Source organism: Asparagus officinalis, chromosome 9, assembly GCF_001876935.1.
Source record: "Asparagus officinalis chromosome 9, Aspof.V1, whole genome shotgun sequence".
Taxonomy (NCBI): Eukaryota; Viridiplantae; Streptophyta; class Magnoliopsida; order Asparagales; family Asparagaceae; genus Asparagus; species Asparagus officinalis.
The window spans coordinates 7139095-7197498 of record NC_033802.1 but is presented as its reverse complement, the minus strand read 5'-3'; the positions used below and the strand labels follow the sequence as shown (position 1 = coordinate 7197498).

At 38.5% G+C, this 58404-nt stretch overlaps 2 protein-coding genes across 2 annotated transcripts; both read left to right on the top strand.

The window, feature by feature from the left end:
- Positions 6233-43727, top strand: LOC109823136 (probable protein phosphatase 2C 49). Its single transcript, XM_020389422.1, has 5 exons — positions 6233-6310; positions 6807-7154; positions 33794-33899; positions 43019-43222; positions 43308-43727. Exons 1-5 carry the CDS (start codon positions 6233-6235, stop codon positions 43460-43462), a joined length of 891 nt encoding a protein of 296 aa, XP_020245011.1. The 3' UTR covers positions 43463-43727.
- LOC109823135 lies at positions 55546-56451 on the top strand. Its single transcript, XM_020389421.1, has one exon. The coding sequence runs from the start codon at positions 55546-55548 to the stop codon at positions 56449-56451; it is 906 nt and encodes a 301-aa protein (XP_020245010.1).

Genomic DNA, 58404 nt, shown 5'->3' with positions numbered 1-58404 from the left:
TTGGTCAGATCCACGCAAGCATCTGACAGCCGTTGTCACGCATACGAGGAGGGGCTTTCCCACTCCTACAGAGCGTGATGCAGAGCACAGCTCTTCGAATGACCACTAACGGTACGAATGAACAGCAGGACATCTCTGAACAACGTGTGGTCACATCCCATAATTCAAGGAGCAGTCAAGCTGTCTCCCTCACATGGTCAAATCCCATGAATCAAGGGATAGCCCATGTCATCCCTTGCCTACTAAAACCCATCTCCGAACAACGTGTGGTCACATCCCATAATTCAAGGAGCAGTCAAGCTATCTCCCTCACCTCTATTAGTGGTCAAATCCCATGAATCAAGGGAGAGCCCATGCCATCCCTTGCCTGTTAAAACCCATCTTCAGCAGCATGAAGAAGGGGGATTGGCCGTTGCATATTCTGCTGGCTAATCTCCCAAAGGTTGAACCTGGACCTTTGCCAAAGGCTCCCTCATTTGAGAACCGAAGCTCCGGCTCCGGCATCAACTTCGATCGGATCGTCCAAGGGAAGCAGACTCGGCGCGAGCACCGAGCGAGGCGTCCTATCGCCACCTAAAGTCCCCACATAAAACAAAGAGGGCCTTCCCTCTGCTTCTGTTGTAAACATTTGATTTGTTAGTTTGTAATAAGCTTTCTTATAAATACAAACGAAACTCCTTTCTTCGGAAGAATCAAATTTTCACCCTACATTGATCCATATAAATTTCTTCATCTAAGTCTCCATTTAAAAATATAGTTTTAACATCCATTTGATGTATTATTAATTTGTGAATGGATGCTAGAGCTATGAGGACTCTAATGGTAGTAATCCTAGCTACTGGAGAATAGACATCAAAATAATCAATACCAGACTTTTGGGTATATCCTTTAGCTACTAATCTGGCTTTATATTTATCTATTGTTCCATCAGGTCTAAGTTTCTTCTTAAACACCCATTTACAGCCTATGGTTTTACATCCTGAAGGAAGATCAGTTAGTTCCCAAGTATGATTTTGAACTATAGATTGTATCTCATTATTTATAGTTCCTTCCAAAATGGAGCATCTACTGATTTCATTGCATCTTCAAATGTAACTGGAGAATCTTCTACAATTAATGCATAGAAATCTTCATGGACCTTTTCTATTCTAGTTCTTTTACTTCTCCTAGGCTCCTCTGGACTTTCTAGTGGTCTAATTTGTTTAGAACTAGTTTCACCTTGATTAGAACTAGGATCTGAATTATTAGAGCTAGGGCCTGTGTTGTTTATTCTGGTCTTGTAAGGAAAAATATTTTCAAAGTAATGTGCATCCCTAGCTTCAATTATGGTGTTGTTGGCTATCTCATTAATGTCAGAGTTGATTATTAAAAATCTATTTGCATTACTATCAGAAGCATAGCCAATAAAAATTCCATCTACAGTTTTAGGTCCAATTTTCTTTCTCTTATTCTCAGGTATTTTAACTTTTGCTAAGCACCCCCACACTTTCAGGTGATCCAAATTAGGGTTTCTATTTTTCTAAATTGTGTAAGGGGTTTTATCAGATTTCTTGAATGGAATTCTATTTAGTATATGACATGCAGTCATGAGAGCTTCTCCCCACAAATTTTTTGGCACACCAGAATTAATTAACATTGAGTTTACCATGTCCATTAGTGTTCTATTCTTTCTCTCAGCTACTCTATTAGATTGAGGTGTATATGGAGCAGTTATTTCATGAATAATTCCATTCTCTTCACAAAATTGTTTTAATTCATTAGAAGTGTACTCACCACCTCTATCTGATCTTAGTATTTTAATTTTCCTATCCAACTGATTCTCAACTTCTGCTTTGTATATTTTGAATTTGTTTATGACTTCATCTTTAGTCTTAATTAAGTAGAGGTAACAATATTTAGAGCAATCGTCTATAAAAGTTACAAAATATTTGTTACCCCCTCTAGTTGTTCTTCCTGAATCACAAACATCACTATGGATGAGTTCTAATATCTCAGAATCTCTATCAATAGTTTTAAATGGTTTCTTAGGAAGTTTGGCTTCTACACATATTTTACATTTTTCATCATCTTTTTTATTAAGCTTTGGAATTATATTGAGATGCATCAATCTTTTAATTGAATTATAATTCACATGTCCTAATCTTTGATGCCAAGTGATGGAAGGTTCAATATTCAAAGATATTGGAGATGCAAGAGTAGAATTCTTAACATTCAATTTAAAAAGACCATCACATAAGAAACCTTTTCCAATGAAGTTCAAACCCTTAGTTATTACAACTTTATTTGATTCAAAAACAAGCTTATAGCATTGTTGCACTAACAAAGATCCACTAATTAAGTTTCTCCTAATGTCTGGTACATGGTGGACATCCTGCAGGATCAAAGTCTTATCAGAAGTCAGCTTTAGGTTGATCCGACCTATTCCGGATACAGGAACCACATTATTATTTCCCATTGTCACAGTTCCTCTACTTGAGATCTGATAGGTGGAAAACAAAGATTGATTAGAGCAAACGTGAATATTAGCTCCAGTGTCAATCCACCAATCATTTGCTTGAAAGGTCATGTTTACTTCAGGAGTGAAGAGAACAGACCTGAAAGCCGCCTCAGCTGGACTGGAAGTCACCATGTTTACTTGTGACTTATTAGGTGGAGGCCCTCCCTTCCTAGGCTTGGGTGGTTCAGTTTTCTTGAAAAAGCAGTCCTTAGCAAGATGGTTGGTTCTTCCACAAACGAAGCAGGCTCGACATTCAGCTCCTTCCTTCTTTTGAAAGTGGACAGGGTTCTTATTTTGATGAAAGGTTTTCTTCTTAAATGTTTTATTTTGATTTTGGTGGAAGGGACGTTTCTTATGTTGGGGAAATGGTTTGGATTCAACATTGTTTACTTTGGGTTCTTTGGGTTCAGATTTTGTCAAATTTTTCTCCCTGAGTCTATGTTGCTCTTAAATTCTAATGGAATTCAACATTTGTTCTAGTGTAAGATCTCCTTGAGTATGGTTAAGGTTTTTGACAAAATCTGACCATGACTCAGGAAGTTTGTCTATAAGACAGGCTATCTGAAATGTTTCATCTAGGATAGATCCATTCACTTTTAATTGGTGAACTATATGTTCGAATTCATGAATTTGCTCATTCATTGGTTTAGAATCTACCATTTTAAATTTGTTAAAATCAGAAGCTTTAAATCTTTTAATTCTCATATCATCTAAACCATACTTTTTCTCTAGGGTTTCCCACAGAACTTTAGCATTAGTGATAGTATAATATATATCATATAACCTATCAGATAAAGCTCCTAAGATTCTGTGTAGACAATGATACTCTATTTCTTGAGGTGTTCTTGGGATAGGAATGGAATTTGCGGAGGAAGATGAGGAAGATTGCCTAGTAATTGGTCTAGATGAGGATGGATTATCTGGTTCTATGGCTGTTATTAGATGTAGAGTTGTTAACCAAAATCTCATTTGATTTTGCCAACGACGGAAATTGTTCCCATCAAACTTCTCTGGTTTAGCAGATATAATTTCACTTGTAGTCATAATCTGATGATGAATGAATAGTTTTGTTATTATAATGCGACAGAAATATATAAAGCATTCATTCAAATTATAATGCGACAGAAATATATAAAGCATTCATTCAACAGAATTATCATGCAGTGTAACATTTTGTTTTTAAGTATTGCAGACATCATTAACATAAAAAGCAGAATGCTAATCATGATACTATTCTAAACAACAAAATTAGTTTCTTGGATTGTTGGGAATATAAACTGTTTAGAGTATAATTAGCATAAAATGCAGTTTTAACAGAATTAGATAATGATTCAAAATAGATATAAAATTAAACTGAGTTTAGAATATAGCCTGATGGTCGAGGCGTGCAAGCACTATCCCAAGAAACTAATTGCCCCCTCTCGTACAGGGCTACGCGGCAAAAGTCCCCGGAGATACAACGACCCTCGGTCAGGCGACCACCTTCTCGTCGGCACGAGCTTCAAGAAGGCTTTGTGAATTCTTCGTGACTTTCAGGGAACCAACAAAAATATAACAATAGTAATATGAAGAGGAATGACAGAGAAGAAGAGAGAATACGTTGTGTTTTTCACACTGTCTCAAACTCTTCAGATTTAGGTCCTTTTATAGGTTTAAAACATCCGTTACTCATAAATCCGCAATTAATTTATTTTAATTACAGATTTTAATTCTCATAAAAACTATTTTTCGTTTTGATTCTGATTTAAATCTCATGAATATTACCGTTTCAAAATTTAATTCTCTTAACTGTTACAAAACGTTTATCACATGTTAATTGTTCAAAAATAAATATTACATTTTAATTATTAATAAATATTATATTTTAATTCTTCCCATCTCTTTTCCAATGTGGGACTAAAGTTTTTCTCTTTTCCTCTACAAACCCAAGTTTTAAGTTACAACTCCAACATGGGGTACAATCTACAACGACAAATTTAAATTTCCTCGTCTTTGAGTCCCTTTATTGAGGAACTGTTTCCACGAGAAAAAGATACATATAATGAATAAAATCAATTTCCTCGTTAAAGATTTATCTTTGGTGAGGAACAATTTTCTCGCTGAAAGATACTTACAATAACGAAAATAGTTTTTTTAGAACTTTTATTATATATAAATTAAATATTATTCATGTATCATTGGTGAGGAAACTGTAGTTTAGCGATGAAAAATGTATGAGATTAGGTGAGGAAAAATATCGAGTCTAAAGAGTAACAGTGAGAAAAGAATATATTCATCACAAAAAGGGTTTCATGAGAAATTATAATATTCCTCGCAGAAACTTTTCTTGACCACCCTACCGCGAGGAAATGGTGACCAAAGTTTTTTCCTCGCCAACACACTACGGCGATGAAATCTCAACTTTCAACGACAAACTTGTTCCTCGCGGATTAGCTTTTTTGTTGTAATGATATGGGCTTCTACCTCTCGTCGACAAGGCCTCGCCTGAAGTACTAGCACGGGAAGTCTCCTTGTCCTTCCTCCTCAAATCATAATTTATCAATGCATTAGTAACTTTACTATAGTTAATAGAAGATCTTCTGTTCAACAAAATGAGCACAAATATGTCATACTCCTCATCCGGTAAGGAGCCCAATAAGATAATAGTCTTGTACTCATCCGAAATCTTCTCATCAACATTCGCCAAGTCCGATAATAACTTAGTATAGTTTTTTCACATGAGCCGCTAGCGAGGTGCCTCTGGACATCTGGAATCTGAATAACCTACGTAGTAAATGCAACATGTTCTCAACACTCTTCATAATGTACTTATTGTTGAGAATTTCTCACATCTTTATCGCAGACATCACCCCAATCACATCATACTTCAGCTCCTGTTTCAAACAGGACCTGATCACCCCATAAGCGTTCCTATTCATATTTTTTCATATCGCCTCTTCATATTTTGGTGGTCTCTCGTGGACCATATTGGTCTCCTCCAAGTTCTGAGCATTAAATGCATCCTGTACGTCGCTCATCCACAAACCAAAGTTAATTTTACCGTCATATTTCACCACACTAATTTTTGTGTTCTGAAAACCAACTTGAACTGTACTCGCCATCGACTTGTTGCTTTCACCTTTTTCTCTCATTGCAAACTAACTCCAAGTTATAGAGAAAGAATCAAACTTTGATAGAAATTAAGAATTACCTAGCTGAACCCTAGATCGGATTCCAAATAGATCTCCTGTCCACACGAGGAAAGCGAAATCTCTAACAGCAACTCCTAATGCTATCTCCACTGAAGCCTAGAACTCTAAGAACCAAGCTTCACACAAGAATCTTCAACGGCAACTCCTATGCTATCTCTATTCATTCACATCTTTAACTTCACTATACCCTTAATTTGTATTTAAAAAAAAAAACCCGTAACCTCTTTGTAGCTCCGTTACATCTTAAACCCCCCTAACACGTGCTTCACCATGCACCAACACAGCCCTCGACACGACACCAAAACAACACCAAGCACCATTCCCCTCCCTCAGCTTGCCATTACGCATTAATTGCACCGCGAAACCCTCGCCCTCGACACGTGTCACCTCTCCTCAACCAGCAAACAAAGCCAACCTCTTTATACAAACGACGCTCCCCCTCCTCTCTTCGAACTCCAAGCTGCTCTCACACTAACCGAAAACGCTTTCGTGCAAGGCCAGCCAATTAAAGCAATGGGCGCGATGGGCGAATCGCTCTGAGAAAATGCGAGAGGCTCGCCGCCGCCTGATCAAATGCGGAAGAGCCTCGTCGGCCGCCGTCGAACCCGGACGAGAGCTGGAGGTCGGCGATGGCTCGGCGAGCGCTGGGCGAAGAAGCTGAAAGAGTTATCCGCTGTCATTACCCGTCCCTTTGAGGCTCATCAACGGGTTCGGGTTCGCGGCCCAGCGGCGCCCGTACCGCTCTTGGGGTTCGGATCGGTTGCGATTTCGGGGAGGTCGAGGAAGATGGAGGATGCGTTCGGTCCGGCCTCGCTTCTTTGAGCCGATCCGTGGGCAGTGGTGGCATTTCTTTGGGGTTTTCGACGGCCACGGTGGCTCTCACGTAAGGATTAGTTAATAGCCATCCTGATTGATTGATTTAAAAAAAAAAAATAGAGTTTTTTATTCTAAATATCCAGAAAATATTATTTTAGTCTCTGGTTGGAAACATTAAGCTTGACATTTTTTTTAACCGTTTCGACTTTGTAGAAGTTCGTGGTAAATTTTAGAAAACCCCCGTCACTTAAATAATTTTCCCCTCCTAAATTAATTAATTAACCGAAACGTTTATACTTTAGGTATCAACGCTGGCCAAAGAAAAGATGTGCCGCCTAATGACGGAGGAGCTGGTACGGATGGAGTCCCCAGAAAGGATGGACACGAGGGCGACGAAGTCGGCGGTGAAGCGGTGCTATGCCCGCATGGACCGCATGGACGAGCTGGCGCTGTGGACGTGCGAGTGCGGGCGGTACCTTGGCCGGATCAAGTGCTCCTGCGATCGCTCCCGGCCCACCTCCCATCTCTTGGGGTCCACCGCCGTGACCGCCGTCGTAGGGCCCCATCGGTTGATGGTTGCCAACTGTGGGGATTCTAGGGCCGTGCTCAGCCGTGCAGGAGTCGCTATACCGATGTCCTTTGATCATAAGGTAATAATTAGTAAGGGCTTCCCGTTGATATATATATATATTACTCTGTAGAAATCTTTCGTATTTTGAAATAATTAGTTTCATCCCAAAATCTTCATATTTTAAAACCAGCCTTCTAAATCTTTTTTAAGTGTTTAGAGATTATTCTATATGTAGTTAGCTGCTGGTTGAGGTTGAGGAGAAATCTCATTTTTAGGTGCCTTACAAGTTATACCTTGTGCATTCAAAACTTTTTGTTGATTTGGGTGTGATACCGAAGTCGTCGATCATAAGGTAATGATAATTATAACTAAACTGCTGTGGTAATATGCCACGTCTGCGTTTAGGGACTGTTCGGATGTTAAATGTAAAGGATAATTATAACTAAACTATAATTTCAAAGTACCTTAACTTTATCCAAATTGAGCTTTTATATGCAAAGCACCTTAACTTTATCCAAATTGTAAGTTACCACTGCAGGGTCGAAAAATTTATGATTGAATTCCTTGTTTTAAGAATGGGTTCGATCGCTTAGTACGAATCTCTTACAATCACTCACTCTCAATTACAGAGGAAGAGAAGATATATTTGACTTCTTTTTTGTTTAAAAGTGGGTTCTTGATGGCGAAAGGATGCTTCTCTCGATGCTCAAGCCAAGATTGCTTCCCGTTGACGATCAGATCAAGATCACAAAAGCTTCTGACGGTGGCTTAGATCACGAGAATGAAGATGCTGATCTCTCTTCATGTGATAGCTAAAAATCCTCACAAAGTCCCTTCTTCATAGCCGCTCATGGCTATTTATAGAGTTCGTAGCACGTAACTGACATGCTAGAATTATGGGTAGAGGGCGTAATTGCCTCCTCTAATTCAGCCCACGTTGTTAATGGGGCGTAACGTGCTCCTGAAGCTTAACCCACGTGGTTGACTAAGCCTCCAAATCCGTTACATCTGGATCTTCTACGAACGACGAGCATCACTGCTTGGCGAGTTTCGTCAGATTGGACGAGTCTCAATATGTAGCGAGGTTCGTCTCAAAGAGCACCAAGCTCTGATACCAATTGTTAGACCCTAGATGGGGGTGATTAGGGTCTAGTGCTAATCTAATCTGATTTTATACCAATTAAAACTTATTAATAATTTTTTTTGCAAGATAGATATACAATATGTTATAAGCAAGAATAAGCAATATGAACAAAGGAAAATATCCTAGCAATGAGATATACAATGAGATATATGCAAGGATATGAAACTAACTCAAGGGTAAACAATCTAAACTAGATAGTGAGTAATATAATCAAAGATACAAAGGCATAATAAGATGAACAAAAATAAGTGCACCAATGCAAACTCAAACACACAATATGTTCACGGAGTTAGGTCCCCACGACCTACGTCTCCGCTCCTCACCTCGAGGAGATCTCCACTATCACAACCCGGTTTGGAAGTCGGAACTTCTACACACTCGGTTTTCAAGCTCTCCGAAAACTCTCACAATCAATCACTATGCAATCATACTATGTACACTAAGTGTTGGTCTCTAGTCCGTGTCCTCCTCCTCAAGTGCTCGGATACAAGCTCTCCCTAGGCTCGTCAACCGACGCCACTCCTATTGGATTTGACCCCGTCTCTCACCACACACTACTCTCGGTGTACAAGTGTATTACAAGTGATACTCACACTATAAGTTCAAATACAATGTTTTATTCTCTATAATGAATAAGAACACAATGAAGCTCACTCTCACTAATTCACACACCAATACCCACTAATATGTTCTCTATAATGAATAAGAACACAATGAAGCTCACTCTCACTAATTCACACACCAATACCCACTAATATATTGTATGAAATAATCTAATTCACACACCAATACCCACTAATATATTGTATGAAATAATCTAAGCTCAATAAGGGTGTGTGTGATACATGAGAACAATAAAATTCTAACTCAATTTAATATAGTAAGATATGGATATGAAATTGACAATCAATAAGCTATATAAAAGAGTTTAGAAAAACTTCTCTACAAACACAAAGAACTAAAGAAATGATGATGATGATGAATTCCTCAATTAAAATTGAAAGCTCCTTCTTTGTGTAAAACTTCTCTTTTGAAACAAAACTTGAAACAAGGCTTTAAATATCTCTTAAACACTTATAAGCTTAATTAAATAAGTCTCTTGTTTGGTCAGAATGTTAAATGCACTGGGGTATTTATAACATCCCAAAACATCAGCAAGAACCCAAGTATAAAGACCAAAAAGCTAGAAGAAGACAAAAACTGAAAGTAGCTGTTACAGTGTTATGAGTCGACTTAGTACAATTCATGAGTCGACTCATAAGTAGCCGTTATAGGCTGAAAATCAACTTATGGGTTGACTCATAAAATTTATGAGTCAACTCATCATGCATGGGTCGACTCATAAAGTCATAGGTCGACTCAGCAGAAACAAAACTTATTTTCCAGCACAGTTTGTGAGTCGACTTATGACAGACATGAGTCGACTCAACCTGATGGGTCGACTCATGATGTTTGTGAGTCGACTCATCAAAAACAAATTTTAAACTGCGCAGCAGTTTGTGAGTCGACTCAATATTGTTCATGAGTCGACTCATAAACATTTACACAGAATTTTTTTAACTTTGAACCTTGTTAAAAAATATCAAATAAATTCTAAAAAATGTAAAACTTTAGGAATAATTTATAAACATGATATTAAACATATTTGTGAAGAAAATTTGGAAATTACATTTGCCATTTGTAAAAGATCATCGTTTTAGCAAATGTGCACATATATGTGTAAATATGTAAACATATACATTTGATTTTGATAAAGAGGTGTATTGCAAAACTTTTGTAAAACAATACAATGTAAACATAATGTTAAGTGTGTGTATAAATATATATTGAGCTTAGAGAATAACACACGATATATACAATAATACCTAAATGATTGTAAACATAGATGATCTGGATCTTTAATTCTGATATAAACCTGTAATAAGTCACAATCACTAGAAAACAAACTTAGTTATAAATTATTTGTAAAAATTATCAAAACAAAACAAGAGTATAGGCTCAAAACCAGAACCTTAACAATCTCCCCTTTTTTGATGATGACAAACAATTCATTATATAAATCATAAAATATAAACTTAATACTCATAAACAACAAACCAATATCATTTCTCCCCCTTTTGGCAACATCAAAAAGGGGAATAAAGGAGCAAGGTTCCCCCTACATTTATGCATAGGTTAGAAAAAAAATTAAACAAATAGGAGCTACGCTCCCCCTGCCAGAAAAGAAACATGAGTGAGGATATTCATATGGAACACAAACATAATAGAGCATATGATCATCATATAAGATATAAGCTCACCATCAAGTGTGAAAACACACAAGAATTTAAAAGAACCAGATTTACTAGTCTCTTACATACCAAGTTCAAACACATGTTTTCAAACCATGTCCAACATGAAGCAAATCAAGTGCAAGTTAAAATATTACATGCCAACGCCATGTCCAACATGAAGCAAATCAAGTGCAAGTTAAAATATTACATGCCAACGTAAAAATAAAAGTTTGCCAACATAACATAAACCAAAATAAAAATATTACATGCCAACGTAAAAATAAAAGTTTGCCAACATAACATAAACCAAAATATCATATTGTTCAACATAAATCAAAAAGAGCTTCAAGCATTCGATGATCCTGGACCCGAGGAAGGATGAGGTTGTTGCAAAAGGTTTACGATCTCATCAAATCTACTGTGAATGGAGGCCATGTCAACTTCTCTTTCACTCCTCAAAGAGGCTATCTCTTTCCTTAATTCCACCTGGGCCCTTTCAACCTCTCCAAGTCTCATGCTAAGATCCAAGTTCACTGTCTTCAATCCTCTGAAATCTCACTTGGTCACTATAGTATTATTCAGTCATCTGAGTGCAAAGATCTTCTATATGGCTTGGTACAGATGAATCTGAAGAGGAATGATAGTGCTCATCAGGAGGTTCATGTACGGGAGATTCAGGAAGGGGTCTACGAGCATGATGATCATGCATTGCCATTAGTGTCGCAGGAATTCTCATCCGATGAAGAGCAGTAATATCAAAGAGAGGTCGGATATCACAGGGAGTCTCATCAGATAGGTCAACAATGAAGTATTTAAAGATTTTTGTAAGGAGACCACCAAAAGGAATGAAAGTGGATAGACCAGAAGCAATGATATCAAACATAACATATCCCCATTTAACATCAATATTACCCAAAATGACATAGATGCCCCTAGTGAGATCTTGAGAATAGTGACTATAGCCCCCAGATTTTGGAATTAAATTATAAGAAATGATACGTCCAACAATGGTAGCCAAATCAGACACATTTTTAGCATGTAATGGGAGGCTTTCGCCAGGAAGAGTCATAAGGGTTTCAACACCGGGATTATCATACGAAACATCATCAAGAAAGGTGTCACCACGAGGGATGCCAATGATCTCAGATAGATGGTCAGCTGTGAAACGAATATGACGATTTTTGACACAGGAAGTGATAAATTAGGGTCTATTCTCAGGAGCAAATGATACAAGATTTGCGTAAAACACACGCATAAGATGGGGGTAAAGTTTTTCAGAGTGCTGACTAGAGACTAAATCAGCGAGTTTAGTAGCAGAGAAAAGTTATTCCAGAGAAAAATGACTAAAGTCATCGAATTTAACATATCTACCAGGAAACAATTTTAACTGACAAAGAGCATGATATTTTCAATTAAAGCAGTGCTATTTAGATATTGTTTGTAATGTACATTGCTACGCTCTGGAGGTGAAGATGCACGATCACGAGAAATAGGGGCTTTACCTTTGGAAGTTCTAGGGCGTTTGGTTGAAGTACTAGCCATAGATTGAAATAAAACCCTAGAAAAAGAAATGATAAAGGAAAAGGGATTATACTGAACAGAGGAGACCGAGGAGATTAAGTGCAGACGATGATTGAGGAGTCGACTGGCGATGATAAGTCGGCTAGAGATGAAGGTCGACTAGAATGAGAGATCGGCTAGAGGAAAGAAATGAAGGAAAGAGGAGCTAGGGCTTTGGAATGAGATCAATGGTCTAGATATGGTCAAAATGATGAGTGTAGAGTCAGGATTAAGGTAGGCAAACGGGTCGGGTCTTAAAACATCCCAAATCCAAAACAAAAAGAATCAGATACCCTGAAAACAATCACCCGAAGGTCGACTTGTAGTCGACTAAGGGATGTGAGTCGACCCTGAGTCGACTTAAGCTTAAATCCCAAGATTTTACAGAAATTCTGAAATAAGACTTTTGTACTTGAAAAAGTTTTAACAATAAAATGTTTTGACAAGAATTTTGAGTCATAAAAACCTACACATAGATCTTAAATAAGCTTGAAATATTTATTGAAATATTTTAAGTCAAAAACAAGAGCAACAAAAAACAACAACAATTTTTTTTAAGAAATGGAAGTTAAGCACATTTTGGTACCCAAATATTTTTGGTACCAATAGGGTTAGGGACATGACTTAAGAAATGGAAGTTAAGCACATTTTGGTACCCAAATATTTTTGGTACCAATAGGGTTAGGGACATGACCCCTATCATTTAAGATCAAGGCATTTTGGTACCCAAATATTTTTGGTACCAATAGGGTTAGGGACATGACCCCTATCATTTAAGATCAAGGCCTTTGAGTTATGAACCTATTTGGGCGTATATGGTGCACGGATATGGTCAAAACAAAATTCGTATTCATGACCTTTTCGATTGCAATGAGTGCAATGAAAGGGTCTAAATGGTATGTGTTGACCAACATAAGGTGCACGAAAATCATTTGCAAAAATAGGTTTATCTTTGAAATTATTTTGCAAACAAGAAACCTTCTTCAAATCGAAACAAAATTTGGTCAAATGACCCAAACGACCACAAAAATCACATTTGTACACATGAGCATGTTTATGATTTACATTATGTGTGTGTACATGTGCATGAGATGAAGAAGCTTGATGAGATGCACAATAATGAATAGGCTTGTCAAGCTTTTGTGCATTATGATAAAATTTAGCTATATGGCCTTTAAGACCGCAAATAGAATATTTGTGAATTTTGTCATACATGTGTGCATAGTGTATAGGTTTCTTTGAAGAATTAACATGGTACTTTGCACACTGATAATCATATTTTTATTACAATTTTATATCCTCATTATTTATTTTACATGAATAAATATACCATTAATAATTGTTGTTAGCTTAGTTTGCACATAAATGAATAAAAATATAAATAAATATTATTAAATGTAAAAACCCCTTAAAACTCTCTCTTCTCTATTTTGCAGCATTTTAGAAGCCCATGAAGATTAAGCCCAAAAGTCAAAAATCACTTTCAAATATCAAATGGGCCGGTTGTGAGATTTTCATCAAGACCGGACTTTCATCAAATATCAAATGAGCTTTTGTTTCTTTTAGGCTTAATTGACCTTTTAACGGACTTTCATCAAATCCGGACTTGGCTTTTGAATTTAATTGCTGGGCCGGACTTGCTGAGTTCTTCTTTTTTTTATTTTATTTTGAAACTCAAATGAGAAACACAATTGGACCGAATTTAGCTTGAAGGCCCAATAGATGAACTCAATAAATGCTGAATCAGTATTCTCATGGGCCGGACCTTCCTTGGCTGTTGGAGATTAGATTTTGAAAATCAATTTCTGTTTTGAGAGCGAATTAGGCTGCAGAATCTCTCCATGGACCGAACTGGCTGAATTTTTTTCTCAAGATTAGAGACCAGACTTGGCTTTTATACAAGACCGGACTTAGCTTTGAATCACAAGTAAATCATGTGGGCCGGACTTAGCTTTGAATCACAAGAAAATGATATAGGTTGGATTTTCATCAAATGATATAGGCCGGATTTTCATCAAATGATATAGGCCGGATGTTGATGCTGCATGGGTCGGATTTTCATTTTCTTCTTGGAAAATCAAATGAAGATTGGGCCTAGGAAAATCAAATGAAGATTGGGCTAGAGAAGAACAAAAAGCAAATTCAAATGTGGAGATTGCTTTGCTTGGGGCTCAAGACAAATCCAATGGCTCATATTCATTGAAGATTACTATAAATAGGGGTAGAGAGTGAGGGGTTAAGGGTGTGAAAATTTTTGTAACTCCTTTTGGAGAGGATGACTACTCTTAATTGAAAAGGCCTTCCAAAATTGTAACTTTTTGTTGCAATTAATAATAATAATTTTTTCATCACTTTAAATTTTTCTCTTCTTCTCTTTATTGGATGATGAAGATGAAGATGAAGATGGAGAATTATTTGAAGGTTTGCATTTTTTTTCTTTTTCTCTTTTATTGCTTATTAGTTTAGATTTTATCATGCTTACTTTTGATGAAGAAATGCAATAAAAGAGGATTCCATATTATCATGCTTACTTTTTAAATCAATATAAATATTATATAATTTTTCAAATTCATGCGCAAGCTCATCAAAAGTAATATCATCATCGTTGTCGAGCTCACATACCTCACTAGGGCTATCACCTAGTGGTTGTGTGCATGATCCTCCAATAGAACTTGAAGAGGAAGCCTCCGAAGCCTGTCAGATCGCCTCCAAGCCCACTTGATATGCTTCTATAAATTTTCATAAATTGTAAGCACTAACAAAATGAACAAATTTGTTAGAAAAAGATGAGTGAAAAGTACTAAGCAAATATTCTAACAACAGCTTGTTCATATTAAATATTCTTTCATCATTTTTACTCCACTTGGATTTTTCTAAAGTAGGTACGATATAAGCATCTTCAATAACTTCCCATAAATCGAATTGTTTAGATTGAACAAAAAGTTTGAATCTAACATGCCATTGAGTATAGGGAAAAATATCCAAATGAGGAGCAACATTAATGGTATAACCTAAACTAGATGTACCGTGCATATCCATAATGTATATATGCAAGCAAAAAATCAAAAAAAAAAATGATTAGCACAAAAGATAACTTGGATATTTAACTCAAGGTGATTAGCCTTAAATCAAAGAGCACCAAGCTCTGATACCAATTATTAGACCCTAGAGGGGGGTGATTAGGGTCTAGTGCTAATCTAATCTGATTTTATACCAATTAAAACTTATTAATAATTTTTTTTGCAAGATAGATATACAATATGTTATAAGCAAGAATAAGCAATATGAACAAAGGAAAATATCCTAGCAATGAGATATACAATGAGATATATGCAAGGATATGAAACTAACTCAAGGGTAAACAATCTAAACTAGATAGTGAGTAATATAATCAAAGATACAAAGGCATAATAAGATGAACAAAAATAAGTGCACCAATACAAACTCAAACACACAATATGTTCACGGAGTTAGGTCCCCACGACCTACGTCTCCGCTCCTCACCTCGAGGAGATCTCCACTATCACAACCCGGTTTGGAAGCCGGAACTTCTACACACTCGGTTTTCAAGCTCACCGAAAACTCTCACAATCAATCACTATGCAATCATACTATGCACACTAAGTGTTGGTCTCTAGCCCGTGTCTTCCTCCTCAAGTGCTCGGATACAACCTCTCCCTAGGTTCATCAACCGACGCCACTCCTATTGGATTCGACCCCGTCTCTCACCACACACTACTCTCGGTGTACAAGTGTATTACAAGTGATACTCACAATATAAGTTCAAATACAATGTTTTGTTCTATATAATGAATGAGAACACAATAAAACTCACTCTCACTAATTCACACGCCAATACTCACTAATATATTGTATGAAATAATCTAAGCTCAATAAGGGTGTGTGTGATAAATGAGAATAATAAAATTCTAACTCAATTTAATATAAAAAGATATGAATATGAAATTGACAATCAATAAGCTATATAAAAGAGTTTAGAAAAACTTCTCTACAAACACAAAGAACTGAAGAAATGATGATGAGGATGAAGTCCTCAATTGAAATTGAAAGCTTCTTCTTTGTGTAAAACTTCTCTTTTGAAACAAAACATGAAACAAGGCTTTAAACACATCTTAAACACTTATAAGCTTAATTAAATAAGTCTTTTGGTTGGTCAGAATGTTAAATGTACTGGGGTATTTATAACATCCCAAAAAACATTAGCAAGAACCCAAGTATAAAGACCAAAAAGGTAGAAGAAGACAAAAACTGAAAGTAACCGTTATAGTGTTATGAGTCGACTCAGTACTATTCATAAGTAGACTCATAAGTAGCCTCTACAGGCTAAAAATCAACTTATAGGTCGACTCATAAAATTCATGAGTCGACTCATCATGCATGGGTCGACTCATGAAGTCATGGGTCGACTCAGCAAAAACAAAACTTATTTTCCAGCACAGTTTGTGAGTCGACTTATGACAGGAATGAATCAACTCAATCTGATGGGTCGACTCATGGTGTTTGTGAGTCGACTCATCAGAAACAAATTTTAAACTACACAACAGTTTGTGAGTCGACTCAATACTGTTCTTGAGTCGACTCATAAACATGTACACAGAAATTTTTTAACTTTGAACCTTGTTAAAAAATATCAAATAAATTCTAAAAAATATAAAACTTTAGAAATAGTTTATAAACATGATATTAAACATATTTGTGAAGAAATTTTGGAAATTACATTTGCCATTTGTAAAAGATCATCGTTTTAGAAAATGTGCACATATATGTGTAAATATGTAAACATATACATTTGATTTTGATAAAGAGGTGTATTGTAAAACTTTTGTAAAACAATACAATGTAAACATGATGTTAAGTGTGTGTATAAATATATATTGAGCTTAGAGAATAACACACGATATATACAATAATACCTAAATGATTGTAAACATAGCTGATCTGGATCTTTAACTCTGATATAAACCTGTAATAAGTCACAATCACTAGAAAACAAAATTAGTTATAAATTGTTTGTAAAATCATCAAAACAAAACAAGAGTGTAGGTTCAAAACCAGAACCCTAACAGATTTGACTTCTCTTTTGTTTAAAAGTGGGTTCTTGATGGCGAAATGATGCTTCTCTCGATGCTCAAGCCAAGATTGCTTCCCGTTGACGATCATATCAAGATCACAAAAGCTTCTGACGGTGGCTTAGATCACGAGAATGCAGACGTTGATCTCTCTTCACGTGATAGCTAAAAATCTTCCCAAAGTCCCTTCTTCATAGCCGCTCATGGCTATTTATAGTGTTCGTAGCACCTAACTGACATGCTAGAATTGTGGGTAGAGGGCGTAATTGCCTCCTCCAATTCAGCCCATGTTGGTTAATGGGGCGTAACGTGCTCCTGAAGCTTAGCCTATGTGGCTGACTAAGTCTCCAAATCCGTTACAATTGATCTTCTACGGACGACGAGCATCGCTACATGGCGACGTTCGTCAGATTGGACGAGCATCAATATGTAGTGAGGTTCATCTTATAAGGTTAGCTTTGCAGTATTGCGAATTTTGTCTTCACTGACTTTGTCTGATGAGCTTTGTCTTCAATAACTGAGTCCAACTGTGTAACAAGTCTTGTGAATTTTCTTTGACGAGGCTCGTCTGTTGACGAGCCTCGTCTTCACTGACGAGTTTTAAGTCTGATGATAAGCTTTGTCTTTATTGACGAACCTTATCTCCAATGATGAGCTTTGAACCTCGTTTCCAATGACGAGCTTCGCCGAACCTCGTTGCGTGGCAAGCCTCGTTTTTGATATGGATTCTCGCTGGATGGCGAGTCTCATATTTGATTGAGATGAGATTCGTCCCTATGACGACCTTCATCATATCTTAAAGTTTGGCATTTTTTAATGCCTATAAAATCCCCTTCAAAGTTTTCAGACTTGATTTGGGTTGTATGGAGTCTGAAACACTTTGAATCCTCTTATGTTGAATTTTTCTGGTTCGTCTGGACGAACTTAGCTTCACAATTCAATGCTTCCATGAGCTTCACCACGAAGTTTGACAATTGGCTGACCCTTGGTTCTCCATGTGAACATTGTCACACCCACACCTATATAACACCTTATAGCCTTATCAGCAGTAACTGTTACACACCTTTTCTAGGCTCGATAGGTGGCTGCCAGCTGGTGCCTCGAGATCTCCTCCATGGATCTCGTCCGCAGATCTTGTTGGGAAAGGGACTTATCCAACGGTCTTAATCGAAGATCTCGACCCTTGATTCGATTTTTTCCGCCTATGTATATATGGTGTCATCCTATGAAGAGTCTTTTCTTCTTCTGATTGCTTGAGTTATCAAAACCCTTCACCTCCCAAATTTTAAACTTTTCTTATTTGAAAGCTTCCAATCCGAGATCAATGACTCCTAAAACCGCTAAAGGCAAAGGAAAGGACAAGAAGGTTGCTGGTCCTTCAGATGATCCCACGGCTTTGCCCGCTTTCTCAGGTAATAGATCTGAATGCAAGATCTACGTTTCAACACAGATGAACCCTGTCTATTTTAGACTTAGGTTTCTTAAGGGAGATGAACAGTTTCTCTCTTTCTGAGACAAAATTCATATGAAAGATGACATCTTTTGATTTGATGAAGTTTGTCGTCTTGACATATTTTATCTTTTTCTGACGAACCTCGTCTGCCGATTGAATTTTATATGTCCAACTACGTTGGCTATTCTGTTGAGGTTCATTCTTAAGGTCTATCAAATGAGCTTTCGTTTGACTGACAAACTTCGTCTTCACTGACGATGTTCGTTGAATCGATGAAATTTGTCTTCACTGACAAGGTTCATCCAACAGATGAAGTTAGTTCAACTAATACGGCTCGAAGTTCGTTGTTGGACGAGGTTCGTCTATTTAACGAAGTTCGTTATTAGACAATGTTCGTCTATTTAACGAAGTTCGTTGTTGGAAGAGGCTCGTCTATTTAACGAAGTTCATAGTAGGAGTGACCTTTGTATCATTGGGCAACAACTCATCCTCTGGACTAACTTTGTTTATCCTTTGTGCAGTTGTGCATCCCTCTGCTCTAATTCCTCAACGTGGTGATTTCGGATCAGATGGTATTCAAGCGACGGAATATGACTCATATTATTCCTCCCTTGAAAATGTCCCATTGTTTGGGGATCGAGAACAAGAAGAACTTCAACTTCTTTCTGAACCTTCTATTTCCACTTTTAGGCGTTTGATCACGGATGCTCCTTTAGAATCAGTCAATCGTGATCACATCGTGAATCCTGTTTCTCTGTTTGGAGACTCTTCAGAGGATCCAGACTTATTGAAAGTTGGAACCTACCTATGGCTTAGGACTGTGAATGGACGATGTATGTTCTTGCCCCCGATGGAACGTGACTGTTCTCTCACTGTCTTAAAAATTGTTTCTGCCCCAAGGAAGATGGATTGAGACTTAACCCTGATACAAGATAGGGGTGACATGTGGCTATTTCTCTAAAAATAGAGTCAAGATAGATAATAGTAGTCGCTACGTGACCGGATTGCACCCAGGTCTATTTCAGAGAGAATTACCTGTCGATGAAACAGCTGATGAGGCTAACCCTTTTGGCCGTAATTTCTTTAAATTAAAGGGGTAATTCCCCGTTAAGGACTTTAGGACTCCTGATTGGTCCCGATGGAGTCCGACCCAGTGGTGGTCTCGTGTTCCGAATACATCTTGCAGGAAAATTAGGAAGATCTGTTGAGATTTGGACTTTATGCGCCCATTAGGGTGACACGACTCGGGTTAAGGAATAACTCTCACAAATTCTTTGACGTGTTGGATCTATATAATCCTAACACCTGTACCTTCTTCACTCCAGACGATGAATTGAGAATTCCTCTTCATGAAATGGCTGAAGTCTCGGGGTTATCATACGGAAGATACCCTTGTGAGGAATATATCCCGGGGTATAAAGAATTAACTGATTTGGAGAAGGAACACCCTCAAGTGGTTGAAACCTTTTGGGAGATAATGTGCCACTACTACATTTGTATGAACATGGAGAGATGGGCTGATAAGAAAGGTGAGAAGCTTCTTAGCCATAACATTTTGGCACATTACCTTTTAAAAACTTGAATCATAAAAAGGATCCAATAGTACCACTGGGTCCTTGTGGGGCAGGTGAAATGTCTCGATGTATACTTGCCCATCTAGCTTTGTCTTAGGTAACATCTTTAGATGAACATGGCTACCCTACAGGCACAATATTTGATAGTTACTTTTTCCAATGCGGAGAGCCAATTTCTTCCAAAGCCTTACTGGCGAGATATCTCATATTATGGCTCAAGCATATCATTGTTCCTTCTGGTCGCTTTGATGCATTACCAAGAGATGTAGTATTCTCGGATGTTTGTTTAGCGTACGATCGTTCTTATGCCCTCCTTCCTACCATGATCGCATGTATCCATTGGGGATTACGGCGATTATGTTATGCCTTTTGCCAAGGTGCTGAGAACTTAAAGGTGGAATTGCCCTACGCTTATCTCATGACGTGGTTCGTCATGCATTGTCCCACACTTATGGGCACGCCTTCCGCTCGTGTAGAGGGACATATTATTTCTTTTATCTAGAGGTTGAAAAACTCAGATTGGAGTAAGCATTATATGGCATTGGTGAGACGTATTCTCCGGGATCATAAGAATTTCGATTTCAACCGGTGTTTTCCTCATTTTCCCGGGACTAGCTACGAGAAAGCTATAGTAGACGAATCAAATGGTCAGGGTTACACTATGCTGTCACTCAGTTTCTTCATGTGGCTTATGAGCATTCATCCCGGGTATCTCATTTATCGTTTCGGCCCCGTGTGTGTATTAGAACCCTATCTGCCTGGTCGCTTTGCCTGCCAATTTGGTTATGACCAGTTGTACATTAGCAACCCTACCACTCAATTACATTCTGAGGGTTGTAGTCTAATTATCGGAGCAATGGCTTGGTATTGGACCATCACCGGAGGTACATGTGCTCGTTTCTCACTCCCATAACAGAATCCTCGACCCCAGACAACACTTGCTTATTGCAAGTATCATTGCATGACGAATGCGGAGATCCTAAACTTCAATGTCAACTCATCAGAACTATGCTTCACTCGGCGTCGTTATAGATCCGGGAACGCTTCTAATAGGAGTCACATACCGGGACTCAAAGAATTCTTATACGTCGAGGAGATTGTCGGTGTGGAAGAATCCCAACCTTCTAGTTCTCATGACACTCAGGAGGATGTGGATGCGGCTCTGGACGAGAGCACACTTTCGAGATCTCCTCGTATTAACAAATATGGGAGTCATATACCCACTGCTGCTGGTGATGGTGAGGCTTTTGGAATCGGAGCAGCTTTTAGTGAATTCGGGGATCTTGCTCATGCTGACGAGCAATTTGAGCACTTTCAGCATGAAGCTTCTGAGAGTATACCTTCACCTGTTAATCCTGGCTACAAAAGGTTTCTCTCGACAATCCACTGAAGCTGTATTTGGAGAACCCAACCCTACCATGGGACCCATCGGTACGCTAGTCTCAGCTTATCGTAAGCTTTGAATTATCATTTTGTTAATGTTTAACCTCTGACATTCCTTCTACATAATGAATTAAAGGAGCTGAAGCTTCAAGGAAAGTAGTGGAGAAATCCAAAGAGCTAAGGTCGATGTGAAAATTCAAACGTCTCACGAAGAAGCAAAGGCAAGAAGATCCATTGATAATCTCTCCTCCCATCGAACAAATTAGAGTTGGCACAGAGTCAAAGTCTGAAGACGATGTTCCACTATCTCGAGTCCGTGTGAGATTGCGCTCTGAACCAAGTGTAAATGTTGAGGACACTCCTGTTGCCCCTGTTAGTTCTATCGAAGCTGAGGTTGCTCCGAGCATAAGTATTGAGACTGGAGCAGCTGCGGATGTATGTGTTGCTTCAAAGATAATTGTTGAATCTGAAGTTGATTTAGATGTAGTTTCCGGAGCTAAGACTGAAATGACTACAAGTGTTGCACCCACAAGCTCTACCACTTCAATAAAAATTCTAATTCCAGCATCAACCGTATTTGCTGCTACTCCTGCCACTATCGTTGCTGCTTCTGCATCTATTGTTACTGCTCCTGCAACCATTACAACAACCATTATGTTCACCCTATCGTTTATTTCTGCAGAAGTGATGACTACGTCTGTTGCCAATCGGAAGTAGTGCCTTCCAATGCTACACCCTCTTCCTCTTTCGACTTGGCAAAAGACTTTGGGGTGTCAATGATTTGAAATAATTTCTTCACCATTTTTAAGGAATCACCTACTCAAGTATTGGATCATGGTGGGGATTTTGCTGGGATGAAGACGGTGCTAGAACCTCTTCTGTATCTGATGCAGGACCGGACTAGCAGTATAGCCATGCTATGATATTATATGCATTCGACAAAGGTTGAAAGTCTGTTCAAAAAGTGGTAGGATCACCATAGTCAGTCTCTCCTTCCTATAACTGAAGAACGCGCTATACAATTCTTGAGGCAAAGGAATAATTCTCTATTTGAGCTTGAACGCCAAGTGCTTGACAAGAAGCAGATAGTCAAAGAGCTTGAGGAAGTCAGTGAAAAGTTGTCCAGTGAGGACAAGAAGGTCCTTGATGCTAAACGTAACCAAGAGCGCTTGGTTGACTCTTATAAAGTTATGTTTGCTGATATCCAAACTAAGCTGACAGAAGTAAAGAATGAATTGAAGAGCGTAATAGAAATGCGGCAAACTTTGGCAACCAAGCAGGCACAACATCAAATATCGCTTCAGGCTGAGCTTAATGATTTGGAGAAGCTAGAAAATGCCATAAGTAATGTAAAAGTGTTTTCAGGCGATGATCTGTGTAAGCAGGTGGTGGCGAGGTTGAAGCGGCCACCAAGAATTCATAGGCCAACTTGCTGAGGAAATCTGCAAAACTGTTGAACTTTTATAGTGACATTTTATCAATACAGTTATGCTTTTATCAACTTTCTCCTTTGTGCACTTTTGGTTATTCTTTAATAAAGTTCATAAGTCTCACAATGCTTTCGCAATGGCATAAGACTCGTCTTAACGAACCTCAACACTTAGAATTTTTTTGAAGATGCCCTGACGAGCCTTACCTCGTTGAGGCAACATTCATTGGTTTCTGTTTGTGGAAAATTTTGTAATGATGAAAATGATGAAAGAATTGCGTTTGATTTTATTCTCTCTAACTGCTTAGAAAAAGAATGTTTACAAATCTCTCCACTCTCTGTTATAATTGGATTTCCTGATTACAAAAGAGAAGAGAATGATCTGGATTCTCCCCTTTGTTTAATTCTGGGTTCTTCACGGTGGCGATGAGATGCCTTCCTCGATTGCTCGCGTCGAGTTTGCTTCTCGTTGACGATCCGACGTCTTGTTTCACTGGAACATGATCTTCTCCTCACGATTTGTCGTTGTGGAGAACTTGCGTGGTAAGTTTTAGAACTCTTGATGAGTTTGGAACTCTATGAAAGAGTTGATTTAACCGAAATCGGTCTATATGCCAAGGATGAAGAAAGCTCCTGTTGCCGAATGTTGCTGAAGGATGACGTCAATCTCCTCAAAAGCCTGCCCAAGGATCTCTTCTGTTGCTGCCAAGAAGTTCCAACCGACCGAACCCCTGAACTGAATTAATTTTTAGTTATTTATAGGGGATTAAGGGGTGTAACCACCTCCTTAATTCGCTCCTAAGTGGGGATAATGGGATGTAACCGTCCCTTAAATCACTCCTGAGTGGAGTTGTGATCCCCTCAGATCGTGGGAAACAGTTTTGAAACTGTTCAGCTCGTGTTTGAACGAGTCAAACATAAAATCCGCGTTCTGGTGTGAATTCTGCGTTCAAACGCAGTGTCTGAAAGCTCGGACGCAGCGGCTGGAAGCTGCGTTGGCATCTTGTTGGAAGCTGCGTTTGGCGGCTTGGAAGCTGCGTTTGGCAGCGGATGGAAGCTGCGTTAGCATCTTGTTAGAAGCTGCGTTGGCAGGATTTAAATCGAGCTCGCACCGCGCAAAAACACACCTCGAGCCGCACATGCCGCATCGCCCGAGGCCACCAAGGCAACGGCACCGTACCGTTTGCAGGCTGATAGAAGCCCTGCGGCGTTGGGCCAGCTTTGCGGAGGCTGCGTTGAACTGCCGTTTCGGTTGCAGCGATTTGGAGAGCTTGCTGTCTGGCCTAGGATTTAAGAGGCTGCGTTTAGTCCGGCAGCGGATAGAAGCTGCTTTCGTTGGCCAGCCTTTGGGAGGCTGCCGCTGAGCTGCGTTCGTGGCTATGAACGCGGTGCGTCTTGATGCTGGTACGCGGGGAGGACTTCCACGTCTTGGTTTGAAGAGACCGTCGATTTGTAGTCTCTTTCTGTCAGAGCGTTGCTGTTTGATATGTGAGAGTCATCAGATTGTAACTCCCGATGTTGATTGTGGAGGCTGTTGATTAGAGCTTTCATCAGTTGTTGCAAAGGTCGTCAGATTGTAACCTTCATCGATCTACGTGAAAGTCTTTAAATTGTAGCCTTCTGAAAGTCGTCAGATTGTAACTTCCATGATCCGTGTTTGATGGAGAATCAACTATCTATTGTGATTTTTAGATAGCCTACAGTTTCAACGAGCTTCATCATGATAAGATTAATCTTGAAACTTCAAGACGAAGTTCAAATTTTATTGAACCTCGTTCTAAATAAGTCTCGATAACGAACTTCATTAATTAGAAGTTTTAGGGTGAGGTTTGGCCTAATTTCAACTAAATCTCACTATTCGAGTCTAGTCTGAAATCATAACCTTCGTTCTTTCAATGTTTGTACATTGGGTTCAAACTAATTTCCACTGAACCTTGATATTCAGGAAATAGTGACTTTCATCATTTTGAACCTTGGAGACGAGGTTCAAATTGATTTCAATTGAGTATCGGTATTCGAGCTCGTTTGCAACAAGTGTCCTTCGTCATTTTGAACTTCAAAAGACAAGGTTCAACTTGATTTCGACTGAGTCTCGATATTGGAGCTTGATCGAAATAATGACCTTTGTCATTTGAAATTCAAAGATAAGGTTCAAACTAGTCTCGATTGTACCTCGAAATTCGAACTCGATCGAAATAGTGACCTTCGTCATTTTAACCTTCAAAGACGAGGTTCAAACAGGTCTCAACTGAGTCTCGAAATCCGAGCTCCACAGGAAACGTGACCTTCGTCATTTTGGAATTTGGAACGGGACTTAATCTCATTAAATGAAGTCAATCAGGCTCCAACACTTCTCGAGCTGTTGATCCACATGAATTCGTTGCTTCGTTGGGGGTAGCAATAAGTACTTAATACTTAATGCGTCCTTTCCAAATCATGCTATATCTGCATTAAGTACGAACGCATTGAATATGTCTCTTCAGTTCCAGCACCTCTTGACTATCTGGCGCTAAGGGATTCGTGTAACGGATCCCAGCCACTTGGTTGGCTTTTCTGCCTATAAGTAGGCCATCGTTCTTCAAGAATAATCATCACCTTCTTCTTTGAGCCCTGTAACAAAATGGCTCAAAGAAGTTTTTGCTTTTCAATGTTCTCCTCTTTATCCCCTTCACATTTTCTATCTTCAATGATCGTCGTCGGTGAGGTAGACAAAATTGATATCATGGTCTCTTTGATCGACGCTACTACTTCAGGTAAACTCTGATTACATAGTACATCTCTCTGCAAGCGCAAAATTTGTGCTTAAAACAATTAAGCCTTTGTTAGGTAGATGAACAATCTTTCTCTTAACTGTTCGTTGCATTTCTTATTTGATAAGACTTGTTGGTTTAATGAAGTTCATTCTTTTAACCCCATTCCTCAGTTGAAAGATATCTATCTTTCCAACGAAATTTGTTGGTTTGATGAGGCTCCTTCGTTTGACGAGGTTAACTTGTCTGACGAAGTTCACTTATTTGACGAGGTTCACTTGTCTGATGAGGCTTACTTGTCTATCGATCTTCACTTGTCTGACGAGGTCCACTTGTTACCGAACCTCGTGCTAACTTTGTCTTTTTACTCTTTGCAGTGGCTCATTCATTTGAGAATTTCTCAATCTTTTAGAATTGAAGTCAGGATGTGTTTTAGCAACTTGTTGGACTTTCGAATACCACCCCAAAGAGAAATCCCAGGTTCAATCCTATTTATTCCTTCAACATGACATACACCCCTAAGCATGCAACCCTTTATTTGGACCTTAGCTTATGTGGCAGCTTTACAGACCCATTAAAGCGCTTATCCTTCTTCTTGGGAGCATCAGCAGCTATTTTAAAGATGCCACCTCACTCTGTAACTCATCCACATTCCGTTGGAATAGGAAAAATGCTAATCCTATGTTGGTTCTCGCGAGCATTTGAGCTTGATTTTACCTAAGGGACTAGTCTTGGAAGCATTGAAGCCATAAATGGTAGTTCTCGTTGTTGACAACCGATGAAGTGGGACCCCAAGATGGTGAATGAGCCTCAAAGGTATGATGCTCAAAACAGAACTAGGGTTAAACTGAATTCGATCTACCCTAATAGAACCGATGTACCCTATGAAGTATAAGGGTCTATCATGCTTCGGATTTCTCGCATGCATATCCTCCGGAGAAAAAGTAATGCATGACATCCATCCTTGAAAGACTTGATGACATTGAGGGAAGGCCTCCAATGTTTCCTCTATCAGGTTCGATGGAAAGTGAGCAAGGAATGTCTCATTATCTGCCAATGCTTTGCGGAGAGCTTCTCTTGTTGATCACGATAAGCGTAAGAGCTCAAACAAGGTAATCATTGCTGGGATGTTGGCTAATTAAGCTAACACATCAAACCGAAAAAGACCCTTCGAGCTCTCTGGAGCATCCTTCCTGAGTGCCTTGTTGTAACGAAGTTCCTTCACCTTGGGATCATGGGGAGACGCTTGTATTTTATTTGCCATCTCATTCTCCTGTCTTAGCGGTGCAACTGCCGCTTCATGGTACTTCTTTAAATACTCGTTTTCTCCATGGGTTCCTGATATCTTCACAGGTTGTGTAGTGAACACTAGCTGCTCATCTTCAGAACTACTGAGAGACGTAATTTCAACTTCCTCGTCAGGAATGACAGACACAGGATTGCAGGATTTTTGCTTGGATTTAGACTTCTTTGTGCCTGCTGATGTCCATTTCCCATCCATTAGTAGGTCAGGATGAACTCACATGACTTCACCTTCGGGAGTGGTATAAGGAACCATACCCTTCTCTTTTTGCTGATAAGGATCGAGGTTCATGACCCTGGTCTCTGTTTGAGGAATTGGTTTCACACCATCCTGAACTTGAACTTCTGCAAAGTCTCCAAACTGCAAGGAGACCATGTTTGCGGATACCTTCTTCTGATCTACCTGAAGGGTCATAACACCTGCATCCAACAAAGCTTGAATCTTATATTTTAGGATATATCATACCTTGGTTGGGTGATGCACCATCCTGTGGTACATGCAGTAATTAGGATCATCTGTCCTTGATACTTCTTCAGGTCGCCTCAAATCGGAGAGTTTGATCTTCTTTGTCTTTATCAAAGACTTAAGGATCGGGACTATGTGCTCATCATTAAAATCATACTTCTTCTGAAAACGATTATTAGAAGAATTGCCCTTTTGCTTTGCAAAAGATTTAGCGGACGGGCTGGTATCCACATCCAAAGTATCTTTTTTGACTATTTTTGAGAGTTGAAGTTGTATTTATTCCCCCTTTTTTTAGGGTGAAACTCTTGAGGTTCTTCGGCATCTATCCTCCTGAGCATATTCTTAACCTGCTCTTCCTACCAAACCAAATCCTTCCACGAACGAGCTTCAACTGCGCCCATCTTTGACAATATGTTGATAGAAAGATTATTTTAGCACATCTCCACAAGGGTAGCTTTCGAGACTTGATCGCGTGAGTACAACGATCGATTTCTAAATCTTTTGACAAAGTCACTAACAGACTCTTGTCTTTTTCTACTTCTCGGCTAACAGAGTGGCCATGGACACTTCTGTGTTATCATCAAAGAACTTGGCTAGGAAAAGCTTTTCTAGATCCCTCCAATATTTAGTAGACCTAGGCTCTAGTCTGCGAAACCATTCAAAAGCAACCCCTTTTAGGGTACTAATGAATAGTCGAGTCACGATAGGGTCATTTTCCACTATGTGTCCAGTCTACGCCTGGAAATAGTAAATATGTTGGGTAGGAGAGCCCTTGCCATCAAATTATACTAGATTGAGCGGCTTGAATTTCGGGGGACATGGGACGGTATCCTATTCAACTGGATAGGGTCTAGCTACCCCCATGTCTTTGAATCTTCCTTGGAGATTCAATGCATCAAGTTGTTTCTGAAAATCATCCAATTTTTTGTCCCGTGCTTTCATACGAGGATTGGATTCAGCTTTAGACGATTTAGAATGAATCTTCACAACTTTTTCCTCTTCATCGTCTTCATCATTGCCATCTTGATTTCGACGGCTATTTTCTTCATCGGTGGGTGAAGGTCGTCTAGAGGCTTGGGGATGGACTTTCTTCTTTTTCTGTTGTTTCTCCTAAGTAGTCTCTCTACCATTGCTTTCTACCATTGTTTCCAAGAGTGTGATATATTCTTGTTGTTAGAGGATGGTTGATTGTTGCTCTTCCATCTTCCTTACCATGTCTTCCTCACTTTCAGCCATGTGAGTACTTGCATGTTCACTTTGATCGGTATTGAAAGGCTGAGAGATTGCGATGGCTGAGTTTTCAGGTTCTTCGTCAGCCTCGTTTGTAATGCCTGCTAATCATCAGTAATCTAGTAGGATCACTACACTAGTATGAGTACGAGTGTGTCGATACACCCCTTGTCCATCAACTAGCATTTCACCTAGACCTGGAGAGTACTCAGGATCAAAAGATTCTGACGAATCAGCTGAGACTTTATTCTTACCCTTGCCAACCATATTAATCGTCACTTTAATGTGGCGATTCTTGGGTGCGTGTTTCTTTGGATGAAAACACCTCCTTCTAGATGACAAAATCATCGATGTCTTAGTCAATCGTTCAAAAACTAAAGACTTGTGTGCTGATTCCCCACATGAGCATTGGAAAAGCATTACAGATATAAGATTCTCATAGCAGCAATGAGATTGCATCTGACTCATGTTACGTTTGTGTGTGAGATAATCACGGAGGTCAACAGTAGGACTACCTCCAGCTGGCTCTGTCGACTTAGTTTTACCCGAGCGAGACCCTCTACATGATAGAGGTTGACGAACTGGGGTAGCTGGATGAACTTCGTTATTCATATGTTTGTGACGAGGTTCATCAATAGGACGAGCTTGGCGCATTCGCCTTCTTGGTCGGTTCTTAACTTGAGGTTTTTTCTCTTGATGAACCTCGGTGTGAACAACTTGTTAAATTGATTGAACCTCACCCTGAGGAAGAGGTTCTTTCTCCAAGTCTGCTTGGGTGTAGGGACGAGATTCGTCATTTTGACGTTCCTCGGCCAGTTGACCATCGACAGACTTATTAAACTTGGATTGGTCAACTTTCGGTCGATAGTGGAAACCGTCCAACGAGACCAAAGCTCGAGCCCTATGGCGAGCTTGGTTTTGACGTTGACATTGTCGTGTACATCGTGAAAGTGGACCAACATAAGTTACTACCTCAGCCAAAACTGGGTGAGGTTTGTCAAGAGTAGCCAGGTTTTGGCCACGTTGGTTAACAAAAGCCGAAGTTCGACTAGGGTGTTTGACAACTCATTTCTTAGCCTGACGGCTAGTTGCTAGAGCCTCATCCTTGAGAGGCATAGACTTTTCCTTGAGGTTAACTCGAGTTGAATCATCAGAAGCCACATGGGCTGAAGTCTCATAAGAGACTCGACGACACTTTCGTGCCTTAGTGGGACTGGACTTACCAGAGGAAAGAAACTCCTCATACTTTGTCTGGTCGAACTCTATGACTAGAGTTTTAACCTTGGTTCCTAATGCAATCTTTTCTAACTGAACCACCATCAGTTCGTTAGAAAGAATGACTTCTCCTACTATGATCGCCATCATCTGTAGGGTCGAAAATTTTATGATTGAATTCTTTGTTTTAAGAATGGGTTCGATCGCTTAGTACGAATCCCTTACAATCACTCACTCTCGATTACAGAGGAAGAGAAGATAGATTTGACTTCTCTTTTGTTTAAAAGTGGGTTCTTGGTGGCGAAAGGATACTTCTCTCAATTCTCAAGTTGAGACTGCTTCCCGTTGACGATCAGATCAAGATCACAAAATCTTCTGATGGTGGCTTAGATCACAAGAATGCAGACGTTGATCTCTCTTCACGTGATAGCTAAAAATCCTCCTAAAGTCCATTCTTCATAGCCGTTCATGACTATTTATAGAGTTCATAACACGTAACTGACATGCTAGAATTATGGGTAGTGGGCGTAACTGCCTCTTTCAATTTAGCCCATGTTGGTTAATGGGGCGTAACATGCTCCTGATGCTTAGCCCACGTGGCTAACTAAGCCTCCAAATCCGTTACAGTTGGATCTTTTACAAATGTCGAGCCTCATTGTATGGCGAGGTTCGTCAGATTGGACAGGCCTCAATATACAATGAGGTTCGTCTTATAAGGCTAGCTTTGCAGTATAGCGAACTTTGTATCCACTAACTTCATCTGACGAGCTTCGTCTTCAATAGTTAAGTCCAACTGTGTAACAAGTCTTGTGAATTTCCTTTTGACGAGCTTCATCTTCACTGACGAGTTTTAAGTCTGATGATGAGCTTTGTCTTTACTAACGAGCCTCATCTCCAATGATGAGCTTTGAACCTCATTTCCAATGACGAGCTTCGTCGAGCCTCGCTGCATGGCGAGCCTTGTTTCTGATATGGATCCTCGCTAGTGGCGCGTCTCATCTTTGATTGAGATGAGGTTCGTCCCTATGACGACCTTCATCATATCTTGAAGTTTGGTATTTTTTAATGCCTACAACCACCTCTATATATTTATTTTGTTGTAAATCACATTGGTTTACTTACATATTCTCAATATCACACATTCATCACTATTCAACCTAAATTTTTTTAAAATACCCACTTTACCCTCTCCTCTCTCCACCTTCTTCCTTCTCTCCTATCTTCCCCACCCCTTGACCCCCTCTCCCCCTTCCTGTCCTCCCTCATCTCATCCTTTCATTCTCTTTCTCCTTTCTATCTTCTCTTCTTCCCTCACCTCCTTCACCATTTCCTCCACCTCTAGGGTATCTCCAAACCCTATATTCTTTTCTCCTCTTCTCCCCTTCCACCAATGGTCTAACCATCTTCTCACTTTCTTCTCCTCTTACCATCCCTGTCCTCCCCCACCTCTTCGATCATCTCCTTTATTTCTAGGATTTCTCCAAACCCTAACCTTTTTCCTACTCTCATCCCCCAGCTCTCTTCCCTTCTCCCCTCCTCTATTCTCACTTTCCTCAACTTCTTCCTTGCCTCCTCCTCCTCCTTCCCCCTACTCTCTCTCTCTCAACTCTCCCTGGTGACCTTCTTTCCCCTTCATTTCTTGCTACTAATCCTACCAATTTTCCTTCCCCTCTCCCCTTCTTCTTCTCCTCTCCTTTTTTTCTTTTGGGTTAGATCGAAGGATATTATAGTAATTTCACACTTTTCTAAAACAGAAAATACCAAAAAGTATGATATTGAGAACATGTGAGCAAATTAAGATGGTTTATATTAAAAATAAATAAATAAATATGGTAAGTTATAATTTGCGCAAAAGTTAAGATGATTTTCATGTAAAAACTCTTCTTAGTTTGTCTTCTTTGTTTAGTTAGGTCTTTGTTTCTACATTGTTTAATACTTTTAAGTGTAATTAAGCCTTTTGGGACACCCTCAAGTCTAGAAAGATTGCTTGAGATAAAAAAAACTTTAGGGGCTTATTTAAATTAACCAAAAAAGGTAAAAGATAGCATAAAAAGAAACTGAAAAGTTTTTTATATTTTCATCTTTAAACTCAAATACTTTACAATCATGTTTAAAAAATGGTTTTTTTGGGTGGTGGGGTGGGGGGGGGAGATAAATTATTTTTGGGTTTTTAGATATCAGTCCCTTAAATATTCAATAATTATATATTAGTCCCTCAAATCTAGAAAATTACATATTAGTCCCTTAAATCTTATAGAGTCTAGTAATTATGTTATTTTTCAGTTAAAAATCCTAACCAAAGAGAGGTTAACTCCTAACCCAACAGCTATAATCACCAAAGTACCCTCCTCTTTAGTGTTTCATACTTTAACTCCTAAACCAATATCTATAATCACCAAAGTACCCTCCTCTTTAGTGTTTCATACATTTATGAAGCTCAACTTTTGAAGGGTATTATATATTAGTCCCTCAAATCTAGAAAATTACATATTAGTCCCTTAAATCTTATAGAGTCTAGTAATTCTGTTATTTTTCAATTAAAAATCCTAACCAAAGATAGGTTAACTTTTAACCCAACATCTATAATCACCAAAGTACCCTCCTCTTTAGTGTTTCATACTTTAACTCCTAACCCAACATCTATAATCACCAAAGTACCCTCCTCTTTAGTGTTTCATACATTTATGAAGCTCAACTTTTGAAGGGTTCTCTTCTAATTATTGTAGAAGAACTAAAGAACTCGAGTGGGTTTGGATATTTTTTAAGCAACTATTGTAGTTTAAACCCATTAAAAAATGAGTTTGGGAATATAATAAAAGGGTAAAATGGTCACTTTGCTTCCAACTAATTAGAATGACATTTTGTAGACCCTAGAGGATTTGAGGAATTGATATGCAATTTTCAACAGTTGAGGTATTAATACACAATTATTGATCGGACTAATATCTAACAACCTATTATTTTTAAAGTCTAAATAAGATATACACACAAAAAACAACTTTGAAAACTGAAATATGTGATCTACCCTCTTCCTCCTTCGTCCCTCTACTTTCAACTTGCACACAAATCCCCTACTTGCTCTCTACCCATCATATTAACAAGCCCAATGCCTTTGCCTCCAATGACCTCATCGGATGCCTCAAAAAAACCAAAACCCTCATTAAAGCTGGATACCCACCAATAACAACACTTACACATTTGATTCTTTTTTTTCTTTTTTTTTGGTGATTGAAGATTTGGAGGTTCATACGCATCTTGTGAAATTTGGGTTTTATTGAATTTCTACACTAGCAATAGTTTGATTTGTTTTTTATAGTGATTGTTATGAGGTGGAAAGTTATAGCAGGGTTTTTGCATAGTGCCCATTTCTGAGAGATGTCGTTAGTTGCAATGTGTTGTGGTTGTGTATGCTAGAGTTTGGAAGGTTGGTGTTTTTCTCTCAGGCATTTCTTTGAGGAAATGCCTGAGAGAAATTCATTTTTGTATTGGCTTTATGAGGGAATTCGAAAGTGAATGGTTTGAAAATAAATGATATATCCTATTTTGTCAATTATTTGAAGGGTTGCTTGCGCAAATTATGAACTTGACCTTGTTAATGAACTAAAATCACACTTTAAAGACTCTTACGTGGTGCAACTCTGTATTGCAAAGGAACTCACCTTTTGAATGTTCTCAAAGTTACACATTTTATAATTCAATGTACTAAACTTTACATTATTTTGTCTTGATGTTTTTGGATAAACATTATGCATGTGTTATTCACATAAATAGAACAAGTTAATAATTAGCTATGATGTTTATCCAATTGCAAGATTTCTGATATGCAACAAAACTTAAATTTGACAACAGCCCGATAGACCCAATGAGATGGCAAGAATAAGGTCAGCAGGTGGATGGGTGCTCTACTTGAATGGTGCTCGAGTCTGCGGGATCCTGGCAATGTCTCGGGCTTTAGGTTTGCTCATTTCTTTCCTAATCCTAATTGTTAGAGAAAATCACATAATTCTATGCCTATTGTTGGTTTTCTTAATTAAGTTTACACATTATCTTGTAGTTTTTGGAAATATTTGTGCTAAATTTATTATGGAGAAGGATTCATGATTGGGATATATATCATGCTAGATAAGGTGATGTTGTTTTCATAGCATAGTCTACTTAAAGTAGTGGAGAGATCACTACTTTTAATCACAATCATTGATTATCTATTGGGTGATTGTGGTTTATTCTAAATCTGACACTCATCATACCATCATGGATTATACTCATTCTTTAATTTGCACTCAAAATCAGAACCATACATTAGAAAATTAATGAGTGTGATTATATAGTGGTCCATCCACTACTTTTTTGGTAGTGAAGAGGATCTGAATCCGTTTATTTGATAGTGATTTAGTGAATGATGATCTATTTTGGGTTCCCTTTCTAGCGCAAACGCTCAAGCTAGATATGAGGCAATCTCTTTTGGTGCATGCAGTAAGATTAAAAATCTTAAAAATGTTATTTTTCTTTCTTTTTCGGGTAAACTCTAATTTGGTTGGATTTGTTAATAGTTTTAAACCTAATTTAACTGAGTGAACTTTTACTGCAAAAAACGTAATGTGAAATTAATGTAACGCTCATTTAAATATGCGTTTATGTACATAATCAAACTTATAAGAAATAAATGTCATTTTTGGAAAGAGCTTAGATGAAAGTAAGAAAAAGATAAGTTTTTACAACTATTAAGAAACTATAAAGATTAGCCAAAAACTAAGTGTTATTGCATACTTGGAAACTAAGTATTTACATAAAATGGTAAAGAACAAATGCTTTTACGTTTTTTTTAAAACATTGTTTGACATAAACTAGTGCGTGTGATTTTAAAAGCTAAATCTTCAGGATTATATTTGAAAGACTATATAAGAAGTGAAGTGTAGAGAGTCAAAAGTATAATCATCAATATCTTGATCTAAGACTTTTTGAATTTTTGTACAATTTTTTGAAATATCACATGAAATTAGATGTTTGTTGAAAGACCTCTTGAGAGAATTCTTGGAAGGAAAATTTTTAACAAATTAACATACAAGGAGATGCTCTTGACATGAAAATTAACAAATCTAATATCTTCATAAGTTGATTAAATCTCATGTTTCCTCATCCATTGAGAGAGTTCTTTTGAAGTTATAAGTCATAGAAGTAAAACTCTTGACAAAGTGATTTTTCCCTTAATATTATGTCCAACATGTAATTCCATTACAAGTATCTCTTCTATAAAATAATTCATCCACTATAGAATAGTCTCTTCAAATTCCAACATATTAGGCATCCTAGTAATAGTAAATATGGCAAGCAAGATTAACCCCATTGAAGTTCATAAATTTTCTAAGGGTAACTATGATCTCTTGTTACTTAGATGAAGATAGTGCTTTGATTGCATGAAGCCTATGATAAAACATAGTAAGCGGGTCCTTCTAAAGTGGCAAGCTGTTGAAGAAGATTTTTCAATAAAGAGAGTCAATATTGTTTCCACTTTAAAATGAATGCTCTCCATAAGGTGATTAGTCAACCATAAAACACCCTCTTGAGATTCTAAATTGTTATTAGAGCCTTGGTAAAATATGGTAAGAAACATGATCATGTTTTGAGTTTCTAAGTTCTCCAACGATAACTATTAAATTGGTGCACTTGGATGAAGGTGGTGCTTGAATCGAAGGAAGCATGGGAGATCTTTAAGAAAGGCTACTGGGAGCTCCAAGATGTAGCTACATTAATACAGAATTTAAGGGGAGAGTTACAAGTTGCAAGAAGAATAGATCAATTAGCGCCCTCCATCATTTGACAAGCTTTGGATGACACCATCTTCATGAAGATCGCCAACTTACTACAAAGAAAGCTTAGGGTATTCTTCAAATTCTTATAAAGGACTCAAGAAGTCCAAGAGCGCCAACTTACTACAAAGAAAGCTTAGGGTATTCTTCAAATTCTTATAAAGGACTCAAGAAGTCCAAGAGAATTCGATCTTCAAAAAAAAAGCTTAGGGTATTCTTCAAATTCTTATAAAGGACTCAAGAAGTCCAAGAGAATTCGATCTTCAAAAAAAAAGTGGTGAGGTCGAAGAGTACAAAGGAAAGAGTTGAATCAATTTCTCCTATTCTACAAGAATGTTGGATATTGTTAAATCAATTAAGAAGAAATGGAGGAGTTAAAGGATTTTCGGGTCATAAAAGACTTTTTAAGATCATTGGATCCAAATTATGGTTGTAGCAAAGAATGTAGTGGTATAAGTCATGAGCATTGGCATACTCCAAGACGAAGCACATTAAAGAAAAGTTTAAAGGGTTATATATAACAAGGGAGTGGTATATCTCACGAGCATTGGAAAATTCTTAGATCAAAGCATATTAAGAATAAGAATCAAGATCCAATGGAGTAGACTTCTCAAACAAAGCTCTCCATGAAAAAGGAAAGAAGAAGAAGCAAATCAACTCAAAGAGGTCAAGGAAGATTGAAACAAGGTCGGCATCACGGATGGTGAGACGGATAATATCACTTCAATGTGAAAAAAAAACTATAGGTACTACTAACAAGAGGACAAGGAAGAGGAGTTTTATAAGAAGGTCAAGGTATAGAAAAATTCAAGATCAAATAGAGAAAGCTTGGCAAACAAAACTCTTCACGAAGAATGAAAAAAGAAGAGGCAAGTCAACATGTAGAGGTCAAGGAAGATGATCCAATACTTCAATTGTAAGAAATATGATTGTTTTTGCTTAAGAGTATAGATAAGATGATACTAACCATGTTAAATAGGATGCTGATGTCAATTATGTTTGGAGGAGATATGTCGATCCAGTACTCACTGTCTTGTTGGCAAAAAAGAAAAAGAAATTTTGGTTCCTTTGTACTGGACCAAGAATCATATGTAAGCAAAAAAGTATGTTTGCATGGCTTAATGAATCGTAATTAGCTATTATATATTTGGTCTCTAAAATTTCCTAAGATGGATATATAAGATCTTAATCGCTTGAAGAATGGAAATCAACAATTTGTTTCCAAAATTTATTATGTATATAAAATGAAGTTTAATATGTTAAATTTGGGAAACTCATGAAATGGCCATCATATTCACATGAAAAGTTATAGTTTTTTTACAAGAAACCAAAGTAGACAGATGAAATAATAGAACATTTCATTGAAAATTCAAAATGCTTTTGTAAAGTGCACAAAATGTTAAACTACATGGTGATGATATTAACTTTTCTGATCGCATAACTATTGTCAAAGAAACAGATGGTGAAAAGACTTCCAACAATTGAGCATACAAAGCAATTACCTAGAGCAATTATGTGCCAGAAATGGAAATCAACAAGTTATTTCCAATATTTTATTATGTGACGAAAATGGAGAATAACATAATAACTTTGGGTTAGTTGGTAATCTCATTTTTATATATACTACTAGTAGAAAGATTTAGGTGTATTTTTTAAGACAAAAGATTGAAAGTTTTCTATGCTTTCAAGAAGCTCAAGATGTTTGTTGAAAAACAAAATGTACAAAAGCAAGGCTTTAAGATCCGATCAAGAAAACATCCAAGGAGTTCAAGAGCTATTGTGAGGCTCAGGTAGTGAGGGTTGAAGATTATAATTTTATTGTCTAACATGCCTCCTACAAGTTGAGGGCCCTTTCACGGTCCGAAACATGGACTCACAAAGTGATGTCTTCTTTAAAATCTGCTTTGGAATTTGTGGTAGTAAATTCGAACCCCGGTTGCTAGATACCATGCACATGGTCCTTGCATCTACCCCACAGTTAGATATAGTAGCATTAGGGTAACTGCTTTCCTTTATTTTAGTCATACATCGATTTACTCCTTTTACTCTTGTATTTAAGAAGTACAATACAATGAATAAAACAAGTCCCTTCTCTTTCTTAAGTCTCTTTTCTTCCAAAGGCTCTATTCTTAACATGGTATTAGAGCCATCCTTTTGATCCCAAATAGACCTCTTTCTTCTTCCTCTACATCGAGTTGCCAAGGGGGTTTTGTCAGAAACTCTCTACTTCTCCTCGGCAACCTCAATACTAGATTCAAACTCCTGTGCCTTTTGTGACCTGAGCATCTAGGGATCGCGCTCAAACACTGCCTTCCACACCGTAGGGACCCTAATCCTAGCTCTACTGCCCATACCATCCCTCAACATCATTCTCAACACTACCGACAGTCGACCTCAATGTCATCCATGTCGACGTCATCATCCGGCTGAGATTCTTCACCTATGACAACCTCAACGATACCACTTTTTTGTCCTCAACCTCGGCTATGACCTGATCTGCTGCCCATTTCCAAAATCCTCTCAGCCCAGTCCGTCAGCGATAGACGGCCCATGACTCAATCTCGATGACTCTGCTCGACCTCAATCTCGCCGATCTAGACACCCACTACCCCTCTAATGGTTGCCCATCATCAAAGACCTCAACCTCATCAACCTCGACAACCGATATAATCTTGACGTACCGCCCTATCGCTTACAACCTCTCACTGTCCTCTGCTCACTACAAAACCCTTGCCCTAACCTTTTTCGAACGACATTGTTCACCCTGGGGTACTATTCACCCACAGACTATTGTCCTATTCGAGTTACTGTTCATCCTGAACCTCACTGTCTCGATACTAATTTCGACCTTGATAGTATTTCCAATAGCCAGCTCACTGTCGACAGCCCAAACCTTACCGCATCCAAAACCCTAGCCCACCGCCACTTGACGCTCATCCACCGCCAGCCACCGCCCAGTCGAGCTAGCACCACCACCACTTGAATGTTTAAGTCAACACTGCACCGTTGCACCGTCGCTAGACCAGATCAACACCATCGCTAGACCAGATCCACACCGCGGCACCACTATCACTTTATAGTTCGAGCCAACACTGTATGGTCACACCGTCGCTCGACCAGGTCCACATTTTTATAGATACTTCTAGTAGAAAGATTTAGGTGTATTTCTTAAGTGAAAAGATTTAAAGTTTTCTAAGCTTTCAAGAAGCTCAAAATGTTTGTCGAAAAACAAAAGGTACAAAATAAAGGCCTTAAGATCCGATCAAGAAGACATACAAGGAGTTCAAGAGCTATTGTGAGGCTCAGGTAGTAAGGCTTGTAGATTATAATTTTATAGTCTAACATGCCTCCTGCAAGTTAAGGGCCCTTTCACGGTCAGAAACCTGGACTCGCAAAGCCATGTCTTTTTTAAAATCTGTTTTGGAATTTGTGGGCAGTAAATTCGAACCCTGGTTGCTAGATACCATGTACATGGTCCTTGCATCTACCCCACAACTCCAAAGTAGTGGCGAGGGTATAACACAATTTGTCATCTTCAAGCCTAATTTGATAATTGTTAGATCTTAAATATGAAGAAGCAAAATAAAATTTGGATTTTCCTCATTAATTTTAGTGTGTGTGCATGAGATTAGATACAATACTGCTTCACCAACCATTAGCCAACAACACACCTATCCATTCTTCATGTTCACATGAGAACTGGTCACTATAAAAAGATGATTAGGGATGATGTCTGTTATAATTAATATAAAACTATAATCCTTGATCCTCACCATAACTTCGGAGTTTTAGTGTAATAGTTAGAGAAACTAAATTTAAGATGGTATCAGAGCAACTCAGGTTCAAATCCCACCCTACGTTACTCGGACACGGCGGTTTGGCCGTCGTACCAGCGTCGATACGACCCGACACCTATCCGGGTACGAAATACGGGTCGGATACGGTGGTTGGCCTCGTATACGATGAGGTTTGTGAATCGAAAAACCAAAAAATAGAGAAAGAAAAGATGAAATTACATACCAAATTCGCTTGAAAATAGGGAAGACAGTCGAGGAAGGAGTAAACGACAATCTTCTAGGGACGACGAGCTTCAAGGGATGACGAGCTACGAGGGAGGAGCCGGCGACGAGATTCCAGGGAGGATTCGGCGACGAGATTTGAGGGGAGATGAGCTTCGCGGGAGAACAATAAGATCTGGAGCGAGATCTGGAGGAGGAGAGAGGAAGGAGCCCTAGAATCATCAATTTGGAGTGAGATCCGGAGGAGGAGAGAGATGAAAGAGTGAGGAAAGAGGAGACGATCCTTGGATCTGAAGGAGGCAGCGGAAAGGAGCACAGGGAAAAAAGGAAAATGTGGGAACCCTAGCCCTAGAACCTATTTATATGGGTAGTCTTTGTAAATAAAAAATTATATACTTGTAACATTTTGTATGGGTAGCATTTATATGGGTAAAATTTGTAAATAAAAAATTTGTAAATAAAACTTGTAATATTTACCTTGTAATATTTATATGGGTAGCATTTGTATGTGTAACATTTGTAAATAAAAATTTGGGTATATTTTGCATACTTGTAATATTTACCTTCCATTTCAACAATATACTTGTAATATTTTGAGGAATGCTTGTAATATTTTTTTATTGCCGTATCCCCGTACCCATGTCCAAATTTAGGACGGTGTCCCCATATCCAAAATTTTTAGAAATTTCATATCGGACACTCGGATCCGCACCCGTATCGGATACTCGTACCCGAGTCCATGTAACGTAGAATCCCACCGGCCACAAATTAAATGCGGATTTTCTAAAAATGGACACAACTACGTGAGTCCAGATTTCGACCCATAAAAAGGGCACTCGACCTGTGGGGGCATGTTATAGTTAATATAAAACTATAATTCTTGATTCTTACCATAACTTTGGAGTTTTGGTATAATGGTTAGAGGAACTAAATTTAAGAATGTCGAATAAGGATAGTTGCCAAAACTATTTGAGCACATATAAGAGGATCAAAAGAAATATTATTGACGGTGGACTGAAAGACTTCTAAAAGTTTTCTACACAAGTAAGGAGCTACATGTGTTTTATATAAAATTAAGTTGGTGTGTGCATTCTTCGACCGTTATTTAGCATGTTGATCTCACTGTGATGGGCGACATATCTAATTCCATTTACTATTTAGTGTAGTATGATTGGAGTGGAACTAATGAGGTAGGGTAATAAACATTTTATTATTTTTCATTTACAGTAACACCCCGCGTTTCCTTTATTTTATTTTTCATCACACACTTTTCTCTAAATTCTTATTGGCTTTTTTCTTACGACACATTCCTCACTTAACACATGACTCCTTATAGTCGGTTCTAACTGGCTGTTCAAAGTGATAGAGATTTAAGGCATTTATGGCTAAGTATTGATATTTAAGAGGTTTGCAACGATTATGAGTTGATGCTAATCTTTAGTACAAGTCCAAAGTTAAACGGAACCTCAACAGTAGCTCGTTGTATTACAAGTCAAACTCGTTTTTTAAGTTATGAAAACTTCGAAGAGCTTAGTCCTTTGAATACGTCTTTTACTTGTTCTTTCAATTTAACCTGCTACATTAGAAACTTTGCGCTCTGGCGCTAACTCATTCTGATTTGCTTCAAGCCTTGGATCCTTTTTTTCATTGCCCTTCTTCATTTGTCACTTTGTTTAGCCAAATGCGGATAGTGTGAATGCGTGGGGGCGTGGGGGCCACACCCACGAGCACGCAATCCCCCACTGCGTTTTCATCGTGGGGACGCGTCACGAGACACGTTTTGGCGGCTGGGGGCCACACCAATTCTTCAACTAACACGTTCACGAAACGTGTTTTCTTTTCCTATAAATACAAACGCATATTTTTTTTCTTGGGTTTGGTGCAAGGCAGGGGAAAATCGCAGAAGGTTTTGTGGCTGGGCTTGGTGAAAACGCAGAGGATAGCTGCTGTTTTGAAGAGGAGTTTTGTGCATCTGTTTTTAGAGTTTGAGCATCCTTTTGAGGGAGATATTTTTGTGAGATTTGAGAACTTGTTTGAGAGTTTAATTTGTATGATTGTAAATTCTATTTGTATTCTCTCTCTAATAGTAGATCTCCCCCCTCCTTACCTCGTGGACGTAGACAACTTGTCGAACCACGTAAAATTTGTTATCTTGCTGTGATTTGTAATAGCTTGTTTAGGTTCCCTCGACAAGTCAGTCCTAGAACTGATGAGAGGAAGAGTGTATATCCCACTTTGTTGAGATATATCACTTTTGGTTCTTGTTTCCTTTGTGAAACAGGGATTTAGTTGAGATCTACTCTCTTGTTATGCACCAGTTGTGCTGCCGAAATTTCCGCTACGCACAACAGATAGCTCTTTAAAGCCTTTGGTGAGTTATTGCACTTGCATTTTTCAAATTTGAGTTTCTTCGCTGTGTAGGTCTTCGAAGTGTTATCCTTTAGTTTGCCAGGAAATTTCACTTTTTGTCGTCTTTTGATGAACAATAGTGTTCTTCGAAGTGTTATCCTTTAGTTTGCCAGGAAATTTCACTTTTTGTCGTCTTTTGATGAACAATAGTGTAAGTTTGGCAACCCTCAGTTTTAGCATAAACCAGTTTAATTCTAGACCACCTCTCCTTGGTCCAGAACTAAACTATTTTAAGGCCAAAAATTGGCCTAGCAAATAGCCAATTTAAGTCGAGTCCAGTTTTTTTTTAAACCAAGGCCCGGAGTTGGTTTTGTTCCTCCAAACCAATATATGTTTTAGTTGCCAGGGAGGCCTTTAATCTGGATAAAGTTTTTCTGCCCCCCTCCCCCTCAGCATATGGTCTAGACCAAACCGATATGATTGTATAGGAGCTTTGCAGCTATTGTTGAGAACAAAAAATTCAAAGATGGCTCACATGTCCGATACCTCATAGTACAACGAGTCGCTTATATTAGAAGCTAGGAAAAGTTTTGGGTTTTACTAGAATAAACAAAGATTTTGTTTGTTTGTTTGTTTTGGTTTTTGTTTTTGTTTTTTGGGGGGCATGCGGGGATGGGGTGTGTGTGTTGTTGCTGGTTGTGGGAAATGTCCTAAAGTTTTTTGGGTTATTTTTTTGAAATTTAACTTTAACTACTTTTTATCAGAACAATGGTTGGCAAATTCATGACCTTATATTTATGCAATCTCTGTGCAGAAATTTAACATTTATGCATTTACTTTTTCATATACTTATGTTTAACAACCAAAACACTTTCATCGCTACTTTTACCTTTTTACAGGAGACATGTCTCTCAAACCGGTCGTGATTTCCGAACCCGAGATCCGCATCATGGACAGAAACCCGAAAGATGAATGTTTGGTGATCGCCAGCGACGGGCTGTGGGATGTTATGTCCAATGCGACGGCGTGCAATTTAGCTCGTCGTGTTCTTCAGGACGGAGACCCAGACGGCGATGAAGAACACAACAAGGACAAAGGCAAGGGTAAAGCGTCGTGTTCTTCAGGACGGAGACCCAGACGGCGATGAAGAACACAACAAGGACAAAGGCAAGGGTAAAGCAATAGAAGGGAGTAGCGACAGTGCAAAGGAGAAAAAGAAGGAATATCCTTCTCAGTCTCAGTGCGATCTTGCAGCTGCTTTGCTTGCTAGGCTTGCACTCGCGAGGAACAGTGAAGATAATATCAGCGTTATCGTCGTTGATCTGAGAAAAGAGATGGCATGAAGAGGTAGTATATGTGTTCATAATGAAGTTATATATTTATAGATATTGGAAGGAGGGTTAAAGTGAAATGCAGAAGGGAAAATGTATAGCGTGAAAGACCCCATATGCATAAGCTATTATAGAAACTGCTGTGATACATTATAGAAAAAAATAATGGAGTTGTTAAGTCTGTTGCGTTGTGTATATTGGGGGTATAAAGTTTCAGTTTTCCTTTTTTATACAGTGGTTGCCTGAAGCTGATAGGATCCGATCGGCTGCGTGAATATTTGGGAATTTGGGCGATTATACCAGTAGGTCGATGAGTACATATTTTTATGCAGCTAGGCTCTCTGGGAGTAGGAATTGCTTGTGTTTTTCGTCAAGCTGGTAGATTGCTAATTAATTCTGATTTTACGTGATTGCTCTTTTTACGCATTGTTCTTGCTTGTGTTTTACTTCAGAAATATTAGAAATGAAGCCAGAATTTCCTTATTCAAACTCAGGTGATTACCATTTCAGTCGTATCTATGACAGAATAATGTTAAATGGAGAAAGAAGTGTACGCATGGGCCTCAGTTATGTCTCACAGTTCCCTGTATTGGTCTGTTCCCTGTTTTGGAGCAGTTTTTGTCGTGGCATCACAACTTTATGGTGATTTTTCTTGTATCTCTAAAGTTTTCTTCAGGTTTGATGCTGATCCTTTTGGAAGTTGTTTGAGCTTCCTTGCGCTGAAATATCACCAGTTTGCCCTATGAGTTCAGTTTTCCCCCCTAGAAAGAAATGTGAAATAATAGGTCAAATTTATGATATTCATATTAATACAGTTAATATGTTCAAATGAGCATCATCTTGTTAATTACAGCTATAAGTTGTCGGTTCCTGTCACTGTGTAGTTTTATTTTCATTATGATGTCACAAGAAATCATATAAGGAAACGAGAACGTTGACATTCAAAGTAGCTAGCTGGAGTGACTACAGTTCTCAAGTTATAATGTTGTACTAGATATCTTGATATGAGATTTGTCATTATTTGAATTTTATTGATTAATAATTATTTGTCCAAAGATTTGGCATCATTCCCGGTGAGGAATCCTGTTTGTGACAGGAAATAGTAGATATGCTGCGAGGGAGAGCCCTTGCCATCGAATTGGGCCAAGCTTATTGGTTTGAACTTCGTCGGGTAGATGATTGTATCCCATTCGACTGGATATGGTCTGACCACCCCCAGCTCATTCATGCTCTTCTGGAGCTTGAGGGCGTTGAGCTGACTATGGAACTCATCGGACCTCCTATCTCGGGGAGTGCTGCCAACATGTGACACTCTTCCTGAAGACTTGTTGGAATAATCCGAATGTGATCCACGATTATCTTCCCCTCCAGTTGAGTTAGGAGGAGTAGTCTCCCGTTCTCTGGTCCTAGAAGGTCTTCGCCGGTTTCGTAAAGCCCTCTTTTTCTTCTTTTTCAGAAGTTGTTCCATCATTTCCTTCAGAGAGTTGATGGTGGTTTGTTGCTATTCAAACTTTCTGGCGACATCCTCGGGGATTTCTGCCATGTTCACCCTTGCGTGCTTGCCATAAGCTGAACTTGAAGTCTAAGATGTTGCTTCCACCGAGCACACCTCGTCATCTTTGTTGTAGACGGGGAACAAGCAGTTATAATCAAGTGGGATGGCAGCTCCTGTTTGAAGGCGGGTGCGTAGGTACACGCCTTCATTTTCAACAGGGGGCCAACTGAATCCTGGGAAAACTCCAGATGGAACGAATCCGAATATTTGGATTTGTCTTTCCCTGCCATGTTGATCATGGCTGTCAGGAGCTCTAAGTCATCAACAACTCGCTTCTTCTGACGATTGCGTCTTTTGCGAGGTGGCTTTGGCTATTGAGAGAGCCTCTCGAACACCTATGGTTTAGGTGACTCGATACACTGGCAAATCAGCAAGCACCACCTGAATGAGCTTCTCATAGTGGCACCGAGGATTGGCCTTGTGAATGGTGCACTTACGAATCAGATGATCCTGGAGATCCCCCGTAGGCCGATAGTGACAAGCCCTAGTGTCAAAAGGACCGAGGGTGCAATTGGATGAAGAAAGTTCAAAAGAACTTAAGTGAGAACACTCGACAAATTCCCTAAGTATTGAATTCAGGCGACCTCTCCTTGACAGGTGAGGTCACGAGTTCAGGCGAGCTTCAGCCAATTCCTGGCGAGCTCAAGCCACTTGTCCATTTAGGCGAGGTGCGCTTGCTTTGAAAGTGCTCTGATACCAATTGAAAGTGCCCTAGGGGGTGGGGGTGAATAGGGCAAAGTGCTAATCTAATCCGATTTATGCTAATTTAAAACTAATTAATAATATATCCTAGCAAGAATGATATTCAAAATTTAAAACTAATTAATAATATATCCTAGCAAGAATGATATTCAACAAGATATGAGCAAGGATATATAAACTAACACAAAGCAAGAATGATATTCAACAAGATATGAGCAAGGATATATAAACTAACACAAGGGTAAAATAAACAATAAGCAAAACAAGAGTGATAGTGCGCAAATAAACAATGCAAACACACAATATGATCATGGAGTTCGGACCTTCCGTCCTACGTCTCCGCTCTCCACTCTCGAGGAGAAATCCACTATCACACCGGGTTTTCAACATTCACCCAAAAATGTTTACACCTTACAATATCGGTTTTCAACGCTCACCGATCAACGTTTATAATCACTCACAATGTAAACACACTAACTACCACTTTAAGTGTTGGTCTCTAGCCTGTGTCTCCCTCAAGTGTTAGGAATTACAACCTCTTGTAGGCTGTCTAAAAATCACAACAGATAGCTTATCCCCATCAAACATCAACAATGGAGGTTACAATTCAAAAATCACAACAGATAGCTTATCCCCATCAAACATCAACAATGGAGGTTACAATTCAACGACTTCCAGAAGGCTACAATTTAAATAGCTTATCCCCATCAAACATCAACAATGGAGGTTACAATTCAACGACTTCCAGAAGGCTACAATTTAAAAACTTTCACGTAGATCGATGAATGTTACAAATCAATGACCTTCACGATAATCGATGAAAGCTCTGATCAATGGTCTTCACAACCAATAATGAGAGTTGTAATCTGACGACTCTCACATTTCAAAGAGCTAAAGTGAAGATTACAAAACAACGATCGTCGCGACGTTCTGACAGAAGAGATTACAAGTCAACGATCTCTTCAATCCAAAACGCAGGACTCATCCTTGCATCCCAGAGGTGAAGCACAAGTGGCCTCATTCCAGAGTCAAAGCTATGCAAACACAGCTCCTAAATGCTGCAAACACAGCTTCCATTCGCTGCCAAACGCAGCTCCTAAATGCTGTAAAACACAGCTTTCAACCGCTGCCAAACGCAGCATCTAACTGCTTCCAACGCAGCTTCTAACAGCTACCAACGCAAGTTCCATCTTTTGCCTAACGCAGCTTGCAAACACTGTGTTCAAATGCAGATTTCATTCCAGAATGCAAGACCTACGTTTGACTCGTTCAAACACGAGTTGAACAGTTCCCAAAACCGTTTTTCACCCATGATCTGGGGAGTGGTTCGAGTGGGTTGTTACACCCGATTAATATGGTTACTAAACCCTCATTTAGGAGCGGATTAAGGGGGCAGTTATACCCCTAATCTCTCTATAAATCCTAACAAACTCCACAGAGTGAAGGGATCAGATTTTTTTATGATCTGAGGAGGATTCTTTCCGCTAGGGTCTTGGGAGATCAAACTTACAAAAGTCCAGATCAAGGGCTGGGGTTTGGAAGGCATTCTTCAGCAATGAAAGAATTCATATACTCGGCGTATTAACCGATTATTCTGTTAAAACAACTCTTTTAACAGAGTTTTGCACTCGTTCTGAGTCATAAAACTCGTAAAGATAGATATACAATGTGATAGTCATAAAACTCGTAAAGATAGAGGGGGGGGGTGATTAGGGTCTTATGCTAATCTAATCTGATTTTATGCCAATATAAAACTTATTAACAAATTATTCTTGCAAGATAGATATATAATATGATATGAGTAAGAATAAGCAATATAACTAAGGTGATATATCCTAGCAATGAGATATATTATATGGTATATGCAAGGATATATTTAAACTATCACAAGGGTGAAACAAACTAGTGGACAATATAAACAAGATGCAATAGGCTATAAGATGAACAATTATAAGTGCGCCAATGCAAACCAAACACGCTATATGTTCACGAGGTTCGGACCTTCCGTCCTACGTCCCCGCTCCCCACTCTCGAGGAGAATCCACTACATAACCCGGTTTGGAAGCCGGAACTTTTCTACACACTCGGTTATCAAGTCAACCGACAACTCTCACAAATCCTCACAATGTACATACACAAGCTACAACCTCAAGTGTTGGTCCTCACGTATCGACTCCCCCAAGTGCTCGGAATTATCACCTGTCACTAGGTCACCGACGCCACTCCTCTCGGTATCGACTCCGTCCTCACCACACACTCCTCTCGGTGTACAAGTATATTACAAAGTGAACTTCATAATTAGGCACACAACAAATAATTGTTCTCTTAATAAGGTGAGAACTCAATTAGGCTCAACTTAATGTTACTATCTCTCACAACCCCAAATATACTATGTATGCAAATACTATAAGCTCAAGTGGGTGTGTGTAACAATGAGTACAAATCAAAACAAATCTAAACTCAAATAAATTCTAGCTTATGGATATGAAAATCAAGCAATATAAAAAGGTAGATAAGAGTTTAGAAAAACTTCTCTATGATGACAAGAGAGAGAAGGAGAAGAGTTGAATGCTCAAACACCAATGAATGATCTTCTCTAGCTCTTGTGAAAATTTCTTCACAAACTTGAAACTTGAAACAAACTTGAAACCCTTAAACAAACTTGTAAAAACTCTTTGAAACTTTTTTCTTAAACATCCAAAAGAAACAATAGAAGTTGAATGCTTTTTATAGCCTCTTAAACCAGCAAAAAACACCCAAAAATCAAAACTAGCCGTTTCTACCCGTTACTAGCCGTTATAGAGTGAAAAGACCAAAATACCCCAAAATCCAGCATTCTGAAAATTTGCGTATCTGTCTTTATAAAATAAATTAAAAATAGTAAATCAATTCTAAAAATTATGAAAAAGTTTTAGAAGTATCTAAACATGTATAAAGACATGTTAGAGAAATAATTTCTTAAATATCACTTCCTATTTGTGAGAAATAATTATTTAAACACAGATATACAGTTTCCAAAATCTACTGACATACACGATTTTGTAAAATCCATTGGGCATAGTAAAACCACTCCAAAAATCATAAAATTTTGATAAAAGTTTCCAAACATGTATATAAACATGTCAGAGAAAGAATTTTTGAAATATCACTTCGCATTTATGAGCAATAATTTTTTTAACACAGATATACAGTTTCTGAAAATCTGCTGAAAACTTGTTTTTGTAAATTCAATTGAAAATAAAAAACCAACTCTAAAATTAGTAAAACTTGGGAAAATGTTTGTATATATGAATATAAAGATGTATACGAAGAAAATTTTCAATTTGCATTTCCCAATTGTGAAAACTCATTTGTTTTGTAAAAACATGCACGAACATGAACTTTAAACATGCACGAACAAAACTTGTTAAAACTTGATTTTGACAACTTTATTCCAAACAAGTTTCAAAACACTTTCCAATAGGTTTATAGACTTAATAAAAGATATAGCATCATGTTAATAAGTCTATAATCCAAAACAGCGATAAATCAAAAATAAACGTGTGTGTGTGTATGAAATTGAGGTTGAAGTATTGAACACACATAATATAACACCTAAACTAATTTACCAAAGCTTGATCTTGATTTTCAATAAGCTTGACTTGGTACACATTGCGGATGAAGCTAGAACTTGGATCTTTAACTTGAATTGCATAGGCTTCAACCACTATTCCGCCAACCTCTATTTTATATGATCGTTATGGGCGCAATCCATCCATCCTCTAACATATTGTTTGCCTATAATAAATAACAAAACACAAACACTAGACAAACAATATTAGATGTAAATTGTTTGTAAATAATTATCAAAATAAGAAGGCCAACACTCTAATTGTTCCAGTGAAACAAGACGTTCGGATCGTCAACGAGAAGCAAATTTGACGCAAGCATTTGAGGGAGGTATCTCATCGCTACTCTGAAGAACCCAGAATTAAACAAATGGGAGAATCCAGATCATTCTCCTCTCTTTTGTAATCGGAAATCCAAATTGTAATTGAAATTGAGAGAATACAAATCAAATTTCTTTCATTCTTTTTACTATAAATTTTCCTCCAAACACTTCTCTCTAGGCATTACCACCTACCCTGCTCCTCTTGGGATGACCCCATCTCTCACCACACACTCCTTTTGGTATACTAGTGTAATACAAAGTGAATCCTCACAATTAGGCTCACAACAAATGGTTTGTTCTCTAATATGGATGATAATACAATGAAAGCTCACACTCTAAGTCACAAACCCACAACCCAAATTATACTATGAATGTAAATACAATAAGCTCAATGGTTGCGTGTGAACAAAGAGATTCAATAAAAACAATTAAACTCAATATGAAATCTAGCTTATGAAATTAAGATCAAACATATAAAAATGCTAGAACTGAGTTTAAGAAAAACTTCTTTATGGATCAAGAGTGAGAAGGAGAAGGGCTGAATGCTCAAACACTAATAGATGATCTCCACTTCCTCTTGTGAGAATTGCTTCACAAACAAACTCTTAAACAATGCTTAAACACCTTTTAAACTTGTTTAAAAACTTTCTTAATAGTAGAATAAAACTGAGGGTATGTGGGGGTATTTATAGGAACCCCAAAGCTCAAACGAAACCCAAGAAAATCCAGCAAAAGGACAAAAAAGAAAAGGTTGGAAAAAAAAACTAGCTGTTAGCCCATCAGTCGACTGACGGGTTTCATCAGTCGACTAACGAGCTGACCGTTAGAGGTATTTTCCAGCTCATCAGTCGACTGACGATATTTTCAGTTGACTGATGACCTCATCGGTCGACTAGTAAGTCGACCAAACTAGAAGCAGAAACTTTTTGTTATTCCAGGTACTTTTGTTAGTCGACTGAACACATTCATCAGTCGACTGATAACACTGTATCAACCTGATTGAAACAGAAAATCTGAACTTTGAAGTGCCTTTAAAATAGCAAATAAATTTTAAAAATTATAAAACTTTGGAAAATGTTTATAAACATGTTAATGAACATGTTTTGAAAAGAATTTTTAGAATTGCACTTCACATTTGTAAAAACTTGTTATTTTACAAAAATGTCCAAAACATGAAAATACAACAACACTTGTTTTTTGTCATTTTGACTAAACCATATTTTGAAACTTTATAAAGTGATTTTATAGACTTAATAAAATATGTATAAACTGATATTGAAGTCTATAAACAAATAAAATAATATTTTCACAAAAACACCTATATTTTGATAAAATCAACAAATACGTATGTGTGATTAATATGAGCTTGAAGTATTAACACACAAGTATAAACCTATACTACAAATACTATAAACTATATATCCTAGCTTGATAGATCTTCATTTGAGCTCTTCTTGGTAAACTTGCGGATGAAGCTTGAACTTGGATCTTCAACTTGAATTACAAGGCTTCAATCCACTATTTTCGCCAACCTCCATTTGATATGATCATTATGGCGCAATTTCATCCATCCTCCAACATATTGTTTGCCTAGAATAAATACAGAAACACAAACACTAGAAAAATAATATTAGTTGTAAATTATTTTTAAATCATCATCAAAACAAAAGGACCCAACATGCTTGACTTGCTTTGGCTCCTTTTTAGATAAGGCTTGTGTTCAGGTGGGCCTGCTGGGGTTCGCCTGTATGGTTGATTCTATTTGTGAGGTGAAGCTCACCTGATGTGTGGAGCTCGCCTGCTTGAGGGCGTGGCTCACCTGACTTGGGAAGCTTGCCTAACTTAGGCAGCTCGCCTGATCTGAAGATGTGACTTGAAGAGCGAAGCCCACCTGATTTGGTAGGCTCGCCTGTATTGCTAAGCTCGCCCTAACGAGGAACTTTGATATTGGAATGAGGCTCACTTGAAAAGCTAAGTTCGCCAGTTTTGGGAACTTGGTCACCAGAGCGAAGCTCGCCTGAATAGGTGGGCTCGCCTAAAATGTCAGGCTCGCCTAAAATGCTAAGTTCGCCTGAATAGGTGTTGCTGGAATGGGGCTCGCCAGAATAGGTAGTCCGACAAAGCTGAGAACTTTGCATTCCTACTTGGCTCTTCTTAGGCCTAAATAGTAATTTAGGCTGTCATAGGATACAAAGGCTTAGGCCTCTTGGCGAGCGATGGGAGCGATGGCTTGTCATCGTCGCCGCTTGGCTCTCTTAGAGAGGGGGGCGTTCATGTTGATGGTGAAGGTGAGCTCTCCCACACGAACCGTGATCTCCTCTTGCATAGGGGACTACGTGGATTGCTTGGCAACCTAACAAGCAGTCCTTTGGCTTGCTTACTTGGCCATTAGTTCGGCCTTGATTGGCTTGGGGGAGATAGAACCCCTTGCTGTTGCTCGGGTAGAGCTCTTGGGTGTGGTTGCCTCGGCCACTTGGGGATGGGTCACACTCACCACTCGGCGGTATCGACGGGACGTCTTGCCGCTGAAGGAAGAGGAAGCTAAGTACACTTTGTACTTAGCTTGGTCAAACTTGATCACGAGGGACTCGACGGTTGTCCCTACTACAACATTGTCGTACTGTGCTACCACCATTTCGTTGAAGAAACGGTTTCTCCCACTGTGGTCGTCATCCTCTGTTTGGTTGTAAAAATGGTCTCGAATGCGAGATTTGTATTAATAAGAATGGCTTATTACAAATCTAAGAAATCCAAGATTACAATAGAAGCGGAGGGAAGGCCCTCCTTGTTTAGCGTGGAGTCTTTGGTAGAGATAGGATGCCTCCCCCGAATGCTTGCATCGAGTCTGCTTTCCTTGGATGATATAATCAAAATTGCAGTTGAGCTTCAGTGCATGGTAGAAGCTCTAATGTGGTTGAGTTTAATTACCCGAGCTTGAATATCAAGGCCGAATGCTTAGAGTGAGCTACAATGCAAGAGTTTGCAAAAGTGCTTAAGAGTCTCAAATCTGAGAGTTCAGACGAGTCTACTTCAACAATCCAAGCAAAAGGCCCAGATTGTTCTATCAAGCAAGCTAGTAAGATCCTCTGTATGAAGAGCCTTGGAACCTCTTGAGAAGTGGAAAATAGCTAGCCTCCAAGAAGCAAATGATCAGCCCGTGTCTAAACCTCTTCCACATTAGCAAATGGGTCCTTTAAATAGGCAAGGGATGACATGGGCCATTCCTTGATTTGTGGGATGTGACCACTAATGGGTGAGGAGCATCATGCCCTCCCCTCTAGCTGTGGGATATGACCATTAGAGGGGTGATGGGAGCCATGCCTCTTCATCTAGGATGTGGGAAGTGGGTGGGCCCACTCTCCTAAGCAAGTAGCCGCTTTCACTATTTAGGTGAGGCTGACATGCAAGTAGGCGAGCTCAAGAGCTATCTAAATACTCAGGTGAGCTTGCAGGCGAGCTTGGCGAACAGGTAGGGTCGGCTGGCGGGCCCCTCCGAGCTGTGTTCGTTGACAAGTTGAGTTTGTGTAGGAGAACTCCTTGCAGGCGAGCTTGACTCGTGCGGGCGAGCAAAGCATTAAGGCGGGGTTGAACTCGTGATGGTGAGCTTAATGATTAGGCGAGCTTGACTCGTGCTGGCGAGTCAGGCAAATGGGCGGGCTTGGCTCATGCGGGCGAACCAAGCGTTTGGCTCATGTGGGCGAGTCAAATGTTCAGGCAAGCCCCAACTAGTGCTGGCGAGTTAGGCGTGTTTGGCGAGCCTCTCTTACGCTCACGAGCTCGATCAGGCAAGCTTTGCTTAGCTTTGCTTGAGCATGCGGGCGGGCTCAATCTTGTTTGGAAGGTGGGGCCATCAGGCGAGGTTGACAATTTTCACTGCCTACACCCTTGGTGTGGTCTCTTGCTTAACATTGTACTTGATCTCAGAGGCAAGTGCAAAATGAATCGTGTTAACTTCTCTTTTGCATGGAACTCCATTTAGCATCCTTCAACCCTTTCGGTTTCTTCTCCCCCAAAGCTTGATCAACACCATGCTGCACAAGAATATTTTGAACTATATATACACTATCATACTATAAAATGTATCTTCCTGTTAAATAGCGGAAAATCAAACTTTAGACACAAAGAAGTCATCATCCTATAACCACAATCAAAATTAAAATCAATCATTATAGAGATTGAATTTTATAAAACCAACATAAAAAATGAACTCGGCATGTCGAAAAACCCTATGAATGACTCCTGGATCACCAAAATCTGCCTCCAAACCCTTGATCAAAAGATAAATCAATCTGCACCGTCGAATTTGATTTAATAGTTTGTAACCAAACCCTCACCGATGTGAACAGTATTCCTACCGTGCAGCTACAGTAATGCTATAGTATTCCCCATTCTGTCAGTACCTTCACTACTGTTCAAACATCTATAGACCGTCGAATCCCTCTCTGATACTACTTGTTGGGACTTTTAGATGTCACAAAACCCAAAAAATCACTAAAACAACAAATAGAATCACACGAGATTTAATGTGGAAAACTCTTAATAGCGAAAAATAATGGGATCAAAATCAATCCACTATCATCTCTAAATTATAATTTTTTACACGAACAAAGATAGTCAAACCCTCTCTCTCTCTCACAATACCCTTGAACTCGGTTACACCCTCTAAAAAACTGATTACATGAATATTGTCTCTCTCCTTCTTTCTACTCTCAAACCCTAGAATAGAACGCCTTATTTAAAAACACCTCTGATTTGTTCCCCAAGTTAACTTGCCCTCAAATAAAACTACTCGGACTGGGCCTAGCCTTCAAACCCACATCTGACTTAGAGTTTGAATCGCTACCCAACATAAGGAATTGGTCCATCTAGTTTCTAACATCATTCTGGATTTGATTACTATGCCATCTAATTTCAATTCCAGTTCTTTAGTATATTATAATAGTATATATATATATATATATATATATATATATATATACATACATATATCATGCATGTCTGAAAATTGATTTGCACAAGGCTTTTGACAGCATCAACAGAGAATTTGTTTATTATATCATGCATCGCATGGGTTTTCCAGTTAAATGGATCGAATGGATCAAGGAATGCCTTTCAACTTCTTCTTTTTCTGTCCTCCTAAATGGCTCCTCCTCAGGTTTTTTTCAAAGTAATCGAGGTATAAGACAGGGAGATCCTCTATCTCCATATATATTTGTTTTTGTTATGGAATTTTGGTCAATTGGCATGGAACTAGCTACTATTTCAAGGAATATTCAAAATTTCCATAAGCATCAGGATCTTCAAATTTCTCATATTTTATTTGCGGATGACATGTTGGTCTTTTGTAGAGCAAATAAAAAGTCTTTTGAAGGTATCAACAATTTGCTGTCCTCTATGGAATTGAATACTGGATTGAAAATAAATAGGAGCAAGAGTAAAATATTCTTCAGTAAAGGGTGCATTAATAAAGGTGAATTAAGCTCTATTGTGGGAATTTCAAGAGGGAAACTGCCTATGAAATACTTGGGCTTACCTTTGTCTGTTAACTATCCAAAATCGAAAGATTTTCTCCCTTTAGTTGACAAAATCAGAAATAGGATTGAGGGATGGATGACAACAACCTTATCATTTGCAGGAAGATTAGAACTTATTAAATCAATCCTATTTAGTACCTCTGCTTACTGGTATTTTGTCTTTAACTTTCCCCAATCAATTGTGAAAAGTCTGGAATCTATATTTGCAAATTTCCTGTGGATTGGTAAGCTTCATGCTATTAACTAGAAAGATGTTTGTCGGCCAAAAAAAGAAGGAGGATTTGGACTGAGAAAAATTGATGATTTATGTCAAACTGTGGCATTAAAGCTGATATGGAGATTACTTACTTCAAACACACTCTGGGCAAACTGGATGCATGGTAGATATATTAAAGGAGGTAATTTTTGGGATGCTACATCTAATATATTGGACTCTGGAACTTGGAAGCATTTATCAAATACAAAAAGTAAAGCTCTGGAATGCATTAGAAAATCTATAGGCAATGGTGAAACAACTTCCATTTGGTTTGATCCATGGATTCAGGAAGGAAGAATTGTTGATCTGTTACATTCTCTCTCCCCTCAACAAACAGGAACTGGCAATTGGACTGTATCACGCCTCATACATAACTCCCAATGGAACATTATAATTCCATGCCTAATTCCTCTGCTGCCTTCTATTGCTAACATCTCTATTACAGGTCAAAAGGATAGCTGCAAATGGCTGCCTACTGGTAACGGAGTGTTCTCTTTTTATTCAGCTTGGAATCACATACGTAGCTCTGGTGCTGTATTTGAACTCTACAATGTGGTATGGTTTCCTTCTTCAAACCCAAGGATGTCTTATTGCTTACTCAAAGCTCTATATAACAGATTGTCAACCAGAGACAGACTGATTAATTTTGGAATCTCATCTTCTGATATCTGTGTGCTCTGCAATCTAGCGAAGGAATCTAGAGACCACCTTTATTTCCAATGCCCTTACTCGATTTTCATCTGGAAACTGTGCAAGCTAAAACTGCAGATGAACGACATAGATGACAGAGACCTGAACACTGAAGCTCAAAACATTCAACGAAATTTCAAGTTAAAAGATAAATCTTATATATTGGCAAGATTAGCGTTGAATTCAACTGTCTGGCATGTATGGCAGGAAAGGATTAGAAGGATTTTTCAGAATCAAAAAATGCACAAGATTATGGTATTCAGGAGAATATATGAAGACATAAAGATTAGCGTTGAATTCAACTGTCTGGCATGTATGGCAGGAAAGGATTAGAAGGATTTTTCAGAATCAAAAAATGCACAAGATTATGGTATTCAGGAGAATATATGAAGACATAAATATTTTGCTTAGAACGTGCAATTGGAAGGTTGGAAATTCTAAGATCCTATCAAATTGGGGTTTTTGACAAAATGTGAAGAAATGTTTTTGTAGAGCTTAGTTTCTTTGTTTACCTTTTGATAGTACTGTAGTAGCAATCTTTTGGCTTTGGGTCAATCTGAAATTTTACCAGGTTCTCTATAGTAGAGGGTGACGGCCATGGTCCTCCCCCCTCTCTATAGTTTTCTTGGTTTGGATCCTCAGAGTAGCCTAGCCAATTTTGTAATTAATGTACTAGTGTTTTTGTTATTAATGAAATTTACTTATCTTTCAAAAAAAAAAAAATTATATGTATGTATGTATGCATATATGTACAATTGTAGTTTGCTCTCATGTTAGATTACCCAAGAGTAGGGTACACATCAGATACTTGGCATACATGGTATGGACTATGGTAATATTTATGCTGGATGATATTTCCTATGGCTACGCCAACTACCCAAGGGTAGTTTGAGATTGTGACATTAGCTTTGTATGGTTGAGGTTTGGAGTTGTGGTATTTTTTCTTTAATTACTGTTTTTCATTCGTAGGTTTGGTATTGGTATTTAACGATTCACAATTTGAGACATGGTATATACATAAGGGTTTTCTTGTTTGGATTATTTCGCTCGACGTACTAATTCTCATGTTGTGGGTTTCTAAATACCAGTTTCCATTTAGAGTTATATGAATGATTTTATATCTATATGTACTAAAAGTATTTTCTTATATACTCCTACCCCTTCCCCCTGGGGGCGGTAGAGATGATCTCAATAGCGCTTTGATGCTCATTGTTTCTCCTCTTTTAAAGCAGCGAGTCAAGTTCACGGAGAGTCACAGGTTAATGGGTTTGCATCTTAGTTTCCATCTAATATATTATATTTATAGTTATTTTTCAGAGCTCCACAATAGATGTTTATTCTCAGACATTAGAGTTTGTGTTTTTATTTTATAGAGGCTGAGTGCATTAGTGACACTTCATTTGACCCTTGTATTTACATTTTTTTTCTGATTCAAAGTTATTTTACTCTTTTTCAGTTGGGCCCTCATGAGGGTTATTTTTACACTTCTTCTGTGTTTACGCTGTTCATTGTACTATTTCACTATTCTTTGTTTGTTTTGTACCTACACCTATTTATTGATTCCTATAGAGAGATAGTAACTGTGATAGTGAAATATGTTATTGCACGGTGTTAATTACAGCATGTTTGACATTCTTGGATTCACCTTAGATTATAGCCTTGTGTGAACCTAGGGGTTATTAGACCCTAGAGGGGGGTGATTACAGTCTTATGCTAATATAATTCCGATTATATGCCAATTAAAATTATATTGATTAATTTGTTCTTGTAAGAAATATATGAGATAAATATGAACAACAATGTGAAAAATAAGCACAAATAAAATATACGCTAAGAAAACACAAACATACGATATGTTTACGAGGTTCAGTCCCCACTGTAGGCATATAAAATTGCTTATAGGTCCCCTAGCATAGCTCGGCACAAACCGACGAACCAACGAGGCGACGAGATCGACGAATCGCACGGAAGCGACGGAATGAATCCACCCGCGTGCAGAATCAAGCTAATGAGTTGAGGAATCAACGAGTCATCCAACCGAGAGCGGACTCGGACGAACCACGATCGAATCAAGATCAGTTTCGGACTCGAACTCAGAAGCGGATTTACTGCCAAATCAGGAATCCAAATTACTGCCAAATCAGATCATCAAATCAGAGTCTCAGATCAACCGGAACACGGACAAACGAGACAACGGAAAACGACTCGAAAAAGTCGGAAAACACCGCTCGCGGGGGCTCGGCCAAAGCCGAGCCACCTCAAGGCGGCTCGGCCTTGGCCGAGCCA

Coding starts and splice junctions, on each gene's coding strand:
- LOC109823136 (XM_020389422.1), top strand. CDS start 6,233: ATGCGAGAGGCTCGCCGCCGCCTGATCAAATGCGGAAGAGCCTCGTCG. Junction 6,311..6,806: donor AACCCGGACGAGAGCTGGAG/GTCGGCGATGGC, acceptor TTTATACTTTAG/GTATCAACGCTGGCCAAAGA. Junction 7,155..33,793: donor CGATGTCCTTTGATCATAAG/GTAATAATTAGT, acceptor ATTTGACAACAG/CCCGATAGACCCAATGAGAT.
- LOC109823135 (XM_020389421.1), top strand. CDS start 55,546: ATGCATGGTAGATATATTAAAGGAGGTAATTTTTGGGATGCTACATCT.